The following is a 72089-nucleotide window of genomic DNA, read 5'->3' on the forward strand; positions in this document are numbered from 1 at the left end:
ATCATCATTGTCTACATTCCCATTCAAGTTTGATTTCCCCCAAATTAAATTTTCCCTGAAGTCCACATTGATAGTTTCAAAAATTTTCTTTAGCTCTGGGTCCCAAATTCTGTACCCTTTTGCTTGGGTTGCGTAGCCCACCATTATGCCCTTCTTACTCCTTGAGTCAAATTTCTTTAGATTTTGTTTTGGCATGCCTCTGTAGGCAATACATCCAAACCTCCGAAAATGCCTTACTGAGGGCTTGTTTCCCCAGAACAGCTCAAATGGGGTTTTCCCCCTTTCTTTTAGGACTGTTCTATTCCTGACATAATCGAAGCATAAGGCGGCTTCCGCCCAAAATTCTTCCCTTAGTCCAGAGTCTTTCAGCATTGCCCTAACCCCATTCATTAATGTCAAATTGTATCTTTCTACTACCCCGTTCTGTTCGGGAGTATAAGGGTTGGTTCTTTCTATGCTGATGCCTTCTTTAATTAAATGGGTCTCAAAATTAGAATTTGTAAATTCCCCCCCATTATCAGACCTTATGGCCAAAATTTTCTTGTTGAGGGCTCTCTCTACATGCCTCTGGTATCTAAGGAAATATTCAAAAGCTTCATCTTTTGACTTTAGAAAGTAAATAGTGGACTTCCTTGAGAAATCATCAATTATGGAAAAAATATATCTTTCCCCCCCTAGTGACTCCACCGGAAATGGCCCTGCTAGATCCATGAAAAGAAGCTCAAGTTGTCTTTTAGACCTTATCCCTGGAGTGGGCTTAAATGAACACCTTCTTTTCTTTGCAATAATACAAGGCTCACAATCTGGCCGGTTTCTACTTTTTATATTAAGTCCTTTGACACAGTTCTTCTTTTCAGTTTCCAAGATACTGTCATAATTAATATGGCAAAACCGTTCATGCCACAACTCCAGGTCTAATCCTTTGACCTCGGTTACATTTACATTTGGTGGTGAGTCACTACTTTGATTACTTAAAAATGAAGTGGGTTTTACAAAATACAATTTATCAATTAAAAATGCAGAAAAAAGTTTGATACCATCATTATTAAAAATACATATTTTACCAGGATACCACCTTAATGAAAAACCAAGACTGTCTATCCTGGATCCGGAAAGCAAATTTCGTCTAAGTGTTGGAGCATAATAGACCTCATTCAATGTGATGGTTACTAGTTTACCATCTGTTTTAATTTCGAAAACAATTTTCCCTACCCCCTCGACTTGACTATTTACATTGCCCACAGCTACTTCCATTTTTGTATTTTTAACAGGCCTCAATTCACAAAATAGGTCCCTATCTTTACAGAAATGTGCCGTGGCACCTGTATCCAGTAAAAATACTGGTATTTCCTCCTTCAAATTTGTGTTGTTGGCCTGTACTCCTGATATTTTACTGATGGTGCAAAACATTCCAGCCTTAGGGGGATTACTTTGTTTGGAAAAATTACGATTACCTTTATTTTGATTATTTGGTTTTCTGCTCCAACACCGAGCCGAAATATGCCCCTTTTTCCCACATGTGAAGCAAACTCTCGTTTCAAATTTATTTACATTTTCAACTTTCCGCCCAGTCTGGTGTTTATTTTGAACAGAAAAAGCATTAACACTTGAACTACTATTTCCAAAATTTTCATTTCCTAAAAATTTTAATCTCCCCTCTTCTGCTAAAAGTTCATCCAAAACATTTGAAAAGTTAAATTTACTTTCATCCCATCTATAAATATTTTGTACTATTCCCCTAAAATTTTGATCTAAACTACGTATTAGTTGAAATCCCTTTAATTTCTCATCCATTTTATAGCCATTCTCCTCCAACTGTCGGAGCAAACACTTCAATCGAGCCGCGAACATTCCAATAGTTTCTTTTTCATTAATTCTGCTAGAAAAAAAACTCCTCCCACAATCCGGCAACACGGGCTAAAGACGGAGGTTCAAAATTCAATTTCAATGACGTCCATACAGCATATGGATCGTCTAAATCATCTATTAGTTGTTTTAACTCATCCTCTATGTTGAGGTAAATAATCGCCACTGCTTGGCCCCTCCGTTTCTTTATTTCTGCCGAAATACCTTCTTCTAATTTTGTTTGGGTTAATTCCCATAAATCTCTTTCTATCAGTACCATTTTCATATTTTTCGACCATGTTGCCCAATTGCAGGAGTTAAGTTTCTTAATGTTTCGATAGTCCCTTTCCATTATTCTGAAAACTTTTGCAAATTTGTCTCCAACCAAAATGACATTCGACCACGCTCTGCTACCACTTTGTTGGCATAAATTTAGGTTAAGTTTAAAATCCAAAAGTTAAGATATTTAAACTAAGCCAACATTAACTGGCCGTGTAATGTCAAGTTGGAGACAAGCAAAAAACATGTTTCAGAAAAATACATTTATTAAATATGACTAGAATAACATCCCCATAAAATACACCCCCAAAATATCATAACAAAAGTGGTTCCAGAAAATAAAGAAAAATGTCACCAAAACGTCGATGCAATCGCTTGCCACTCCGAAGGATCAGCTTGAAGACTCACAAAAGGGTCCGCCGAATCACACTTCAGGAATGTCCATACTGAACAGGCAACATTACACAATTCGTAGATCGGTGAGCATCACAGGTAGACACGTGGAACTCACATCCCCGACATTTTAATTGGCCGGACACAACACAACAGGTTCTTCACCTGGACTCACTAATTCCAGGACTTGGAAGATTAAACATCACATACCACAAAAACCCCCGCTAGCATCGCGGGGAAATCCCCCCCCCCACACGTGAGCCGGACTAGGCTTCACGATCAGAACCAACCACTGGGGATCGTTGAAAGAAGAAAAACGAGAGCGATCGCTTGCTGCCACTCGCCACAATATATATGTTTTATCAACCAATGAGATTCCATGCCTCGATGACGTCACCACACTAACTTCTACTTCGACCATCACTCATTTGCATATTCCACTGCCGCGAATATTCGTACTCCTCTCCATAGCACGTGCGGTCAACGAGTGGAATTAATTCGAGTCGATCAGGTGACAACTCAACTTTTCTGAATCGACACCTCGAGACATGCAATCTCAGATGGTTTCAGTAAACAGTCGCCATTAATTATGGCGTGGGGGAATCGTCGATTGAAGTGTTAGCACCAACTAGTTGACAGGTTCTACTTTTACCAGACTGGGCTTAAAGTAGGTACACTTAACTTTAAATTATTTTCTTTAAATTATCGGCTGTGGACCGAGAATAAAAAATAAAATAAAATAATATTTTATGCTAACAGGGCCAACGGAGACATTTTTTGCGATTGGTTCCAGAGCTCTTTCCAGAAGTAAAGTTATCAAAATCACACAATTCAGAGCTCACTGGAAGAAGAGCTTCTAGAACTGACAAAAGAGAATGAAACCAACCAGGATATCTATATCGCTAACACACCACTTTCACTCTGAAAATTTTGAGATATTCCTTGAGAATGGCAAATGATGTTTCCAATTTGTTAGTGATCATGGATGTCGCAAAGAACTACAGAGAAAAATTCTTAAATGGCTGCCAAAAGACTATCATAGCCAGCTCTTTTGTATAAACACTAAGTTAATTGATATTTACTTTATGCATGTTGTGCATATGTATAGACATAAGTACACATTAAACTGCAGAATGAATTTTTTTATCTGTAAGACTTAACCTTATTTTAAGACTAATATTAAATCTCAATTTACATGGCATTTGCATGGAACGTAACCCTTGTGTAAGACGAGTATCGACTGTATTCGAAATCCAGCATATTGTTTTCAACTGAGCAATAACAGAAAAATAGTTACTGAATGGCTGATGTTAAATTTTCGAACTTACAAAAAGTTACAATGTCACTGGTTCATGCACTTTTCCCGCTTTAAAGAAGTTGGGACATTGGACAAAATTTTAAGGAAAATTGTTCAGGAAATTTTAGTGATGCAGTTTTGCTTAAAATTATTACACGGGAGAGGATGTTTTTGCAATTGTGGCATAATTCTGAAAACAGTATTATTTTAAAATTGGTACTTTAGGCAAAAGTTTGAACAAGAAATTTTTATAGTAGCATAAATAGCATGAAGCACAATTTTGTGAAGAACTGAACACCAAAGATTTGGCCAACTAAAGACTGAAGCTTTGGCTGCAGTATACATATTGATCCTTTTAGCATTAACACAGTATACAATATCATACTACACCCCCTGTCCATATCAGTGTTTCTTTCAAGTTTTTCTCTCGGGGGGGGGGGAGGCACTTCAAGAGTTCTGAGGGGTCAAGGGCATATTTAAGGAGTGGGACATGCCCCCCCCCCCCCAAGAAATAAATTCAAAATTACCAATTCTGAATAATTATATAACTTCAATTTGCGAAGTTACCTTCACGTTTGGCTTGCATACTCCTTAAATAAATCCTTGTATGCGTCCACGGGTGTATTTCATGTATAACAATATGAGTTTTAAAGAAACACCCCAGGTTCATTATATTGCTCCCATAAAAATGTAACAGATCAAAAGGCTGACAGTACGGTAGAATTACGGTAACTGGGTCGCATTGGCGAATTTTTTCAAAAGCTGCCAAATTTGGCACCTATGACTCAATGTAAACAAAAGAAATCATCAAATGAGAGTTGACCCTAAGACAAGGGGCGGAGCTTCGGATTGCTCAAACTATCACCTAGGTAACTACAACTGTTTATTAACCATTTTCTTTCTCTGATTGCAACCGTAAAGAAAAAAAAAAAGCAGTAAAATTTTTTTCCTTTTTAAAATATTTCAAAATATGGAAAGAAACAAATGATTAAGCCTTTTTTTAATAGAACTATATTATTTTTCTTACTTTGAAATAAAGTTTACAGGAAAGACAAATGGGAGGTAACATTTTTCAAGATGTTAACTTAAACATGGGAAGATAAAGCGCAGTATCTACAGAGATGAATATTTGAGACATAAAAAAAAACGTGTTTTGGATTCAATACTAACAACAGCGAAATGATGGAGTTTGACCCTTTTGTTTTTTCAGCGGAAAGCAAGTAAGCAAGCTTGTACAAGAAAGCTGAAGTACAACCCATGACGAAAATGAGAAAAAAAAATTTTTAAATAAAAATCTGCAGATACTGCTCTTTACATTCCCATTGCAGTAATATTGAACTCATTTTTTTTCTGTAGGAAAAGAAATAAAATATCATGATGTATGTGAACGAAAAGTTTCATGACATATATGGTGGTTCCACTTTCCATCAACATATTTAATTTCCTAAGGAACATTAAGGTATGAATAACTAATTTTTAAATCTATAACTTAAAAAAGTTAAAAGTGACACACATTTCACGATGTAAAATTTCATAAAATGTTTCGAAGATCTAAAAATTGGTAAAACACAATAGGTTGCCAATTTTCAGAAAAAAATCACCTTTGAGAAATTTTAAAATATTATTCCATGGAATTTAAAAAAAAGAAAGATTTATGGACAAATAAATTACAATTTTGTAAAGGTGAAATGGCTGATTGGCCAAACGAATAGCAAATCAGCTTTGGTGTAACAGGGTGGCGACAGGAACTGTGATAAAAAGTTCCCTAACTTTTCCCTAATTAAGTTCACCAAATTTCCCTGATTTAAGTTACCAATAATAATGGTTTTCTTTCTTTGCTCTACTTGAAATCCATTGTATGTTTGTATAAAATGCAGTATTTCAAACGTTTTAAGTTGTATAAAGTTGTTGAACTAAAGATCTATTTTGAAAAGATGCTACTTTTTTCATAAAATGATTAAAAAAACATATGAACTCAATTTGTTTTGGGGAAAAAAAACCCTACAAAACAGTATATTAAATTTTTCTACATGGAAAGATTAGAGAGAAAAAAAAAACCCTTAGGATAAGAATTTTAAGAAGCTATTAAAATTACCCTTTAAAATATATGTATATTTTTGATAGAACTAGAAAGTAATTGAAATTATTTTGAACTAAGTTTTCAAACAGCATAATAATTGTTGCAAGAATGACAAGTAATAGTGAAAGAATAAAAGTAATGTAGTTATTCTTATATAACTAATTGACATATTTATGCAAAACAGATGAAACCATTTGACATCCATTCATAGGGAGCTTTTCTCTAATCAAGAACATAGGTTTTAATGAATGAATACAGCATTTTAACAATAAAAAAATAAAGATATTTATTTAAGTACACAAGTTAACTCTATTTCAAATGATTTCAGTATGTAACGAAAAAAAAATCTTAGATAGCTTTTGTAACAATCAACTTTGAAATGCAAGGGGGAAAAAAAGCAATTAGTTAATTTCAAAATATATAAAAGAAGAATACAATTTGGTTATAAAATTAAAGAATCACTTAAGTCTGAAGAAAAGAAAACCTTTATAATCTGCGGTGACAACAAATAGTATAACGGCAAAAAAACAAAGTTTTTTTTTACTGAAAGTTCAATTTTAGCGATTAAATTAAAAACGCGAAGAAGTAATAACTTTTAAGATTTTATAGTATTAATTCAAAAACCAAAGATTTCTTCTTGAAATCGTGATTATAGTACGCTAATTACTTCAAGACAATGAATAAAAGCAAATGAGCTAAGGCATCAATAACGGCTTCCTCTTTGCCTGTCGGCAGACGTAGATAAAATGAAAAGCTTTCTGCAAACAAATCCTAACTGGAAAATTTTCTGCAAATAATTATTTTGCCTAACTCACCCTTAAATAAAGAATTAAATTTATATTCAAACATGAAAAAGGTATTAAAAAAAGTGCTTTACAAATTATTTAATTTTTTTTTTACAATAACAGTTTGCTTATTTTTCACCAACTGAAGAAAACTGTCAAAACCATTATTTTTATCACACATGTGCTTTAAAAGGCTTTTGGAAAAAGGCTTAACAGAAATAAACCGAGATTTTTTTTAAAAAATTCAATTAAAAAATAAATAAATAACATAAGAAGTTTAAAAAAAAAAAATTCTACAGAGCCAAAAATTTTCTGCAAATGCCATTCATGCATTCTATGAAAAACTACCTGTAGAGTTGTTTTTTTTATGTAGCATGGACCGCAAGAAAGGAAAATTCAAGACGTGAAAAATAAACTTTACAGACACAGAAGCAATCTTAGAAAGTCCATCCTGTGGTGAACAAAAGATTTAATACTTCGAAATTGAGGAAAAACGATGAGCAAATATGTGGCAGTATATAATTGCATCTCATTAATTTTACTTTTTTTTTGGCAGAAAATGTGGAGGGAATTGGGGAACTAAATTTTACAAAGCAAAAAAAATTTTTTTTTCTTCATTTAGACAATTTTCCTTAAATTTGTTATCTTTTCTAAATTTCAAGATTAATAAAGTTCCCGACTTTTCCCTGATCTGTTGCCACCCTGACTACATGTTTTATCATAAGGAACAAATGTATACAAAAAAAAAAAAAAATCAAAGGACAGCTCAAATTCTTTTGTTGCTGCACTTCTATAGCTAAAGTTTCGTTTTTTAAAACTAGGGTTTTGGTAGTTTTAATAGACAATCACATTTTGGTTACAAAACTATTTGTGGCCCTACGCTTCACATTAAAAAACTTTGTTTTAGTGAATCCTTTGTTAGACAGAGTCCAAACTATATAATTTTCCTTGAATTTAAAAAGGAGTCCCTAAAAACGATCCTAGAACACTTATGACTAATACAGTAGAAGACTGTTATAACGCCGACCTATATAATGCAATTCTCTATAAACCGCACAGCTTTTCAGAAATAAAGAATAAGTTTTGAAGTTTAAAAAAATCCCTCTGTTTTGCTTTGCAAACATAAAAAGCGTTAGGCAAATTAAATCTTGAATGTTTTTCATCTTTCCCTCTTATTTCAAAGCTTTTAAATTGAAAAATAGTACTCATAGTAAACAGAAAATACCAGACGGCTCTTGAAAATGCAGCTGCTATGCAAACCATGAAGCTAGCAGAAGAGCAGGATAATGCAGTCTTTTGATTGTGGAACATATTTATTTGTGAATAACTAATTGTAATATTGGTGCTTTAATACTCATTGCAGATAAAACTCATTCTGAAGTGCTAATATATAGATATATTCTGAATATTAGTTACAAAATTTGTGAAATGATCTATATAACACAATAACCTGTAATAACGCAATAGGTCTGGTCCCAAAAGGTGTGCGTTATAAAGGTCTTCTACTCTAATAGTCCCCAGTTACATTATATACAGAGGTAGAAGTGATCAACTTGTCACATATAGGACATTTTCCACAAAAAATATAGGACACATTATATGAATAGTTTCGCTATGAAAAAAGAAATAATACATATATATTATTTATTTATTATTATCAATGATTTTATTTAAAAAAACCCTCAAACAAAATTATAACTTATGCCTGTAATGACTTTCCTGTAGTTGAAAGAATAATTTTTGAAAAAAGTGTACTTTATAGACAAAAAAAAAAGAACTAAGTGAAATCTACTGATAATTAATACAGCAACTCAAAATTTTTGAAGGGATAGAAGTATCACAAACATAGTTTATATTAATAAATAAATAAAAACCCATCTTTGTGTTGAGAACTAACAGGAAATAACCAATGCTATGTAGCACAAATATAAAGATATTTTGTGCTATAAAATTCTACAAAAAGAAAAGATCGCAAAAAGACTATTAGAACATTCCGATCAGAAAATGCACTGAACACAAAAATATACCTGCAAAAACAAAAACCCCCATGCTAGAAAACAAAACAAACAACTGTCCCCCCCCCCCTCCCTAAACACAAAATTCTAAAACCTTCCTCAGTTGGAATTGACTGAGCTCGCGGTGTATTTCATGTACGACTTCAGAATTGTTCTCGAAACTCCACCCACTACAGTGACGTCATATTGCTGTAGCCAATGAGAGAAGATACCTGTTGCAGGATTTAGTCAGTCGCGTTTTTTAATTTGAAATTCGTTTGCACAAGTACTTTTGACGAAAAATCCGAAGTCAGATAGTTTTACTGTCATTTTAAAGAAATAAATTGGATAAAAAACAGAAATATGGGAAATATAGGACAATTTTGATGCTTTTTTTGAAACTATAGGAAATATAGGACATATAGTACCACTTGGCCCCTGTATATACCTTTACCTTCTATGGACTTTGAGGTTAGAATTTTTTTCTTTTAAATTGGAGCACAAAGGATATGTTTTAAAACAACTCATGTTAAAACTTATGAAATACACTCCGAATTTCAAAGTAATTAGATTTTATCTTACTTTTGGAGATGGCATCACACTGAAAGTATTCATGATTCGATCAGGAAACTCTTCTCGGATCTTTGAAATAAGTAAGGTCCCCATTCCAGATCCAGTACCACCACCCAAAGAATGAGCAAGTTGGAAACCTTGCAGACAATCACAGTTTTCAGCTTCCTTACGAACTACGTCCAGGACTGTATCGACCAATTCAGCTCCTTCCGTGTAATGACCTTTGGCCCAATTATTGCCAGCTCCACTCTGACCTGACAGAAATTTAAAGACAGTTAGAAAATGCCTTTTTGACAGATTAAATACTCTAAAAGGTTGTAAAACAACTATCTTAGTTTATAAATGAAAATAAAGAATTGTGTAAAATGTTCTTAAGTTTGAGAATTTCTGCTTTTTCAAATACAGTAGGCGCCACTTAATGTGATCATGGTTAATGTTATCATTCGCTTAATGTTATCAGAATCACGAAGTCCCGGAACACTTGTATGTCAACACACGATAAAAAAGTCGGATATTGTAATCAGCGTCTTCGTTTATTGTTATCACTTTTTCATAAACTTTCAATTTTTTCCCCCATTTTTGTTCCTCAATTAACAGAAATACATAGGCAAACCCTGCCGAGACTTAACTTTCTTTGTAGCATTTTGTGGTTTTCAATAGCAGTCCAAAATTTTTCTAGGAATGAAGCTACAGAAAGTTCGTCCCCCAGTGACCAGACTCCCCCTAAGAAAACTTTTTTTTGCATCTAAAAAAATTCAGTCGCTGGACATGTTGCAAGCATTGATGTAGGACCTCCATTGTTGCCATAACTTTGTAAACTATTAAAGAATTGTGTCGAGATTGAAAACAAAGCGAAACTAAATTAAAATTTAAACAAGCAAAACCATGCTGGAAAAGATAAAAAAGCTGAATGTGCTTTGAAACTAGTTTACGAATGTCAGGGAAAACGGTCATATTTTACTTCACCTATTGCTATGTGATTAAAAATTGCATAATTTAGCTTTAACTTTTTATAATTCAGATATTTCCATTCTGTTAATTTAATAATTTATAATTTCAAACTGCGTTCAGTTGAGTCACTGTGATTTTAATTTGAGGTAGCCAAAATAAATGCACCTTAATTGGAAAAAAAATCATTATTTTCCGTCTCCTGGATTCTTTTCGGTTATTGTTATCAAATTGCATTTGTCCCACAGTGATCACATTAAGCGGCAATGACTGTAGGTTCATTTAGTTATGTATAATAATGAAATCAATTAGTTATCTTCACAATTAAATTTTATTGTTCTTTATGTAAAAAATCTCAAAGGTCTGTTTTATTTACAAAATTAAACTGATTTGCAGGAGAAAAAAAAAGTTGAGACACTCTCTTCTAAAACAAATCAAGTAGGAAGAATTCTACTACAAGTTATGGACAGACCATTAATTAAGTTAACATCAAAAATATTTCATGCTGTAAAATGAAACTTTAATTACCAAATATAAAGTTATCTGGTCTAAATAGTTGACCAAAAGGTCCAGAACGAACAGAGTCCATTGTACCAGGTTCTAAATCCAAGAGAATCGCTCTTGGTACATATTTGTTACCTGAAAAAGTAAAATCATTAGTTAAGTCTTCGAAAACAAGTGTCAAAAACAAATACAGGTGTCAGTTTAAAGCCAGGGAGTCTTAAAAGTTAAAAGCCCCCCCCCCCCTCAACAGGACAATGACTAGTACATACATAGAACCCCACAATGCAAAAATAACATTAAGTTAAAATTAAAGAAAAAATTTCTAATGGGAGGGGGCACACTAACAAGTGACACAGTCTAGTTGAACCTGAAAGTTTATGTACCAATATTTTGATTCTTTTTAACTTGAAAATGACTATCGCATATTACAGGGTGGCGACAGGAACGGCGAAAAAAAGTTCCCTGACTTTTCCCTGATTAAGTTCACAGAATTTCCCAGATTTACGTTACCATGGATAATGGTTTTCTTCCTTTACCCTACCTGAAAACCATTGCATATTAAATAAAATGCAGTGTTTAAAACGTTTTAAGCTGTTAATTAAAAATATATTTTGAAAATAAGCTTCTTTTTTTTTAAATAAAAATAGTATATTAAAATACCTACGGAGAAATATTATAGGAAATCTAAAACAAATACTTTTTACTTCCAGTAACCTGTTAACATGAGAATTCTAAGAAATTATTAAAACCACTCTTAAAGACATATCTACTTATGATAAAACTAAAAAAGTTTATTTGGAAATAATTTTGAACTGAATTTTCAAGCAGCATAATTGTTGCTACGAGAATAACAAGCAATTGTGAAAGTATAGAAGTAATGCAGTTTTACTTACGTAAATAATGAACATATTTATGTAAAACAAATTGGAACCTTTTTAAACAACCAGTCATATTGAGCTATTCTCTAATCAAGAACGTAGGTTTTAATGAAGGAATACAGCATTTTAACTATTAAAAAATAGTAAAAATATTTACTTATGTACACAACTCAATTTCAAATGATTTCATTATTAGTCGAAAAAAAATCTTTTGTAACCAACAACATTGAAATGACAAAAAAAACAATAATTAATTTTAAAATTTATAGTATATAACTTGGTTTTAAAATAAAAGAATTTTAAAGTCTGAACCCCCCCCCCCCCCCCCTTCGTATAATCTAAAGTGACAGCGTATAATAAAATGGCAAAAAACAAAGTTGATTTTCATTTAACATTCAATTTTAGCAATTAAATCGAAAATGCTAAGTAAAATGTCTTTTAAGCTCTTAGCAGTATCAGTTAAAAAAAAAGATTTTTTTCTGAAAATTGGGATTACAGTACGCTAGCTACTTCAAGATAATGAGTAAAGGCAATGGAGCAAAGTCTTTAATGGCGGCTTCCTCTTTGCCTGTAGAGTAGTTTATTTTACGTAGCATGGAACAATTGGCAGAAAAATTCAAACTACGTAAAATAAACAACTTTACAGACACAGAATCTTAGGAAGTTTATCCTGTGGTTAATAACTAAGATTCAATACTTTGTTTGACCTTAAGGGGAAAAAAATGCACAAACATGTGTCAGTGTATAATCGCACATCAATAATTTTACTTTTTTTTAAACAAATAATTGGGGGAAAAATGCATAGGAAATAAAAGTATTTAATTTTACAAAGCAAAAAAAAATTTTTTGTCTTTATTTGATCAATTTTCCCTGAATTTTTTATATTTTTTTGAAATTCCCTGATATTTCCCTGATCAATAAAGTTCCCTGACATTTCCCTGATTTGTCGCCACCCTGTATTACTAGTTTGTGTAAATCAGTGGTCTAACCTTTTTTGCTCAAAGAACCAACTGTCAATTTTGGGAGGCGATGCAGGCTAACAATATTTCAGTTTGGATTGTTTAGCCCTATTGTTGACCCCCCCCCCCCCCCCCCCCCCCCACAAATTTGGCTTTAGTTAAAAGCGCAGTGGTAGTTTGAGATCTTTCAGGCTTAATTTTCTTTAAAAATGCTCAAAAATAATAATATTGTTAAATTCTGTTACAATAAAGATCAAGGAATCATAACTTTTATTTATTGTAATGAAATTCAAGCAAGAGGTAATTAAAACGGGACTGCACATTAAGGTGGTCCAAAATTTCAAAGGTGAAATTTTTTTGAGTCCTACCCTCCCATTTGGTTCCAATACATTAGAAAATAAGTAGGACGATATTTTATAGCATTTGAATAATATTTAGAGGTAGCTCAAAGCCGATTAAGTTTGCATCATTGCTGAATATAAGTAAATTGACAAAGGACCAAACTAATCACAAATATGATTGCTTTTCACTAAAAGAAATTAATTACATTGTAAAATTGCTACTAAATATGTACAGTTTCAACATTTCACTGGCCATGAAATATATTCTGTAAATACACAATTTTTTTTATAAGATGCAGCAGGAAATGTAATTTTGTGCAATTCTTTGTAAGTTGACAAAGTGTTGTGCTTTGACTGAAAAAGCATCAATACTGGCAAAAACAATAGCACCTGTTTTACTAGTACAAAATAATTAAGAAATAATTTTGGAATGTCAACACATTATACAATTGATTATTAGTGCAATTTTTAATAAATACAAATACAAAAGTGACGACCAGCAACAGGCTCTGGGCCCAGCTAGACTGGTCCTAGTCAATTTACAATCCCCAGTGAAGATCAATGACCTTCTTAAAACTGTCTACTCCTTTGCTCATTACCACCTCTTCCGGTAAGCTGTTCCAAGGTTCCACTACCCTGCTAAAATAATAATTTTTCCTAATATCCATGTTAGCCTGAGATTTAAATACCTTAAAACAATGACCCCTTGTCCTGTTTTCAATGCTAAACTTTAGCTCCGTAACATCTTTCGTTTTAATAAATTTAAACAGCTGAATCATGTCCCCTCGGTCTCTTCTTTGCTCAAGACTGTACATTTTTAGCCTTCTAAGCCTGGAATCATAATCTAAGTGGGAAAGTCCACTTATTAGCCTTGTAGCCCGCTTTTGAACCCTTTCCAATACATTAATGTCTTTCTTAAGATAAGGAGACCAAAACTGAACAGCATACTCCAAATGGGGTCTTACCAAACTTCTATATAAGGGCAGAAGAACTTCTTTAGATTTATTTGAAATAGATCTATTGATAAACCCAAGCATCTTATTGGCTTTGTTGCTAGCAATGCTGCACTGTTGGCTAAACTTTAAATCCTGACTTATTAGGACCCGCAGATCAGTAACTTTGTCTGCCTGACTAATGACTGAACCTTGCAAATAATAACTTGTACACTTATTTCCATGCCCTAAATGTAGCACTTGACATTTCCCAACATTAACAGCCATACCCCATTTATCAGCCCACTCCGTAATATGATCTAGATCCTCTTGCAGCTGATTTGCTTGTTCTTCATTTTCTACAGTCCCCCATAACTTTGACATCATCAGCAAAACAGTTCATGTTCCCAGAAATATTTTTGTGAATATCGTTCATAAAGACAATGAACAAAACAGGCCCTAACACTGATCCTTGAGGAACCCCGCTTAAGACCCCACTCCAATTAGAATAATTTCCCCTTACAACTACTCTTTGTTTCCTTCCGGTCAGCCAATTTTTTACCCAAATGAAAGTTTTCCCTCCTATTCCTATATCAGCTAATTTGCTAAGTAGAGCAACATGCGGTACCTTATCAAAAGCTTTTTGAAAATCAATGTAAACAACATCTACAGGCTTCTTATTGTCCAAAGCCATGGTAACTTTGTCATAGAAATGTAATAAATTAGTTGCACAAGATTTACCTTTCCTAAAACCGTACTGAAAACTAGTCAATAGATTATTAGTCTCTAGAAAATTTACTATCTTAATTTTCATCAACGTTTCAAAAATTTTGCAAACCACCGAAGTTAGACTCACAGGTCTATAATTTCCCGCACTCCCTTTAGACCCTTTCTTGAAGAGCGGTGTAATGTTAGCCAGCTTCCAGTCCTCTGGCACTGTCCCCGAATTATAAGAGGTATTGAAAATGTTTGCGATTACATCTGCTAATTCCTCTGCACATTCAACTAAAATTTTCGGATAAATATTATCTGGCCCTGGAGCCTTAGTCTCTTTAATTTTTTTCAAATGAAGTAAAACGTCATCCCTGGAAAATACAAAGTCCTCAAGCTGTACTATAGCTTGTGTCTTGTTGGTGTCAACTGTTGAGATACAGTTATCGTTAAAAACACTCGAAAAAAAAGTTATTAAGAACATTAGCAATATCACTATAGTCCTGAATTAAAATTCTGTGCTCATCAACCAGTGGCCCAATATGACTGTTTCGAACTTTCCCCGAATTAGCGTATGCAAAAAACCTCTTGGGATTCCTGTTTATGTTATCTGCCAGTCTTTGCTCCAACTCTCTTTTCTGAATCCGTACCAAATACTTAAATTTTACGCCTTGCCTTACAATATTGGAGCCTATCTGCACTGTGACCTGTTTCTCTAAAACCTATGAAAAGCAGCTTGCTTGTAATTTAGAGCGTCTTTAGTTTCCCTGGAGAACCACATTGGCCAAATTTTAGTGTTGACACCCTTTCTCCTAAAAGGAACATGATCCCTAACCGTATTCGCTAGATTTTCCTTAAACTCTGCCCACTGAAGATTCACATCGCTATTGTCCAATCCAGAAGAAAAAACTGCTTTCAAACTCTGCCGAAGTGCCACAAAGTCAGTATTTCTGAAATTGGGCACAAACCTAAAATTCTCTACTTTGTGCATATCAAATTTAATCCCAAACCTAATACTGTTGTGGTCACTATCTCCAATGTGTTCCCCTACACATAACCCCTGAACAGAGCCTTCCATGTCGCAGAAAACTAGATCTAAAATCGCGTCCTGTCGAGTACCCTGAGTTACAATTTGATCTAAGAAACAGTCACCAATTACTTTCAAAAAATCCTCTTCTCTGCTATTACTATGGTAAAAATTATTCCAATCAATTCCTGGAAAATTAAAATCTCCCATTATGATGACTGACCCCTTGCTAGAAATGTCACTAATAATACTAAACATCTGTTCGTCTTGACCCTGGCTTAAGTTGGGTGGCCTATAAATATTCCCCAAACGTAGTTTTTTTGCCCTTATTACTAATCAATTCCAGCCAAATCATATCAATCTCATTAGGTTTATCATTAATTACCAATTCATTGCAAATTCAAGTGTCCTCTGACATAAAATAAAACCCCACCACCTCTTTTACCTACTCTATCTTGTCTAAACAAATTATACCCAGCAATAGATAATAAATCATCATCACTTTCGGTAGCCCATGTCTCGGTAACTCCAATAATATCCAACCTCTCGTCTGTAATTATGCTTTTTAATTCTTCCATCTTGTTCCTAATACTACGAGCATTTGTATAAAAAAACCTTAAGTAAGCCCATCTTACTTTTATTTAATGCTGCACGATTGTTAGAATCCCAAGTGTTAAAATCTTTTCTCTTATTAGCCACCCTATTTCCGTTTCTACTAAAATCCCGATAGTTAGTACCCTTTCGAATTCTGCTCCTTAAACCATGCCCCCCATTCCAACTTAGTTTTTTGATTCTGAAGCCTCTAAAACCAAACCACTAACCATTTTGACCCCTGTAGAGCTCAGATGTAGGCCATCCCTAGCAATCCAATCTAGTTTACATCTACTCCACACATCAATAAACCTGATACTACGCTTAACGCAAATTTCCTTGAGTACCAGGTTCATACACCTAGCCCGTTGGTTTAACCAACTCCTATGCACTCCATACCTGGGAAGCAAACCAACCACTTGGACATTTGCCGAACAGTTGGTTGCTTTGTCCAACAGGGAATCCCATTCCTTTGTAAACTCAAATCATTGTTACTATGGCCTACATCATTAGTTTCCACCCACAAAGTAACTACATCCTCTTTATTAAATACCCCCTTCTTTTCAGCAACCCTATTTACATCTCTCACCCGAGCCCCTGGCAAACAACATCTAGCCACCTTACGTCTAACTCTGCCTATTGAGTTTCCCACCTCACGCACTATTGAATCTCCCAAAATTATACCCTTTGTTTCCCAGTTAGTCACCTCAGCAATAACTTTCCCCTTTACCTCTGGAATTTTCCCACTATCTAACACACAGCTAATTCCCACATCCTTTTACTAACTTCCTCCTTTAATTCTGGAATATTCCCACTATCTAACACACAGCTAATGCCAACCTCCTTTTTGCTAACTTCCCGCCTTTCCTTCTGGAGTGTTTACCCCATCTACACGCCTACAGCCTAATGCTAACTCACCCTCCAAAGTAAGCATCCTAACTCTGATTTCTGAGAGTTCAACACAATTTGTGCAAATGAAATCCTTCTCAGACTCATCCTTCCCCTTAAACAAGCAGAACATCTGACATAGGTCACAAGAAATCCACTTGTCCCCTTTACCACTTTTAACCTCCTTCATTATGCATATAATTCCCATTCTAGCTCAAAATGGTACACTTAAAAAGTCAATACAAAAATACAAAATTGGAGAAATAATGCTAATTATTAGAATTAGAAAGCATTGGAAGTAAAAGATACAAATATTACTAAATCCTAAGACAAGCAGTAAATTAAAATAAACAAGTTACACCCTAAACAGAGCAGTCAGGCTTAACAAGAAATCAGCACAATTTAGGCTTAGCTACACAGAATAGAAAAACACTTTAAGAAAGCAAGTAAATCAAAAATAAGACTTAAAAGCACAAGAATACTTAATTATATGATAAAATACAATAAAAATACTGAAACTAAAGTAGTAAAATAAACAATTACAGTAAAAAATCACTTATCTCAGGAGCAGCAAAATCACTCCCCAGCAACTTTAAATAAAATGGCTAGTGTAAGAGACTGAACTACTTGAATTTAACTGAATAATTAAAGGAAAACTTAATATTTCTCACCTTGCTCCAATTATTACAAATAGTTTATGCACAATTTTTGCCCAAGCAAGTCTCTTTGCCATAGCAAATTTTATTTCAGCCCTCTTTACAAGGATAACGAGCACCGAGTTCAACTGAGATGAACTTTCTACGAATAGAAGAATCACATACAGTAAAACCTGTAAAGTTGACTACCTTTGTAAGTTGACCACCTGTCTATGTTTACCGGTTTTGTCAGGAACGGAATTAGTCCTATCTTGTATAATGAAGGAAAACCTCTGTAACTTGACCACCTATCTATCTTGACCACCTGTCTATCTTGACCACTATTGTACCCCAAATTTGGTTTGGAGTATTGTAAAAAACCCTTTGTAAGTTGACCACTTGGCTTATTTTTCAAAACTTAATTTAGCAAATTATTTTATTTTATTATTATTTTTTTATAGCTTTCCAAGAATATTTTTGATGCCAGACCAGCATTTTACCAACTAAATAAAACAGCAGCATAACTAAACCTCCTTGTAAGTTTAACCACATTGGAAAACTACTAAGAACCCTTTTATTCTCCAAACTTGTTTTTCTTTTGTTGTTCTATTTGAGATTAACTTTTGTACTCTCTGTTCAATGAAAACATGTGTCAGTAGAAAAGTACAATTTTTTTTTTTTCCAGTTGCAATATTTTGTGGCAACACTGGAATTGTGCTAGAGTAAAAGTTACTTGCATTGCAGTATTTCTGGTGCAAGGGATTAAGAAATAGGATATTTTCATTTTTAACTGCCTTTTAGAACTATGCGAGTCCAGCTTGTTGCTCTTTGTGTTATAGTTTTACATAAAATGGCTTCAAAAAGAAAGTTAGTTGAACTTGAGATTGATAAAAATAATGAAATATTAAAATTAATTGAAAAGGGAGAAATCCAGAGAAAATTAGTACACACGTATGGAATTTCCAAAACTAGTGTCTAATAAGTGCGCCAAACTTTAATAAGGAGTTATTTTGTTGAAAAGTAGATCATCATGGTTATAAATGTACTAAATGTATGTGAGAAAAAAAAATAAACGAAAAATTTGTTATTTTTGATTAGCTATGAATTTTTAGGAACTATTAATATCAAATAACTTTTTATAAACAATGATTTTTTTTTCTTTTTTTTTTTTTTTTTTTTTTTTGATCAATTTACTGAAATTTTAAATTTACATGACATATTATACGTCATTCTGAGAAAATAACTTCCAAAAATGTTTGAAAAAAATTTTGAAATTATTGTTTCAAAGTAATGTTAAACAATGAAAGTGAGTTTAACGGAAAGAGTAAGTGTCAATTAGTCAAAAAATGAATACATGGTGCAAGAAGTGACAAAAAAAAAAAATCATTACCCCCTTTATAAGTTGACTACCTGTCTAAGTTGACCACCAAAGTACTGCACCGCAAGTGGTCAACCTACATAAGTTTCACTGTACTTTGTACTGTATATCTTCATACGCTTATAGAGAGATTTTTAGTTCATGATCAGTTGTTTTTCTGTTAGTTTTGGCAATATAAATTTATTTCCTTTCTGCTTTTACAATAAATTTACTTTTTTACTGCGCTTTCCTACTCTGGAATTGATAGATTTACATTTGAAATTCAAAGATCTTTTTATTCTACACACCTATGGCTGCAAAATTTTTAGTTTTTTAGCGATTTCTTGTTGTGCATAGTGATTTTCTTGGATGAGACACTTTATTGAAGCTAGTTTTTTTAGCAAAAATATCACTTGCTTTACTCATGATCACGCAATAGTTCTTTAACAAAAGAAGAAAAAAAAAAGCTGCCGATTATAAACTAATTAAAGTTGCGGAAAGAACTGGATTAAGAATAAAATGATGCTGATCCCAACCCAAGGAAAGAATGTAAAATACTAGCACAGCAAGCTGGCAGTTTTTAAATTATATTTTAAATTCAATTGTTAATCAAACACATTTTTTATGCAATGCGAACAATTTCATTACCTATCTAAGATCCATTGTTTCTCTATTTCATAAATGCCAACATTTAACAAAGTAATGTCCCCAAAGGCGTCCATATAGGGGGCAAGGGGGCTCGAGCCCCCCCCCCCCCCCCCTTTTTTTAAATTAGAACTTCCTTGCTTTTAGTACTTTTTTCTTTGCAAAAAATATAAAAATATTTCTTCTCCTGCCATTAATGAATAAATAATTAAAAATGTCAAATTTTAATGACTCCAATCTGTCCTGAAATCTGCCTCCATGGGGAAAATATCCTGCTAAACCATGGTTAAAATTTCTGAGCTCCCCCCCCCCTTTCAATTTTGCATATGGGCGCCATGAATGTCCCCAAAACTACTCTAAAGAAGTAAAAAAAATGATTGGAAAAACAAAAAAGTTATCCTTCATGAATTAATGCAAGTACATACAAAATTATTCAAGAAAAACTGAGAAAATCACAATTATTCTAATAATTTTCACACCTCTGTAGTTTTTATGCTTTGAGAGTACACTAAAAAACATTGAATAGTACAATTAAAAAATTTTTTAAAGATTAGTTAAATCTTTGAGATCTTGAATTCAAATTATGTTTTTCGCAATCGCAAATTGCAATAGAAACCTCCTCGTTGGGTTTCTTGTTTCAACTAATGGCTTTTATCGCAACCATGATTTGAATTCAATGCAAGACGTCAAAGACGTAGACCAGGAGCTGAATCCTGGATGTTGTGTGCTGGATACAGTTTTCGCGTAAAAAGGAGTGTTTGAAGTCGAGAAGGATCGTTTATGAATGATTCGATTCGTGGCACATGGGCACCTGCATAAAAAAATGGGAAAATAAAAACCAAAGGGCGCAGACGTTATTCAACTGTAAAGTGAAAACAATAAGCAATTCGTGATTGCTCAGAAAAAGAAAAGAACTTTCAGTAAGAGGATTGGAGAAAAAGAACTAACTACCAATCATACAGTTGGAAATCGCGCTAAAAGTAAACATAAAATAAAATAAAATAAATTCAGTTTCCAAACAAATTTCCTTACATCAGGGTAGCTCACGAGAGAAGGGCAGGGCTGTGGAGTCGGAGTCGAACAGATTTTTGGGGAAAAAGAGTCGGAGCCGGGAGACGAAGGTTTAAAAATTGTGTTCCTCTTTTTTTTTCACTACAGAGGAATGAAAATTGCATCATTTTGTACTGGCAAATAGATGTGAACCAAAAAAAAAAGTTTTTTTTACGTGTGATTTTTTTAAATTCCTATTTTAAGTGCAATTTAAAAAAAAATTTCCCTATCTGAAGACAAAAAATGTGCACGCTTTGATTTTTCTACAAACCGAAAGGTTTCTTTTTTTTTTTTACGTTGGATGAACTTTTTTCAGACTTTCCAAGTTGGTTAGAACGTAAGTAAATAATGGCTTTTGCATTTTTGAAAGGATCTCCTCTCCCCCCTCCAATTTCTGGTTTGTTTTTTGCAATTTAACTTAATTTTCACCCTCCCTTTTTTTTCATGTATTTTTGATCACTGGTTCCAATATCTTATGGCGGGAAAGGTGGAAGTCAAGGAGAGCAAGATCAAAACTACACGATGGTGCGTCAGACAGTTCCTTTCCATATATCTTCACAGACGAAAACGTTACTAACAACTGTAACAACCTGCTTCTATTTTCCCAAGTGAACGTGCGTGTGTATTATATATTAACACACGTTTGGCAAAGAAATTATAATGATAAAATAATTCGCAGACTGCAACCCCAGAAATTTGCAAAAAAAAAAACTACTTTTATTGTCTTTTAAAGTCATAAACGTAATTAAAGTTTTTCAAAGGAAATGAAAACTTTGTTTAATATTTTACTTTTGTTCTCTAGTACAAAATTATTGCACGTCCTAAACGTAAAAGTGTAATATTTTAACAACCCGATAAACCGTGATGACTAATTACATCATTAAAATTCAACATGATTCTACATTTTTTTTTTTTTTTTTTTTTTTTGTAATATGTAACCATACATCTTTCCACCGCCCTAAAACGGCATTTCACTCTCAGATGCTCCAAATTTTTCATATTCGTGCGTCATAACGCCTACAAGTAAACATGGAAAACCGGTAAGTATGTTGTATTTACTTTTCTGTTGCTTTTACAGCTCTTTTACCCAGAGACGATCGTTTGACGCCTCGAGCTTGAAGGGTGTGGTGTCTCGCCCATCTCTCGGGAGTTTCGCAAAAGAAGGTCACTTTCTAAACGTTCCAGCTTTCCACATCTCGTGAGAAAAGAAAATTCAAGGATGAGGTTCTGACTTGAAGACAGTCCGACCTTTTTGTTCCTCCTGTACTACGTCGCTAGCACAAAGAATGCAACGACAGCCTTCATCCACATCGTGAGATGGTCTTCCATTTTTCTTCTTTCTTGACTTTTTCTTTTGCTTTAGCGATTGTTTGGAGGACCTGATTATTACAAGGCTCTAAATTCTCAGAGGAAGAGTTCTTGTATAGAGAGTAAACCCCCTTTGAAATCGCAAGAAAAAGATCCTAACACTTTCTTCTTACGTGATACATATGGTTCCGAACCCTGAAGGAAAGTATTCTAAGTGAATCCTTTCTAGAATCGTGAGAAAAGCTCTTAGAAGATTTGTCACTAGCGTCATCGTCACGTGACATCATTTTGCTGTAAATACTCTCGAAGGAATTTCTTAGTAGACACAATTCCTTTCTGGAAAAGTGAGAAAGTCTCCGCGAAGACTTGCGCTTTTCTTCCTTGTCACGTGACATTATATGGTCTTAAACTATCGGATGAAGTGTCCCAGTTAAGGGTTAAATCCCATTTGGAAACGCCAACAAAGCTTCGTGAAGACTTGTCACTTTCTTCATTGTGAGGTGACATCATGTAGTCCTAAACCCTCAGAAGAAGTATTCTAGAAGAGAGAGTAAATCCTTTTTGGAAGTTAAAAAAAAGCGCTCCGTGAAGATCTGTAATTTTAATCATTGTCACGTGACGTCACATAGTTCTGAATAGTTCAGCGGAAGTATTCTAGTAGAGGAAATAAATCCCCTTTGGAAGTTTAAAAAAAAAAAAAAAACGTTCCTTAAGACCTAAGACATGTAGTTTTCCTCATTACCACATGCCAGGTATTTACAAACTCCTTGGCGTGATATTTCATTGCCAATCTTTGGTTGAATTTAAGTCCAACCAGAGTTACACGTTACACATTACTTTTATTTTTGTTTTCCAAAAGGGGGATTAATAGACCTAATAATCCCTATAGAGTTTGAGCATGTTTGTCAACTGCAGTTGTTTAAAAAACTATCTAAATTTTTTCTCAGAAGTATGCTTTTCGTTTTATGCACAGGGTAAAATTTTTCACTACTAACCGATTTTGTGTTACGCAAGATAAATCTCGTACATACGCACTCTGATAGATACAAAAAATTCGTCGAAATGGTATCGGATGCAGACAAAATGCATGCTTTGGTTGCTTAAAACTGTGCACATAAATACGCACTGATATCGTGAAAAACTAAAATCAATAACTTGTTTAGACGCAATTAAATCGTAAATTTATGTTGAAATTTGAGTAATAAATTTTGCGTGAAGAAAATACTTCTTTTTCTTTGCACAAGGAAGTATAACGTGTCCCTCCTATATCGTCTGAATAGTGTCAATATTCAATCTGGAAGAATTTTCCAGATAATCCGAGTTTTCAGTAAACCGAGGTGACACGAGCCCCAATTAACTCGGATTTTTGAGACTGTACTGTACAATAATTAGCATCGTGTGTTTTCACTCTAAAAGATTGCGCTTTGAATAGCATATTTAGACACAAGAGGCATTATTTTTTCCTTTTGGTAGGCAGCGTGTGGATTGCTTGTTTTAATGAGCAGTGTAATTTCACCGCCCCAATTGGGCATGGTAAACGCACGGTCCGGCAGGTCCATGGACCTGAGCACCACAATTTTAGGGATACCAAAATAGGGTAAATTTCTTCTTCCTTTTTTTTTGGAAACTTCCACTTGAAAAATGTGGAGATTTTCTTGTAAGAGGGGCTTCAAATTTTGCCAGGGCCTCAGCATCACTTTGGCTTGATCAGGCTCTGGATTTAATAAAAAGTTCATTTTTATTTTTTCGGTGAGAGAGATTCTCCCCATTTTTGGAGCATTTTTGATTGATAGAGTTCGGCGCCTTTTTGACTCTGGCGCCGTCGTGCACCGCACGACATCGCACATAGGGGCGGCAGCGGCGCGGCCCAGCCCCTGACTTCTAGACATTTTCCTCTTTTGTCTCGATTTCCTTTTCGACAACCCTATTGGATAGTACCAAGCTTCTTTTCTCAATTTTCTAGTTCTAATGGAGCATAGTATAACATGTTTTTGAACGCATAAAGTATTTGTCCTCATGTCCCAGTTATCGAAATATGAGATCTTAAAGTTCGCCGATTCTTTAAAGAAAAGTCCCCAAATTAAGCGAGCTTTGGAGAAAAATCGAAGATATCTTTCTCACGGTTTGTAAATGGATGTCCTGCCACATGCACACGGTGAAATTGCACGGTTTTTTCAACGTCGTGTCAAACCTTTAAACTTTGCACTTTTCTTAAAATTTCGGCAAACTTAAAGCTCTTACATATCTACCACGGCAACAAAATGTTTCAATTTTCTCATTCGATTGCTACCTGCGTAACTTTTTTCATTAGTACACTATTGGCGTGGTTCCCTAGTTAGTCGTATGCCGCAAAAGTGGTGGCCATTTGCAAAGTCGCACCTAGAAGGCGACCGTTTTTGCTCCCAACACGGAACGACCGTAGATGGCTTAATCCTCGAGAGATGGCGTCACTAGTCCTCTCCACCTCCACAATTTGAACACGAGGCCAATCGGAGGGAAATTTTCTCCTGTCTTATGGACATTTCTGTACCTCAGAGCCAGAAAGACGTAAGTCACATTATGATACTTTTACAGGAGAAAGGATTTTTTTTTTTTTTCCGACGCATGCAAAAGATGGGACGCGCGCTCTTTGAACCCTGGTAAAAAAAAATTTATAAACGATTTTTTTTATTCATTTATTTTTATTTTTTTTTTATTTAAGAATTACGTTCACATGGCTCAATGCGGAATAGGCTTCTACATACAATGCACTAATAAACGGAAAATCTCAAGTTTTGGACTTATGTCAGTCTAGCTATGAGGTACAGATTTAAAAACAGCTCGATGGCATGCCATAGTATTTTTGGCAAATTGAACGAAAAGCGTTTTAGATTTCAAAGAATATTTCTTTTAGCCTGCAAATTTATGCATTCATTTTCGTGACTTCTTTGAAACGAGAACTTTGTGTTTTACAAAAAGCACTCTGTAAATCGTCCATTTATTGCACATTTTAAAAGACTACCTTTCATTCCTAAAGCAGACAATTTATGCGAAATTTAAGCTTAAAAAATTAATAACAAAAAAACTAATTCGAGTAAAAAAAAAAACTTCAAGTGTAAACTTCCGGGGCTCGAAGATATTTTGTACAAAATTTCAAGGCAGGAAGGTGCAATGGGGTCTCCTGGACGCAGGCCCGCCACAGACAGAATTTCACAATTTCTTTGACCTTACTTTTTTTTAATATATAGAGAAACCTACAACTGTACCATGTATGCAATTTTCAACCACTTAAAGCATTTTAACAGCCCTTATTAGCTGAAAAAAAATAATTAATTAACATTGTGCAGTTGCGTAATTGCTCAAATTAAAGTCATTGCGAGTTGTCATATTGTTCATTAAGAGAAATGCTTGAATACATGTATTGTATTTAGCCAAAGAGAAAGTTTTACAGAAGTTTAATCTGGCAGTTGAAATGATGCCCTAGTTTTTTTTTCTGAGAACGAAAACAAGTGAACAATCTGTATTTAATTACAGTCATAAATAATTCATGCCTTGAACCGATCCACAAACGTTCGTTATATTTTAAAATTGAATCAGCAAAAAAGAAAAAAAAATCATATTATTTATACATAAATGTATATTTCAAGATTTGTATTACTTATTTTCACTGATTGATGATTTAAGTTTTAATAAATAAGATACTCAGTTCTGTGTCTATTACGAAACGAATGCTCCTATTAAAGTTAGGTTATGATTTTGAAATGGACAATATGTACTTATATACTACGCAGATATGCGAAACTGCTGTATTTAAAAATAATAAAATATTTCAAAATAATAATGATAATAATAAAAACAATGGAAATAGCGATACAAACAATTAGCGAATTAATGTAAGCTTCTGGACATAAATTATTTTTGATCAATGAAACTTGACACTTTCTTCTAATTGTTATTCGAAACTGAAGAAGTTTATGAAATATGTTTTCAAACCTTCACGACTGCCAGAGAGGTAAAATATTAAATAAAAATTGTAGGACTATTCTCACGAAAATAGTACTAGGTATTTTTAAATCTTTTATCAATTTTTAATGATTAATTATCATCATCAAGTAATCATATCCCTTTTTTAACTTGATTTTCCATTTATTTGCGCAAACTCAAGTGTCAATGGTTAGTACGTACTAACTGATTTATGAAAGGCTTATAAATATTTTGTGTGGAAACAACAATCACTACGCGCTAAAATGTGATTTAAAATCATGATGAAATGTAACAGCAGTAAAACAGTATTAGCTAAATTATATCTTTTGTACAAAAGTAATTATAAAATAAAACTAAATACAGCTCTGTGGCAGTCACGACAACCCTCATTTTGAAATTGGGGATTACAAATTTGAAACTGTTGATAACTTGAAATATTTAGGATCAGAAGTTAATACTCTCAATGATATAATGCCTGAGATCCGTAGTAGAGTCACAACTGCTAACCTATATTTTTTTGGTCTAAAAAGTACCTGAAGTCTAACTTCATCAGCAGAAAACGTAGATTCTAATTTACAAAAGCTTAATCAGACAAATTTTTACCTTCTCGGTGGAGAGTTAGGCAATGACAGGGGGGAAAAATGTAAGATATCATTTCTATCTTTGAAAGAAACATTTTGAGAAGTATATTTGGTGCAGGGGCGGATTTATAGTCTATTCAAGGGGTTGGCAGTTGAAAACCATAAAAGCCCCCCCCCCCACTCAGACCCTTCACGCAGGGGGGGAGCTCAGGGAGCAATTGCTCCCCCCCCATCTAGTAGGGCTTTGAAAACTAATGTTTTACATATTAGTGAGCATAGTTTTTGCTATGCAAAATACGATGCTTTATTTTTTTTTTAGAACGTGAACATTTTTTCGGACATAGGGCTTATAGGAGTGAGTCCTATACTCTGAATCTGGAGACATGGATCCTATCAGACAGCCGCAGTTTAATCCAATACTTGAAAAATTGGAGAATAATTGCAGATCGAAAGGGAATAAGAATTGTTAAAAAAACTCAAGAACCTGTCCGGTTCTTGTGACCTCCATTTACAATGGATTCCATCTCATGTGAATTTGAGATATAACGATATTGTGGATGGATTGGCGAAAGAGGCTTCTATGCTTCTGGCTACTATGATTCAGAATAGTGGGGATCCTCTGGACGGTATCTTGAACTATACTCCAGATGTAAGGCTACTATAAACAGCTCTTGGAGATGTTCTGAGCATCAATGGTATTTTTGCGAGGTTCCTGGTGCTTCCCTTGGATTTGAGGGTGACAGGAGAGATCAAACTGCTTTGGCTCGCCTGAGCACAGGTCATCTAAAAACTCTCAGATTTTCCCATGGTAATAGGAATCTCCCAATTTGCACCAAATGTCATACTGAAGAGGCCACTGCACAACATCTGATTTTTTGTGTTGGTTTGGTACGTGAGGATCTACTGAAGAAGCCTGCTTCTGTCTTGAAGTTGATTAAGGCGAACAACCTCATGGATCTGATCTGATTCAGAGCAGAGAGATAAGCAAGAAGAAGGAAAAGAAGAATTTATGCCGAAAATAAGTGAAACCTTTGTAAAACAAGCCCTAGAAAACAAAGATTAATTTCGTTGATTTTTTTAATATTCATGGAATACCTCTCATGAGTCTCCCAACTTGCTCCAAATCAGTGTTGCCAGATGGTGAAATCAAGATTTCCCCAATTCCCTTCCAACTTTTCCCCAAAAAGCGATGTTTTCTATCAAAATTCCCCAAATTCAAAAATTATTTTTCCACTAATATTTTCATAAAATGAATCGACTTCCTCTGATATTTTTGTCTCGTGAATTTTTTTTTTCTCCCCAAATAGCCAAATTTTCTTATGAAATTCCCCACTTATTTTTAATTCCCATTTTCGCTTTTTTTTTCTTTATCTTTACTAATAATAAAGCTGAAAGTATCTCTGTCTGGATATCTCACGGTCCGAATCTCTCTCTGTCTGTCAGGATCTCTGTGACGCGCATAGCGCCTAGACCGTTCGGCCGATTTTCATGAAATTTGGCAAAGAATTAGTTTGTAGCATGGGAGTGTGCACCTTTAAGCAATTTTTCGAAAATTCGATTTTGTTCTTTTCTTATTCCAATTTTAAGAACATTTTCCCAAACAAAATTATCATAAGATGGACGACTAAATTACCAAGTTATCATAACATGGAACCGTAACGTGGGCAAGCCAATTGGCGAGAAATTCATCATGCATTATTTGTAAATATACAGGGGAACCAAAAGACCTTTTAATTTTCTACTACGGGCAACGCCGTGTGGGTGTCACTAGTCATAAATACAAGCGCCTGATCGAGAGATAAGAAATAGCCAAATATATTTTTCTACTCGCATTTACTTCTCTACTTCTGTAGGTACATTTAAACTACGATTTTTGTATATATTTATCCAAGAACATTCTTCATAACAATTATTTTTACCTGTTTCACGTATAACTAGTTACTCACGCGAATTCCGTAGCAGAATATTTCATATAATTCGATTTGCGAATTCCATAAAGTTGAGCAAAGCTAAACCAGCGCTGTTTGATACAAACAATGTAACTATCAGATGTCAAGACGCGAATTTAAATACGAAAAAAAAAATTCTTTTTCCCCGAAGTTTTTTTCCCCCTGGTTTTCCCCAAGAAAAAAAAAATTTTCCCCAAAGAATTCCCCTCAAAACCCATTTCCCCAAAATTTCTCCAGAGAGCACCAGATTTCCCCAAAATGGGGAAATTTCCCCCAATCTGGCAACACTGCTCCAAATGTTCATGCTTTTGAACTTTGCACCTCCCTAGTCCCCCAGAAGAGTGTTAATGGCTAATAAAATACTCCCTTTCAATCCAAATAAAAATAATCCAAATAAAAAAAAATGGTGGGTGCCATTTCCAAAAAGTGTTTTTTTAGCAAATTTATTGAATTCATTTGATAAAAATAGTAGCAATTGCTAGTATATTCTTTAATTTCATATTATTGTTTTCGGAAAATGAGGGTTATAGAGGGGGAGGTCGTCCCCACCGCACCCCTAGTAAATCCGCCACTGATTTGTGGCCTAAACAATAGTTCCCTTCAACAAAAATATAACAATATCTGGAGTAAAAGAAACAACTCTGAATTTTACAAATTATTTGATACATACTGAACTTTACAAATTCATTACGATTCAGAGAATAAAATGGACAGGACTGTGCAGAATGAATGAAAGTTGGCCAACAAAAAAATTCTCAGCCAGACCATTTTACACCCAAAAAGAGGAAGACTTAAACTTAGGTGGCTCGACTGTCTGAAAAAAGACTTTAAAAATTTTTTAAAATAACAAAGTGGATGTCTCTGGCCAGGGATGGGAGAGTTTGGAATTCGGTTCTGTGGAAGGCAAAAGCCTATAGTGGGCTGTCAAGACTTTGGAGAAGAAGAAGATGAAGACAAAAGTAACTATAACAATACAACAAGAGAAAAAAAATATCCTAAAAAGTAATGTTTTATTTATGTTTCAACATTTTCTAAGGTTGATATTGTCCACTGCTACAGCCATTCAGGGCCGAATTGAGCTCCATGCCGCCCCTAGGCAGATTTGAAATCTGCCGCCCCCTTCCCCCTGAGAGAAGCAAAAAACTCAAAAACACGCAAAGAAAAGTGTTCCCAAAATTTAAACTGTCAAGTTTATGAAGAAATGATGACGTTTCACATTCAAGGGCGCCCCGATAGGAGGTCACAGCGATCTCCCAAAAAATTCCTTCTGACGAGTCGAAAAATGTGGAGGTAATATTGTAACATATTCTTTTGTCTTCTTTTAAAGTTTCAAAATTGTTTTTTAATTATACCTAACGTTTTTTCTCGTTTTCGCTTTTGAAAACTGCCCATTTGAAAAATAATACATCACGTTTAAAAATAATTTGAAGACTCTTTTTCGTTCCTCGAGTATGTTTCCTTTACTTAAAATCATTCAGCCTTTTTCGCTCGTCACTCATTTTCATTAACCTTTGAGACTTAATATTAACAGAAAACAAATTTTAAATAGAAAAAATGTAAAAAAGAACTTAACGTCAATTACTCATGAAACCAGTTCTGAATAAACTTTAGTATATCGCTAAAAATCTTAATCTAACTCCAATCTTGTTGCGACTTCTGGTGAAACGCAACGACATTTTCTGAAATTGACACCAGCTTTTTGTCTTCACTTTTCTTTTTTTTCTTTTTCGTCAAAATTTTTGAGCCCCCCCCCTTAAAATTTTGCATATGGCCGCCCTTGGTTTGGTTGAAGCAAAATTTGCCCCCCCCCCCTGAAAATTTTGCCACCCTATGCAACTGCCTACTCTGACTATTGGGAAATTGAGGCCTGCAGCCATTTCGAATGTAAAATAAACAATTACATTGAATCTGCTAATATTTTTAAATAAGTGTAAGTAATAGTAAAATTTCTTTGGTTAGCCACTTCGAATTCTATAATCTACAATCAAGGTAAGTTTTATTCCTTGTTTCTGATAGTTACATTGTGTTAATGAATATATCCACTGTGTAACAAATATGATAATGATTTTTTTAAAAATGTTGAAATTACAAACAGAATAACAATTTTAGAGCTATTATTTCATTTTATACTTATCCTTTTTCCATATCTATGATTCGGAAGAATTTTTAAAGGCATCTTTTTGTTCAGTATGTTGCATTCTATGTGTAACAAAGTAGTCAAATTATTTTTTAATCATTCATAAATTACTTATGTACAAATCATTGATACTTGATTATAAAAAAATCGACGGATAATCAATTCGGAAAAAAATACTAAAAGTTTATTCAAGTTCATAAAAGAAATTCAAAGTCTCGACATATTTATTTATTCGCGAGAATGACTCAAAATCGGTTTAAACGATCGGGGATGTTTATTCATTGATTTAATTATGATCAAAAATGTTGTTGTGTGTCATTGTCAAGTGAAGTAACTAAACCTACAACCCACTGCGGGTATCACGCAGACTTTTTTTTTCTGGGAGAAGTTATTTATGACAAGTCGAAACTTTCTACAAGGGGAAGAGAGGCTACGATTGGCAATATTGCTTAAAATTGAGGGTTCTGGGGAGTTAACCTCGTCCCCCCACCTCCCTGCGCACCTGTATCAGCCACATATTTCGAATTTTCTTCAAACCTTCACTTTTCTCAATTTTTCCCAAGGAGTAAACTGTTCTCCCTCCATTCGAGACTTCGTGTGGAAACACAGTGAGAAGCGTAATCCTGTAAAATTTGCCAAATCTTCACAGACTAGTCACAAAACAGCTTCTTCTCAAATGGCTGACGCATTAAAAAAAAATCAAGATCTGTTTTGACCACGAAACATGCAAAATAAAAGTATAATGGCAATGTCGAGACAAACGAGCTGAGTAAAAAATATCGTAACTCTTCGCTTAAGTGACCAAGAGTGAAGTGCAGAATAAGATCTAACAAGAATAAGAGGCATGAGTTATGAACGAGTAATATAACAGGTGCGAGGAATCATCGACTCTCTGGGCTGGTATTCACGTGCAGCTGATACTCAAGTTGAAAGTACATAACACGATTTTTTTTTATAAGGAACGAAAACGTGCAACTGGATAGCATTATATTGTGCAGGAATTGTGAACTTTCCGGAATTGTGTACAACAGGGGTTCTCAAACTGCGTGCCGCGGCACCCTGGGGTGCTGCAGGGAGAGGCGAGAGGTGCCGCAAAATGTTCACAATATCAATACATATAAAATAACAAAGATAAGCAAGGCTGCCGTGAGAAAATGCTAATTCTACAAAGGGTGCCGCGAATAGAAAAAATTGAAAAACTCTGCCCTAGCCTATTTTTGTTACATTGTATACATTGATACCATGGCCATTTCGCGGCACCCCTCACGTCTACCTGCGGCACACTTTGGGAACCCCCGGGTTAAGAAATAAAGTGGATATCCTGGATTACATAATTGCCTTAAGGGTTTAGAACGCTTTGCTTGTATTTTTTGCAGAACTAGAGTGCCGTGAGAAAATTCTAATTCATCAAAGGGCGCCGTGAGTAAAAAAAGTTTGAAAACCCCTGGAGTACAAGCATTTTAAGGTTTTTGAGACCTTCTTTTCTCATTTCTACGTTTTAACAGTAGATTTAAGAATTTTTTTAGACTTTTTGTTCATGTTTATGTTGAACCAGTAGCGTAGCAAGAAATTCCTCAAGGAGGGGGAGGGGGAACCAGGCTAAGAAAAGCAAAGTTCAATGCTTGGTATTGAAAGTACAAACAATCTAAATTTTATTTCAATTTCATATGAGGCAGTGAGAAGCAAAGGGATGTAAGTGGCAAAAGTTTTAAAAAAAATGGTGGTAACCAGTACACATGGTAGGTGAACTTCTCCTCTGTCTTTGGGCAAGAGATGGTACTAATAGCCCTGGTAGTTGCTGTTATACAGCATGATTTAGAAAAAGGTTTCAATGAAAACCTACCTAGGATGTTATCTTTAAACGTGTTTTACACAAAACTTGAAAATGTCCACTTAAATCCATTTGCTTCTCACTGCCTCATATGGACACTAGAAAGTTATAGGTAGTAGTAAAGGAAATGCATAATATTGCTCAAATAATGAAAAACATATTTTAAACACAGAAACACAAATTTTGTGTTCATTGCAAAAAGACATTTCTATATCTTGTTTTGCATTAAAATCCTAGATTTAACTGCACTTTTCAATTTTACAAGTTTATTTATTTTTATTAATAATAATATTATTACAAAAATACTTATTTTTCTTTTAAGCGGCAGCATTGCATCTGCTAGGTGATATGAAACAAATCAGTTAAAAACTTTAAGACTCCAATTTTCACATATTTCATTCGCAACTCCAATAAATTATAGAGGGCGCTGGAGCTACTGTCTAATGGCGAATGAAAAAGGTAAAACAAACAAATGCCGTAATTTATAGCTTGCTTTGACGCTAAGTGAATGGCAGTAATTTTTCATCGTGTTTGTGGGAAGCTTTCTTTTCGATTCTTCTGAAATTACCATACATCACAAACTGTATGAAGCCTGTAATTTACCCCAAAGAAAACACGTGGAATGGAATGTTTTTCCTTTTTATTTAGTACTGTTAATCACCTCAAGGTAGCGTATTCAAGCTCGGAGTTGCGAATAGAAAGTATCACGCTAAGTAGCGGTTAATTCATTATGTAATATAATTTTACTGTTTGCTTTTGCTTTGTCAACAGAAGAAATGTAGGGGAGAGGAGGGAGGATTGGGACACTTTTCACATAAATGATTCTTATTCATAATCCTCTACTTATTCATTAATGCAAAAGCTCACACAATAAACTTGCATAGTATAACTACATTTTAAAAATATACACAATGTTTAAACATTTTATTATTTTAACACTTGACTAATTACAAATTTCAAGAATTTTGTCCCATTCCTCCCTCCTGGGTGGGAGGAGTGGGACACATTTGAAAATTACAGAAAAATTAGCGAATGTCATAATTAGAAAAGTCCACATTAAAAGAAAAACAAGACTGTGCTCTACTAGTCCCACCAACCAATTGTGGTGGCGGTAATTTCATGATAATATCTGTTTTATCTATAATGCTACAGTCATCCTGTTGAGGAAAATTAAAATTTCATGTCCTTTGTCATAAATTTTGCATTGTAGCTTTCAGTATCATAAATGCTTTCCACCCTTGCAACATAATTAGGGGAGGGGGGGGTCAGTAATTTGCTCATTTTTGGTGAAAACGGAAGGGGGAATGTTTGAGTGATGCTTACGTAAGACATTTTCAAAAATCTTAAATTGTAAAAAAAAAAAAAAAAACTAGAAAAAAATTTTTAAATGGCTAAGTTCTTTTAAAATTGTGATCTAAGAAGTTTTCTTAAATAAGAAAATTAAACAAGCATTTTTTTTTTAAATTAAGTCTCAATTTTTTTAAATTGAATTTTTAATGTTAAGAAAAGTGGAAGGGGGGTGCTATTAGCTTATGTTATTATTAAGGGGGGTTTGCGATTTGCATATTTCTGCTGAGAAGGAGGAGGGGGCATGTCCCATTCGTCCCTCTTCGGAGTGTCCCATTCTTCCCTCTACACATTGCTTCTAAAAAATAACTTGTCACATAAACCATGCTGGTTTTAGGCTTAATTAAATTGCAGATAAGCATACATTATATACTTAAGATTACAATGATAATGTATTATGTTAGTTTTACAAATTACATAAATAAAGAAATAAAACTAAAAATAGATTAGAAACTTACTTTGAAGATGAGAAATTTAACTTTTTCCAACTATTAACTGAAACTTCCTGCTGGATAAAATGCAAGTATGAAACAAAAAGAAGCTATAAACAGGCCTTCTAGTGGTCAAACTGACAATAAAATAAAGTGATTTATTTTGCCATAATTTTAGCTGTCCCACTCCTCCCACTGTCCCATTCCTCCCTCCTCTCCCCTACATTGAAAAATAATCTGTAGAGTTTTAGTTTCGGTTAAATTGTAATGATGATGAGGCCTCGTTTTCTGGAATCATAAAAGAACTTTCGTAAATAAAATGTTTATAAAGAACTCAAAATAGTATATTTCGAGTTTTATCTCACAGAGAAAGCAACAGGTGTTAAAATATCATTGTCACTAGCAGTTGAATGGATATTTATTTGTTTATCCAAAAATCAGAAGAATGTGGCACGTTTTAACAATCAGCAAATTACACAGCACAGGTGCTATTAAATTTTCAAGCTCAATATCAATGCTGTAAATATGAAGTCACTCTCAAAACTCTAAACGAAATGAAAAACATAAAAATATAGTTTTAAATTACTTCCATTCTTTTTTAAGTGTATTATTTTGACAGTTATTCCGAGTGCTTAAAGTAAAATTACGTTTTTCATGCAAATTTGTATGAAAAATCTAGATTTTGAGATTCTTATCTTTAAGTACATTTTTTTCTTTCCTTTTAGAAAATGAGATTCAGCATTTTCAATTAGTTTTAAATAGGCTTGTCAGCTATCTAAAAGGGGCAACCGGGACACAAGAATACCCCCCCCCCCTCCCTGCGAGTGTTCAAAAGGGAACATACCGCTGGTTTAGACTGTTTTAGAAGGCAGTTCATTCCCAATGCTATGAATAAATGGTTACTAATTATGAGCCTAAACCAGGAATAATAAATAATAAATGATGCAAGCAGTTACATTTAAACATTTATCTTTATATTTTTAACTTATTTTAGTGATAAGAAAAACTTTAAATGAGGAATAAAAATTTTAACAACATTTACATGTTCCTTTCATGGGTTTTGACTTTTCTAGAAAGTCTTTTTTGTTTTTAATCTTGTTATAAAAATTCTCACAAGCTAATCCAATATTAATTTTACAGCTTAATTTTACAAATCTGTACCTCAGAGTCGGACTTAACGTATGTCACATAATCGCTACTTTACAGGAGATAAGGGAAACATTTGTCTGGCTCATGCAAAGAATAGGACGCTCGCTTTTTTAACACACTGACAAATAATTACAGAGGTTTTTTTTTTTTCGAATTACGCTTGCATGGCTGTGAGGTACAGAAATGAGTTATTATTTTTCATAATCCTTCACAGTTAATTATTTTTAGACTTTTTTGGTCATCTGTAATCGAATTTATCTTTTCACGAGACATAAAGTAAATAGTTCAGGGCACACGGATTTTGTCTGAAAACCGGGACGTCTTACAAGCTTAGTTTAAAAGAGTCTTCTGCTATCTCCAGTTTACGTATCTGCAATATTTATTACAAACGTTGCTCCAAGCAAAATGTTGAATTCGATCAAAAAGCAATTACTGTCTGACCACGGATTGTGTGGAAAGATAAACATAATTTTACAGCCGGAAATGGACGAATCTATTATTTTTTAGTGATGTCAGCTTTTGCATAAGCAGAGTCTCATTCAAATAAGCAGAATACCGGTATCAAATTTTTACTTTTCCCCCTCATTCAGATAGATTCGTCTTATCTGAACGTTTGAAAATTCCATACAATCCGTGGTCAGACAGTAATCTTTTATTCACAATGAGGTTGTTTCCTTCAGTCAAAAGTAGTACCTTTTGTCACTGAAATTGATAGAATAAGCAAAAAAAAAAAAAAAACATGGACTCCGAAAATACTTTATTTTCCCAACAGTTATTTTTTAATTAATTTTTTAAAATGTCCGATTCTTGAAACAAGGCGTCGTCTTTATGACGTCACAAATGATGCACTATGTGGCGCATCTTTCTACCGCATTTCCACGTTATGATAATCAAGAAGCGAATTAAAATTGCGCTCCACTCTTGTTATCAACCATATCGTTGCCAATACACGTGAATAAAGATGCGAATTAAATATTTTGGACCGTGAATGGCATTTCATCATTTGTGATGTCATCGGCAGCAGCGTTAAACTACGAAAGAGCACCGATTTAAGTATTTTTTTAAAAATATTAAACTTATAGAAATTATTTAAAAAATGGTCAAATTCTATGTTTTTAAGCATGCTCTTTCAGAAAAAAAAATACTTTTAAAATTTTGGAAACGACCCCATTCTAGAGCTTGAATACGCTACCCTGTGATGGTTTAAGATACTATAAAAAGAGGTAAAATATTCCTTTCTACGTTTTAAATTTGTTAAAATATAGCCTTCATACAGTTTATGGTGCAGTGTAATTTCAAAAGAATAGAAAAGAAAAAACCCATAAACACAACGAAAAATTTCTGTCATTCACAAAGTTTAAAAACAGGTAATAAGTTACCGTATTTGATTGGTTTACCTCTTTCAGCCGCCATTAGCCAGAGACTGCAGCGCCTCCTATAGTTTATTGGAATTGCGAATGTTACGTAAGTATTAAGGAAACCATTATTCTGAACTTATTGAAAGTTGGACTTTGAACCTTTTTGAATAATAAATTTAAAAGTCAGCGTTCATAAGCAGCACACATAAAATTACTGAAAAGAGAAACATATGATTTGTTTATTTTGCTGCAACCAGATGTATAAGTAGGCTATTTTACAAGGTGTGAAAACACTCCCTTACATTTTTTAGTGGAGTGAAATTCATGTTGGAGAAGTGAACTATACGAAATTAGTGAAGACCATAATAGTGATCATTTAAGTAAAATAATCAGCTTTCTGAGGATGAAATGGAAGATGACATGGAAAGGAGATATCTGTTTTGTTTTGACTTTTAAAGTATAAAATGTTTGACATTTTGTATTTAAAAATATAATAAAATATTCAAATGTAATATTTCAAAAATTCCATTTGCTTTTTTCCCCAACATGTTAATTTTTTTTTCAATACACAAAGCTTGAAAATACGCTTAATTAAATTTCTGAGGCGTACTTCAGATTTTTGAAACCGCGGAACTTGTTAGTATAAATAAGGCGTTAAAAATATCTCTTACTGTAACATTTTTCTAGCAAAACGCAATTTTATCAATTGTGCTTTTGAAGAATAAACCCTAATGATAAACCCACTCGTCCTATCATCATTTTAGTGAGACTATTATCTTGCTAATATGCAGCCTCGTGTTATTAGTTCGGTTTCGGTAATGCTTCAAATGCATAACCTAGCAATGTCGGAATTATCATCACAAAAGTCGTTTAATTTATTATTCGCGTGGATAATTTTCGTTTGTGGTAATACGACGTGTGGTATTTCTTTTCAACAAGTCTTATGCCTCCACCATAATCAATGTCCGACCTTTTTAGAAGTACGAATTACATACACTCACACAATACTTTGCAAATAACCAAAAGGGAAAAAAAATCTCAATACAAACGTCATTCAATTTCTGTCTCAAAAGCGTCCCACCCGGTTTAATTGTTTCTTTATTCTTGTCACGAGTTAATGTTATGTTCGGCTTAGTCGTTCCCTTAGAAAAAGGCGAGATAAGAAATTATTGACCGAATAACTGGATTACATATGTGAAATAACCGATACACGTTATTAAATAATTACATCTCAGATGAAATGTGTGCTTAAAACTTCCTCTAAGAACACCGCTTCTGATTTCTTTCCCTAACATTGAAGGTTCTACATAAGGCCACTATATTAGGGAAGCCTGTTCATCCGACATTTTGGTTCCTAAAGTGTGATACTACCAGGGGCGTCCCGAACTTAAATTTTTGCAAGGCGGCAATTCGCAATTTGCCGATTGGAGCTCCAAATTTTGCCGAATGTCAAAATACGGGTTTGTACACGTAAGTGCATCAAGTGAAAAAGACTTTCAGGTTTTTAAAAATTGCAATAGAGCAGTTATGTCTTCATATTTGCTGAATTTAACTCCAAATTGCGCCGAGTGGTGACATTTTTGCAGAATGGAACTCCAAATTTCCCCAAATGATGGGTGTCCTCCACTTTTCGCCGACACTAAATTTTCTTCCCCCTTTTTTTTTCAGTTTAAACTTTGCATTTTCGATATACAGGAAGGAAATTTTATCTATCGGCGAAAAGTAGGGTCAACCGAATGATAATTTTGCCGAATCGTCAGAGAAAATTTCCCGAATAAGGGAATTTTTGGAAGGTCACAGTGACCTCTGGTAACCTTTCATCGGAACGCCCCTGGATACCATTAGTATCTGCTCCAAAACCGAGTTGAAAAGTACTGGTAGCGAAATTTTATGTACTGCTAATGTATTGCCCGTTCCAAGTTTGACTATTTTAGTCTGTAAAAGGAGAATATTTCATTAATTCAAATTTTCATCAAATGAGACATTGAACTGTAATTCCTTCCTTCATGGAAAACATTTCCCGATGAGTTATTTTATTTAATTTAATATTTAAGACAGCGGTGCGCAGTCGTTTTTTACCCGGAGCCGCACTCATACTATGCAAAATCTTGCGAGCCAGAACACATACGACATTAAAATATGCTTCAATATTTTTAGATAATTAGGGAAAACGCGGCAAAGAAAAGAAACTAAACTAACGAAGAATAGATATCATTACCATATTATTTGCTTATTTATTTATTGAGATAAAGTTTCTCAGCCAGGAATTGTTAACATAACTACATGCTTATTTTGTAAGGACGAAGTTTCCACTTGTTTCTTTGAAACCAATTTCCGACTACTTGGCTTCTAATTTGAAACAATCACTCGAGTAAAACCGGATGAAGATAATCAATTGTTTTCTGAGGTACTGGAATAGATTTTCAATTCGTAGTATTGAACATAACAACCGGCCACATATGTCCCGCGGGCCGTAGATTGGGCACCATTGGTTTAAGGAATTTATTATCTTCTAAGATTCTAAGTGGCGTTTTACTCGACTTTTCATCGGTTATTTTTAAGACATAGCAACCAAAACGTGTTTTCAAATGTACATTACACCCATGCACGTCATTTTGAAATTTTTTCCGAAGGGGGGGGGGAGGAATAAGGATGTATACTCAATGAAAATTTTATCAGAAAATAATAAAAATAACGTTAAATTATATGTAAAATCATACTTTTTTTGAAGCCCCTCCAATTGCCTTTCTCACTTGACCCTCCTAGATGACGAACCATCATCATTCAGCACACTTTGGAATTGGGATTCCATTTTACCAAATTTAGAGTTCTATTCGGTAAAATTATCATAATTTTGGCTTTTTTTTTTGGGTTTTATTCGGCGAACTGAGAACTTCCGCCCTCCCAAAAATTTAAATTTGGGCCCTGCTCTTAATATGAAACAAGACTACATCCAAAGCTCACGTTTAACCAAAATGTCGGACAGGTCAGGTTCTGCATGGCGAACTGTGACGTTTCATTTCAGATGCCATCAAGGTTGCCACTCGGCTTTTTTGGGCCGAATTAAACGGAGTAAATAATGTATGGAATGGGATAATTGCAAGGGCGTATCCCCGCTGTAGCACTTCGAAGCGACAGTAACGGAGTTGGCCATTGCTGAAGATAAAAGAAAACACTTTCGTTTGTTGGATAACAAATTTCTTTCCTTTTTCAAGGTTTGGTTGGTAAACAAAGATACATTAGCAGGAAAATTTGAATATTGAAGACGTAATGTCGAAATGGCTAAGTTAAAAATAGTGCTTGCATCGCAAGGTGTAGGCTAGCCTTTCCTCTTACCTACGTGGAATCAACTTAAAAATTTAGAGAAAAAGAATTCATGCATACCAATGATGAATTTGCAACTTTTCCAGTACCGGAAAGCCAAAAAAAAAAAGAAGAAGAACAGTCCTAACGAGGTCCTATTAAAAAGTGTATTTTAAGCCTAATTGCCAATTCTAGTACGTTTTTTATATATGAATTGCATACGCGAGGACCGTTCCCTATACCGTAGAAAATTCTTGTTGCACTGCCTAGTCCTGTGGGTTTCTGAACTTTCTTCTCTGTGGGTTGGTTAAAACTAGGCTGGGTTGATAAATATAGCTAGCTGACTGGATATATATAGGAAAATAAGAGAAATGCGGTTGTAGCATAGGTCCATTTGGGGGCGATTGATCTAAACCCCAACTACCAAATGACTTGACAATCTTTTCATGCCAAGACTTTAAGACTGGTGAATGGTCATCGCCCTGATCACATTTTCATGGGTCGAAGAACGATTTCAGCTTCAAGTTCAGGGAACTAATACATACAACGCCTTCAGCTTTTGCAGGCTACAGAATACTAGGCTCTATAAGAAAACAGTGGTCTAAATATAGAATATGTGCAACGAAAAATCAGCCGTAGAGGTTGAAGACTGCTTCTGTTATACAGCAATGATTTTAGTCTTCGGTATTTCTATTAGACAATTGGATTGTTTCCATCAGTCAAAAGTACTACTTTTAGTCACTGAAGTTGATAGAATGAGCAAAAAAAAAACATGCAGCAAGAAAAATCATTTATTTTCAAAACGTTTAATTTTTATTTTTTTTTAAATATCCGATTTTTTAAATAAGGCTCGTCTTTATGACATCACAAGGATGAACTTTGGCGCGCTAATTCACTGGCGCACTGAATGCTTACGCTTTATGTCTACCTCGTTTCCACGATATGATAATTAAGAAGCGAATTAAATTTTCTGCCGTGTGCAGGTAAAGAGCTGCAAATTTTTCATTTTTCCTTTTTTTGCATTTTTGTCATCCATTGTACGTTATCTGTATTGTACAAGTTCGCTTATTTGGTTTCCGCTGAAAAAAGACGTCTAATTCCTACATTTCCCTATTGTTAGTATTGAATCCAAAACGCGTTTCTTCAAATATCTCGAAAACTCGTTTCTGAAGATACTGCCGTTTACCTGCATACGGCAGTATTGCGCTCTACGCTCGTTATCAACCATATCGTTGCCAGTTTATGCGAGAAAAGAACTGAATTAAATATTGAGCTCTGCGCCAATGGCATTAGTGAATGGCATTTCATCACTAGTGACGTCACGCGCAGAAGTGTAAAAAATAAAATTGAATATGCGCACCGTTTAAAATATTTTTTTAAAAATATTATACTTTGTCAAATTATTTAAAAATGGTCAACTCCTTTGTTTTTGAGCACGCTCTTTCAGAGAAAAATACTTTTAAAATTTCGGAAACGACCTCATTCCGTGAACAAAAGCTTAATTTAGGAAGTTTACACACACCTGCAGCAGCAAACTAGCATCTCAGCAAATTAATGGATGCATCTTTTTCCGTTTGTAAACCGGAAGTTCGCCTTTCTGTCTCATCGGTGGTCAAACAGCACATGCGGATTCGATATAATTTCGACGCATTTGTTTGTTCCTTGTTATGCATATATATCACCACCTAAAGACTGAAAAGAAGCTGTTGGCATTCATCGAGATGCACTATTTGCTGCCAAGAAACCCTTGGATGATACCTGATGCCCTCCAAAGTGAAAGGGAAACAAAAGAGGTCAAGAACAAGGTATTTTTCGGAAATCAGGTTAAGGGAGAATTCAAAATGAAGGAAGAAATGGACAGAATATTAATCATCTCGCACCCAAGCGTAAACATTTCAAATCTGATGGATGAACATGACAAAGGATTACCTCTAGAGCATGAATTTCTTGACAAAACAAATGCACGTGGTGGTCCTAAATTATTTGGAAGCTACCACTGAACCAGCTCTATATGTTCAAATGAGGAGTGATTTTGTCGCACTCTTGTCCAATTTTTAGTGGACAGCAGGTTTTTAGTTTCTCTGGGCACAAGTAATTTTCAGAATCAGTATTTCATTCTGAGCTATGGAGACTTACTTCTTTGCACAGATGTTTACATGAGGCTTGTACCTCATACTTCACTGCCTACCGCATGGACGAACATTCGTAAAATATGAACAGGTTGGAGGAATGGTGACACAAGTCAAAAAATTTATCGACCTGTAACACCAAATTATAACAAAAATTTACCGAAGAGTACCAATCACGCAAAAAAAAATACTAAAATTTATTGTCCACTAAATTGTATTGCCCACGTGAAAATTGTACACTAACTGAAACTGCTCTTCAGGAGAGAACAATAGTGACATAAGTCAGCTTCCATATCGCTGATTGGACCACAGCCTGAATTAATTAGGTGCTCATGACTAGTCATTTACCCCACTTAACTTAACATAATTAATATTAGTTAACTTAAAATACTTAGAAATATAAAACACGTTTACCGTGGAAAGTAAATTAAAAAAAATAATTGAAAATTTCCCTCTGTCATAATTGTTTTAAAGGAGAAATAGGCAGTTTCTAAGCAATGGAATACTTTCTTTTCGATTTACAACCCTCGGAAACTCCGAGGCGCGATAGCGGAACAGCTTGTAGCCAGAAAATAATAGAACGTTATGCAAAAACGTGATAAAAAAGACTATTTTCAGGAAACATTATGTACCTAATATTATCGAAAAAGAAATAACTTAGCTAAATTACAGCGTCTTCCGCTAAGGGCGGTGCCCGATGACAGTTCTTCCCGGAGATAATAAGGCGGAAAAGGAATAACTATATTCCAATCGAATACATTCCATGAATTGATCGCATTGAGCGGAACACACTATTTCGAAGCGATTGTTATTCCAATGATTGTTTAGGTGGGAGTGAAAATGTCTCCAAATTATCGGAAACAATTTGGTTTCCTTTCGTTCGAAATTTAACACTTGTAAGTGATTCTTATTTGGTCACCAATACAGTCGACTCCCGCTACAACGCGATCCGACTTACGCGAAATGGCTATAACGCGATTTTTTTCACCAGTAAAGAATTTTAGACCTAACACGAATTCCTCGCCCGCAACACGAAATTTTCGGAAGGGAATCGCGGTGTGTAATTATCGCCTTTCTTATTGGCTGCTGAAATGTTTTTCCCGTGAATGGACCTTTATCCCTTTAGCATCTCTGAGAGCGGAAGTTCGCACACCGTACTAGTCTGAACATTGCTTATACAAATAACTACTCCTCATTTTCAATTCATTTCTTTTATTCTAAATGTGAAAGTTGACGAAATATAATGACACCTAAGAGCGCTGTTTCATCTAAAGTTTGTGAAGATAGAAAGAAAAAGACAAAGTTTCTGACAATTAAAGAAAAGCTAAAGACTATGCTATTGAACAACTATAAAATGCTTCGAAGGTAGCACGACAATTAGGTATGAGTAACTCTTCCATATGTACATGTACAATTAAAAGTCAAGAAAAAGAAATCCGTAAAGGTTCGCCGAGTATCTAAGCAAAATGCAAAAATTATGAAAATGGAAGCTGTTCTTGTATTGAGAATTTAAGAAACCAGGAGGACGGGTATGCCATAGATGGGAAGATTATAAAAGAACTCAAGGGCGTATATAAGGGAGGGGCTGAGGGGGCCCGGGCCCCCTCCAAAATCTGGAAAAAAATAATAGAGGAAGTTATTTTTGGTTTTAGTTGCTCACAAACAATTTTCAAACTAATCCTCTTCCTCTATAATATTAAAATTTGTTCGCGTCTGTCTGTCTGTCTGTCTGAAGATCTATCTTCTCTAGAACCACTGCGACGAGTCAAACGAGATACCGATCAATTCGAAATTTTCCAAAGAAAACAATAGGACCAATCTCGTAATTGTGCGACTTTAATTAGCAGAGATATTAATTAAAACGTTAATTAACATAACGTTATTCAGGAATTTTTATTTCTTTCCTGTTGCCATTTTGCATATGCGCGAGCAAGTAAAATTCTAATAATTGTTTTAAAAGAGATTTTTTGGCTGCTGTCCAAATCTTAAAACAACGTTTCCATCTAGAATTTCATTTTAAATTAGCTTAAAATTGGTTGCCCTATTCGGACGTAGCCTTTATTTTATCGTCTGTCCTTTTTTTATTTTTTACATTCAACGTTCTTAACTCTTTTCAGCATATGAAAGTTGTTTCTTTAGCTATGTTTATTGATTGTAGTGTAAGTTTATTATTCACCGACCTCATATTTTGGTACATTTAGGATGTGCGACTAATTATGTTTATTTTGTTGGACTTTTCCCCGTCACATGGGTGACTTTTCGAATTGTAATAACTCTATTTTTCCTTCCTGTTTCTATTTTTGAAATACAGTTTGTATCGTTAAAAGAACATGTCAAATTAAGATTGTTTGAATTTCTTTAAGTGAAACAGAGTTGAACAAAAATATTGTTTTTAAGGATTTTAACTAAAGCTTAGTTCGAATCTGATGACTTGGTATTAAATTAATGCTAATTGGTATTTATTAAGTCTTGGTGCTTTAGTTTCACGTAAGCAACCAAAAAGTATGTGTCATTTTATGTAAAAAGCTGATCGTAATTGTTCATACAAATGTTTCAGATATAGTCTATCAGATTTAATTCAGTTTAAAGTGAGCACAGATTATAATTGATAATGGATGTATTTTTATCTTTTGTGTTAATTGAAAATACGCACAACTTGCATTATTGATAACTATGATTAACTTTAAAGAGATTTTTGCCAAAAATATGCTCTACTGGTGTTTTGCAAACCTTGCATTACGCGTATTTATTTACTCCTTAGCGCTTTAGAAACTGAAGTCAGAGTAATGCAAAAACATCAATTGGACATCTCTTTCGTTTTTTACGTAGCCCGTGCAACGCCGGGCACGCAGCTAGTTAACTAATAAAATACTTTAGATCACAGATTTCCGAACTGAGTGCCGCAGAAAAAGGGGGGAGGGCGAAGTGTCCACAGGGCTCGACTAACTAAAAGTAAGGCCTTAGGCCCACATTAATTTGGAGGTCCCCCGTAGACTATGCAGTGTTTGATTTACATTTTTAGCACAAATGCACTTTTGGAGGCCTCTTTGTCTAATCACACAACTATGTATAAATCACATGTGTGCATTTAGGAATCCCCTTTGGGCCCCATCATAATCGTGACCAAGTCAATTCGTTACTGGCAGAATGATTAAAAATTCCCATTTAAAGAAGTTTTTTTCCAATTAAAAAGTCATAATTTTTTATTTTTTTAAAAATACATGTATTTTTCATATCGTTGCAACGCTATGCAGAAATCGTTAAAAACATTGGGGCCCCTTACGAACAAGGGGCCCCAGACCTAGGCCTAGTCAGCCTGTGTGGTAATCAGGCTCTGAGTGTCCATAGTAATAATAATATGTATATAATTTAGGATGCCGTGAGAAAATTCAATTCTTCAAAGGGTGCCGTGAATAGTTTAAGTTTGAGAACCCTGTGTTAAATGGCACCAGGCAATGGTGATTACAAGGTGTCAGGAGATCCGTACCCCTTACTCAAGAAAAGAACATGTTTTGGGAAAGCGAAGTTACTTCAACAAACAGAAAAGCAAATGTTTTTGGAGAAATCTCAATTCTTTCAAAAAGAAATCTTTAAATTTAAGTGTTTTTAACAGATGCAGTTTATTGCTTAGCAAAGTAAGTTCCCCTCTCTTCCCCCTCCCCCCCATTTTTCTTCTTAGTCAGTCTAAAAAGAAGACTCTTCAAAATGTTTCTCTCAACTCTCGTGCCCTGCAAGAAATTTAAAATAAGTTTTAGTTGTTCGGTTGGAGACCCCTTTTATTTCTTCTTCTTTTTCCTAGTCGGTCTAAAAATAAAAAAATCTTCAAAATGCTACATTTCGCAAACCTTCTCCACCCACTAAAACCACTAAAGCCCTGAAAACCCCGTTTTCACGGTTTCAATGTCGAAAAATTTCCAGGGGATAGTTACCAAACGCCTTGCCGTCTGAAAGCATTGAAAATCGTTTAAGATTGCTTTTATGGAGCTTCAATTTTGAAAAATGGCCCAGGTCTTTAATTTCAAATAGTTTTTGGAGCGAGCCCCAGAACCGCATTGCTCGTAAAATCATCGAAGTTAGTCTGAAAATGCGTTTTTAGAACTTCAATTTCGAAAAATTAGGCGGAGGGGTGATGGATTTCGCTCTATTTTTAACCGATTTCAAAAAGGAGGCGGTTATCAGTTCATACCGTATGTATGTTTTTTTTTTTTTGTTTGTCCACTCACAGCGTCTCACCTAGTGAACCGATTTTGATGATTCTTTCTTTAATGGATAGGGGATAGCTCAACTTAGGTCCCATTACTTTGTTTGACCATATTTGTCCTTTAGAAAAAAAAAGTTATGGGCAAAAAACCATAAATTTCATGCAATTTCCCTATTAAATGATTAAAATATTGTAACGAAGTTCGCGCATACCATTCGTGAATAACGGTGGCTCAGTGGTAGAATTCTCGCCTTCCACGCGAGCAACCCGGGTTCAAATCCCGACTAGGACAAAGTGAATCTTACTGAGATTTCGTTTCTGCTTTTCGTATTTTCTCGAATGTTCTATTGATTTCTGTATCTTTCCGATTCTGGAAAATTCCGGCATTTTCTCAAGTGGTAAAGATACATTTTTAATGTCAATCGCTTAAAGTTTAAGATGTGCTTATAGTTTTTTTTTTTAGTATGTAGCATTTTTAGGAAAAAAAAGGGTAAAGTTTCATGATGGTAACTTCTTACTTTTACAGAAATATATACATTTACACTAAAAAGGATGAAAAAAAAATTTTTGGAAAAAAATAGAACCGACTTCAAAATTGCTCTAAAAAGGGAAAAATAATTTTATTCTTTAAACACCATCGATAATACTTTTAAAAATAATTTTTGAAGTTGGCGCAAAAACGATAGAACAGATCATTCACCGCCATAATTCAACTACAACAATAAATTTTACCAGGCCTAGTTCCTTTACTACCACATACATTATGCATTGATAACAGCATCTTTGAGTAACGATATAAATGTTTCGTTTCTAACTTTGGATGATTTTCTGAAAAAAATATCAACGAAGCATGGTTACACTGGATTTTACTTTTTGTTTTTGCGCCAACTTCAAAAATTATGTTTAAAAGTATTATCGATGGTGTTTAAAGAATAAAATTATTTTTCCCTTTTTAGAGCAATTTTGAAGTCGGTTCTATTTTTTTCCAAAAATTTTTTTTTCAAAAAAAATCAATCGGGACAACTTCTAAACGTGCACTTTCGTCAACAAATACAGCCTATAATGGTGTTTTTAAGAATTCAATTTCCAAAAATTTCCGCAAAAGGCCCCCGAATTTTTCCTCCCCGTGCAATCATCAGAGACCACCTAAAACTGCGTTCTTAGGACTACAGTTTCAAAAAAAATCCGAGGGGGGAACCCTTCGCCTATTCCCCCACCAGAAGCGAGAATTTTTTAAGAGTGCCCTCCTAAAACTATTTTTTGGTTCCGCCACTGTATGACAGTATAAAGAGGGCTGACAGTATGGAGTCCTTTCCCAGTATCGAAAAAATGAGAAGATCAGGGCACTGTAAAAAAAAAAAAAGTGTGGAGGAAGGGGGAAGCTAATCTTGGTTGTTTGGGCCCCCTCCAAAATAAAAACATATATACGCCACTGAAAGAACTAGTGGAGCAACTGTAGTGTGTATTTAACAATATATAAGAATAACGGTTTGATCACACATCATAAATCATCATCATCTTAACTTTTTAAAGTTCATCAACAAAAAAGTTCAATAAAGTTCATAAAACAAATATCATTACTAGAAATACTGTACAGAACAAATATAGTGCATTTGTTTTCTTACTATATACTGTACGTACCGTTTATTTTACGTCTTTCTTTCCCATTGATCATTGATTTTGTGCATCGTAGCGGTATTTTATGTTGAATAAAAGTTTTTTTTTTTTTTTTTTTTTTTTTTTTTTTGACACAAATAAAAAATTTAGTTTTTCATTTAAGAAACAGTAATGAATAAGTAAGAAATGGGTTTTAGCTGTTTGAAGTGGTGTTTACAAGTATCTAAAATAATTGGGCATGTTTATAAAAGTTTTTACACATACGCTTTTCCACAACGCGAAATTTCGACTTCCGCGAGGGGTCTTGGAACGCATCCCTCGCGTAAGTCGGGACTCGACTGTATTATGTAAGTAGCTAAAACACTGGAGAACAGCAATTTTGTTGTTGTTATCTGTAAGCTGCAACTTGACTTTCACTAATCGGCACGCCACCAAATCTAAAAGTGATCCAAGTTCTAATCTATCGCTTTGTTTTTAAGCTACATAGGGATCACAGAGATCAATTCAGAAAACAAAAGACATTTTTGGAAAAATATACATGTTAAAAAAATACAACAAAAAATTTAAGGAAAGCAACAATTATTAAATGATGTGACATTGCGTAAAAAAATAGTACCTTTTTGTGTTGCTGGTGAACATGGAACTAATTTTGCATCCCCTTTTTTGTTTACTTATTCATTCATTTTTTAATTCATTTTATTTTTTTTTATTTTTTATTTTTTTTTATTTTTTTTTATTTATTTATTTTTTTTTTTTTTTTGATTGTGGTGACAATAGACTTTATTAAAATTTGTCACAAATAATAGTAAAAATAATTTGAAAATGACTCTTGATTTCAATTTAAAAAGGTTTATTCCAAGCAATAAGAAAGTAGAGAGCAGTTCGATCTCCCGTGATACGCGCTCCCCAGCGGAAAATGGACACAGAGACATATAAGGAGTACAGAAAAAACCAACTTGGCACATGAAAGCTAACTACAGTTTTGAAATCAGCACTCTACAACTGCTCGAAAATCGAAGTCAACAGAAATTGTGTCACAAATTGTTTCCCAGTGTAATCGGAGGATTCCGGGTTTGAAGCCCGACATCGCCAAGTGCATACAAGTTCTGCGGTCGGTCACTAGAATTTACCAAGAGTTCAGAGTTGCTGAAGACTTTCCCTCTTTTTCAGAACTATGCCCAAGTTGAGGAGGAGTTGCTAACATCGATCGAACCAAAGTCAGTCTCCTTCCCATTTGGGTGTAACACATGTTGTTATCTATATTCGACAAGCAGGTAAGTCTTACTCATGTTAATCCCATTGTTAGCGAACAAAGAATATTCATCTTAATTATTGCCAGTCATGCATTAACTCTTAACTTGGCCAAAAAATAAGTGATTTAACTGGGTACATAGGGTTGTTAATTCAACAATGTTTAATTCACTATAAGACTGCATACGAAATATTGAAAACTAATCAAGTTCCCTTCGTTTAAAATTAAACATTAATAAGTTTTTACTATTAACTCACCATTGTAACATCGTCACGGGCTCCCATCCTCATCAAATGCTACGGGCACCCTCTACAAACAAGAACTACTTCCTCCTAAAAAAGAGAAAAGGGTCCTCTCAGCCCCCCCCCCCTCCCCCAACATTGAAAAAATCAATTGGAACCCCTGACATAGTTTTTAGTGTATCATTTGAGATAAATTAACTCTTACTAATCCAATGACTAAAACCACATAGACAAGCGTTTCTCAACCCATGGTCCCTAAGTGTGCCGCTGGCAGCCTGCCGCTAGGCCGTAGACAATGGTCAAGAAGCTAAGCCTAGAGAAATCGTAGGATCTAATATCAATTTTTCGGGTCGATTTACTACTGAGTTTACAATCACTTTAAAGCTCTCAGTGGCTCGTAATCAATAAAAAAATCTTTTCATAATTATAACTTTTCATGTATTTCAATTTCTTCCCTAAAATTGAAAACGAAATGTAATGGATCAGAAACCCCTTGGAACAAAAAACTGAAAGTAGTTTCAAATCAAGAATACTCATTACTTGAGCTATCATGCGACCTGGCTCTGAAATCAGTTTTTAAACATCACCATTGGTCGCGTTCTAGATAAATGTTCAGCAAGACTCTCCAGTTATTGCCAAAATTTCAGAAACACATTTGAAGGGCTTTTCAACTACCTACCTACGTGAACGTGCCTTGTCAACTTTAGCTTGTTTTTTGAGAAATTAATGTAGGATTAAATTGAAAACTCAAGAATCCAATTAAGGTTGTTTTAAACTTTTATCACTTTTTTTTTTTTGCTTAGTTGTAACAGATACGAGTAATTGTGTATAATAAAATTACTTTTTGTAAAAACACACATACACACATTCATTAAATTCTCCTTGTCTCTCACTAATTACTCACACATGAGGCGGTGAGAAGCAAAGGGATGAAAATACCAAAAACAATATTTTATAGACAACCAGTACAAACAATAGAGGGGAGCCTCTTCCCTCTGTTTTGGGGCAAAAGATAGTGCTAGTAGCCCTGGTAGATGCTGAATTACAGCATTATTTAGAAAAATATTTCAAAGTAAGCCTACTTAGGATCTAAACGTCAAACGAGTTTTACGCAAAACTTTTAAAAGTTTACTTACATCCTTTCGCTTCTCATTGCCTCACATGCGACGCACGTTTATTTGTTACTAGTGGTACCTGCACGGCTGTGCCCGTAGTTGAAAATTAAAAGGTCATTCGGTTCGCCTGTATATTTACAAATAATGGATGACGAATTTCTCGCCAATTGGCAATGTTCGTTCGCTCTCCCATTCTATGTCATGATAATTTCGTAAATTACTCGTCCACCTTATGATAATTTTGCTCCGTAAAATGTTCTTAAAATTGAAACAGAAAAAGGAATAAAATCGAATTTTCGCAAAATAGCTTCGAGGTGCACACCCCCATACTACAGACTAACTTTGTGCAAAATTTCATGAAAATCGGTCTAACGGTCTAGACGCTATATGCGCGTCACAGACATCCTGCAGACATCCAGAAATCCAGACAGAGAGACTTTCCGCTTTATAATTAGTAAACATAAAGAAGATAAAGATTATAATTTTTATTTAGAATATTTAGTAGTTAGTAGGTCTCAAACTTTTTTTTACGAAACTGATGGTTGGCAGAGCTAGAAAGGTTGGGAACCGGTGACATAAACTATAGATTCTTCTAGAAATTTCAATAATAAATAATGTTTATTAATATCACAACGGAGCATTGTTTCTAAAAATACTTTTATGCTTTTGAGTCAAGCGTTGAAGACCATAATGGTAAGTCAACAAAAAATTGTTTTTCACGTTGCAAAGCAGCTGAGAACCTGGCATTCTGCAAGAGCTCTTTATGAGTTTCATCACTTTTGCGGACATAAAAAGTTACAAATATAAAAAATATAAAAAAATGTACCTCGCTAATGATTTTGCTATTCTTTTCATTCTTCGAAGCGTCGTCTTCTTTGTTCGAACACATGCCCCGTTCGGCCTTGAAAATAATTTTTCCGACACGCCCTTTCACTCTCCCTTTTACGGTTGAAATTTAGGCGGATTGCAAGATCTGTTCCGTCCTTGGCAATGATAATGAATACCTGAGACAAGAAGGGAGAGCATTCGGCCTTCGTTTGGCGAGACTCTTTGGGGGCGGGGGGGGGGGGGAAGTACGGCGGCACCCAACTTTATAACTCTAATCTTTGATCTCGTATGATTTGGAATTTTAAAGAACTTAAGAGGAACAAAACAAGTCCCGGTTCGAATATTCATATGGGAGGTGGGACGGACTTGCTGAAGGTGGTAACATTGAAATTGCAACATCTTCCATTCGACGATTGATAGGCTGTCTTTTAGTGTCATCACTTAATTTGCCCTGTGATCATAATTATAGTTCGACATTTTATAGTTATTATTAAGGTCACGCACCGGAATAAATTATCGAACACGGAAATAACAATTTGTAAGCAATTGCAGGATCATTCCATAGAAAAAGAGAATTCCATCCCACACGTGGTGACTACAAAAAAAAAAAAAAAAAAAACACACAAACTATTTTTAGATGATAAACAATTAGCTGCAGTCTTGTGCATGGGAAGGAAGATCCAGCTTTTGGATTTGGTGGCCTCACTACTAAAATATGAGCCCACAAACAAGAGGGAAAGGTTTGTCCCACCCCCCTCCAGGACAATAGCAATAAATGATTAACACATAAAACGAATAACACACAAGAATGTGTGTGAATGTTTATATGTGTTATTCGAGGTGGGATTAAGAAAAAAAAATACGGTGAATAATTTTTACGTTAAAAAAGGGGGGCAACGCTTACACAGAATTTCATTTTATCTTCTTCAAAGTGCTCTCCTTCTAATCCTTTAAATGCTACCTAAACAGAATAAAATTCCATTTCGTGGGGTAGAAAATCACCGGGGGTCAGCCCCAAATCCCTTGTGCATAGGGTTTTTCGGGGTAAGTGGGTTACCCCCATAAAACTGAAACACGGATAAGATTTTCAAACTTTTTTACCCTGATCATGTTAAATTTCATCACTGTGATTGGTTTTGCACATATTTGGGACTCGTGGAATTTTTTTCTAGGTCACAGCACTTAGTCAAAAAAAAATTCTGAAAATTATTTCTTAGCGAGTTCAAGCAACATTTTTCAAAGAGATGTTTCCAGATATAGTTTTATTATTTTTTTTTTTTTTTTTTTTTTATGATCACTAATTTTTCCCATATAGTTTAACTTAAAGCTCGTACTACAACAAGAATTTTTGCATGAAATATTATTAATAAGTGTTTAAGAGGAGGAGTCCCACTTACCCCGTAAGTTTTTGCTATGACGGGTAAGTGGGTCCCACTATATTAATGAGGATTTTAAAATCAAACGCAACTCTAATTAAATAAGTGAAATACAAGATAACTATTATGACCTAGTAGGAATTGATACTTCAGCTACCAAAACTGCTAAAGCTTTTTGGTGATCATGTATTTGAAACTTACATCAAAGTAAACCATAAAGTACTGTGTAGGATTAATGTTGGAAGTTGATGATACAGTAGGATTAAAATGTTGGAAGTTGATGATACAAACTTTAAAAAAAAATGCTGTTGCAAGAACGAATAGAAATGGTGAGCTTTTATTCGTCTTGGGCAGATGTGATAGGGAATTGTTGTTGAGGATGAAGTCCAGTATGATGATAGTTCTTTCTTAGCACACTTTGAACAGACGCAACCATTTAGTTTCCAATTTCTTTTTTAGCTTATAGTTTTGGCTAATTTACTGAAATTGACCTTCATCAAATGTATTACGTTTATTCAACACACCTTAATATGTTATAAGTAAAATATGTACCTCTATAGGCTTTCGATAAATTTCACAAATGTATAATTGTTTCGTTTTTTGTTTAAAAATTTTACAAGACAGTAAATATCTCGTAAATAGATGCGTTTAGAAAAAATAATTCATATTAAAAATTTACATACCGTATCAAGTAAAACCTCTTTACCCCCCCCCCTTTTATATATGCTTTATTTAAACTTAAATAAAAGGAGGGTGGCCCACTTACCACTTATTATGGGGTGAGACACCCATCTGATTTCTTTTTTAATATAATCGTTAAAAAATTTAAACCTTTTTCTTAGAAATTAATGATGACCTTTAGTTCATTGTTAATGTCCAAGATAAAATAAGACAATAAGTTTATTTTTATTTTTTATTTATTTATTTATTTATTTATATTTTTTTTTTTTTTTCAAAACTTTTGTACAAGGTTTCAAAAATGGACTGTTCTCGAAAGGGGTCCCACTTGCCACAACTAACCCTGCACTAAAAACAAATAAGATATCCCCTCTCCCTCCTCGTTCCGATCACAAAGTATCGCCTTGAGCGACACCCGTACTAAGAACGCCACTGGCTTATGTCAACTCATGAAATTGAGAACAGTTTAATCTGACGAATAGTGCAAACCATTTCTGTTAATTGTACTTCTGTTGCTGTGAATTAATTATTCCTCTTATTAATCTACAAAGGTTGAACATCATTCTTGTGGTATGTTGCATCGCTATTTGTGTTTTATACTGCCTAATATTGCGATTACGATTTGTATGTCGATGTGAATTGTATATAGTATATATAAATATCTTGAAAAAAAAACTGATTAATTCGAAATACACTCGCCACGTCAGAAAAAAAAAAAAAAAAAAAAAAATTCGCCAGTGGTGAGTAAATCATGCAACTCCGTACCCTTAATCGTTCGTGTTCTTTTTCTTATGATATGTAAAATGAATAAAAATATGAAAAGGTAAACAAAATTTTGTGCAACATTTTAACTTTTAAAACACGGAGTATACCTAGCTGCAAGTCTTGATTGCAAAAATTTGAATTTGTCAGAAACGACATTTTTCTTTTTCATTTATTTATTTATTACGCTTCATTTGAGTAATCTATTTTTTAAATTTCTAAGATGAAAATTCAATTCATTACGCTTTATCTTTCTATATGCTTCAATGCTTTATGTGTCATTTGGCATCAAACAAAATCTTTTAAACAAATAACTTTTTTCTCCTTATATATCTTTTTTTTTTTTTTAAGTTAAACAATATTTGTTTTGTAAGTTATTACTGAGGTGACTTGAATATAATTTTCTACTTCGGAAACTCAAGGTCACAGAAGGTCACAAACTACTGAGGCTTGAAGTTTCACGATAATGGCCTCGATATTTAGCCAAGGAAATCGTCAATTTCTTCATTTTTTTGCGATCTTGTACAAAATACACGTTTCAAGGATTTGAAAAGACATTTTAACACTAAATATTGCTCGAGTTAATAGCTTTTTTTTTTTTAAATAACGTGCCCAATTTTAATACAAAAAGTACTATGAGTTATTATAATGGAACTCAATTGAAGACTAATCCTCTTACAGGGTGTCCAGCAAAGGACTCCCTGGTTTCAAAATTAGATGTCTCAAAAACAAAGGACGGTATTGGAGTAAAATTAACGGCATGTTTACTGTGAAACTCATAAAAATCATATACAGGAACTTGGAAATTAGTTTTAAAAGCTGCCAACAGGTGGCACTGCACAATGTAATTGCAATAGAAGTCTCTATAAATAGTGCTGCGAAGAGGTTAGTTGTTTCAGCAGTAGTTTAGTCCCTCAGATATGCTTACATATACGCTAGAAATTATCGTTCAACCTCTTCGTAGCACTATGTATGGAGACTTATATTACAATTACAGCGTGCAGCGCCACCTGTTGGAACTTTTTAAAACTAATTTACCAGTTCCTGTGTATGATTTTTATGAGTTTCAGAACAAACATACCGTTTATTTTATTCCAATATCATCCTTTGATTTCAAGATATCAAATTTTGAAACCAGGGAGTCCTTTGCTGGACACCCTGTAGCAAAGAAAACATCAATTTTATAAGTTCTTGCGATTTGCTCGTCCACACAACCCTTTCTACACCACAACGCACAACGTTTCTGATACAAGTATTTAGTGTAACTTTAATTCACAACTTCTTAATTTTTAACTACTTCGAATTCACTTCATTTTGATTCACCCACACATATACCGCTGACTTGCGTCAATGTTAAAAAGACGAGAGATGGAATTTTGATTTTTATCAATATATTTTTTTTTTGTTTGTTTGTTTTTTGAAACCAAAAATTAAAAATATTTAGTACAGTTGGTTTCTTAGGTATAAGTAGGATTAAAACTCCTTCGTGGGTGATAATATTAAAAATTATTCAAAAAATACTTTTGAAGCCTCAAAAAAAAAAAGTTTCCAAAAGTTTGTTTGAGCAAACTTAAAAGCAAATCCGCCTTTGAGTTTGGGATCTATATTTGCCTTAAATTTACCCATAGGCACTGAAGTAAAGATTTTTCGAACTATTCAAAAAAAATTTTGAAAAAAAAATAGAACCGACTTCAAAATTGCTCTAAAAAGTGAAAAATAATTTTATTCTTTAAACACCATCGATAATACTTTTAAACATAATTTTTGAAGTTGGCGCAAAAACGATCGATAAAATCATTCACAACCATAACTCAACTACAAATATAAATTTAACCAGGTCCAGTTTCGTCACTACCACATGCATTACGCATTGATGACAGCATATTTGAGTAACGATATAAATGTTTCGTTCCTAAGTTTGGATGATTTTTTGATAAAAATATGAAGGAAGCGTGGTTACAATGGATTTTACTTTTTGTTTTTGCGCCAACTTCAAAAATTATGTTTAAAAGTATTATCGATGGTGTTTAAAGAATAAAATTATTTTTCACTTTTTAGAGCAATTTTGAAGTCGGTTCTATTTTTTTTTCAAAATTTTTTTATTTCATTCTTTTTAGTGTAAATGTAGATATTTCAGTAAAAGTAAGAAGTTACCTAGTAAGAAGTGCGGCTCTATATCACTGTATTGCTTTAGAAAAGCCTTCATTCAAAATTATCATTACAATTACTATTAATGTTACAGTTATATGGCACCAAACTTTTATAACAATGAGTTTCATATTGTCGCGTAGATGAAGATAGCGAAGACAATGTGAAAGCCAAATGAAGCGAATACTCGTTAGTCTCAACTCGAGATCTTTAGTCAGAAACCACGAATGAACGTTGTACTCCTTATATACAACTTGAAAAAGTGCTGGAACTTTCCAAACTTGAAAAGATACAGAAATTAATAGAACATTCGAGAAAATACGGGAAACAGTAGAAACGAAATTTTAGTAAAATTCACTTTGTCCTAGTCGGGATTTGAACCCGGGTTGCTCGTGTGGGAGACGAGAATTCTACCACTGAGCCACTGTTATCCACGGATGAAAGGAGCGAACTTTGCTACAATATGATTTTAATCATTTAATAGGGAAATTTACTGTTTTTTCCCATAACTTTTTATCTAAAGAACAAATATGGTCAAATAAAGTAATGGGGACCTAAGTTGAGCCATCCTCTATCCATTAAAAAAAGAATCATCAAAATCGGTTCACTAGGTGAGACGCTATGAGTGGACAAACAAAAAAAAAAAAAAACATACATACGGTATGAACTGATAACCGCCTCCTTTTTGAAGTCGGTTAAAAATTGGATGAAAAAGTGTTCCAATCAAAAAATGGAAATGAGCTGTCCTTTCGAAACAGAAAAGTTTTTTGAAACCGGACTAGTCTCTCAAAAATCACTGAAGAAGGAGGGGGGGGGGGGGGCAAGTATTTTCTCCATTTCAAAACCTCGCTTTCCCATCTTTAATGTTTCGATTAGTGATGTGCGGATATTCCGTGGAAAAATAAAGATCCGTATCCGTTTTTTTTTTTTCTGACGGATCTTAAACGGATAAATATTTGAATAAAACACTTAAATTCTGTTTAAATTAGGTTATATTCCCTATTTAAATTATAAGGTATTATTTACAAAGCCAATTTGTACACCCCGTCTCAAAAAGGAAGCGGTAATAAGTTTTAAAAAGTGTATCTGTGCGTCTATTTCCGGCATCGTAGCTCCTAAACAGATGAACTGATTTTGATAGTTCTATTTTCTTTCAAAAGGTGATTTGATCGAAAGTGTTCTTAGCTTGTCCTCGTCTTTGCTGAACTTTAATTACCAAAGATATTAATTAAAAACCGACTTAAAGTTTTTCACACTTATGGTAGTGAAAACTTACCCGTACATTAAAAATATTGGCACTAATTTAAAGACCGAAGTTCTCTGCGTTTAATATTCACTTGAAACTTACAAGTCATGTACAGTAGGATCTTGTTATGTAAATTTTAAATGCAATTCTAACCCATTATATGCGTGATTGTTAGCGATTTAATTGTTGGAAGATAAGAAGAAAAAGCTCAATAATTTAAAATTTCTATCTGCTGTCAGTTCATATTTTAACAATGTGTGTTCTGACCCGCAAAATTCATCTTAATCTGAGGTCGGCTCTCTGAGACATGTTTTTTTTTTATTTCAATTTTTAATTTAATATTAGTTATATTGTTATTGATTTGGGGTTTCTGTTGTTCTTCATTTTGGTTTTTCTCAGCATTCTTCAAAAAAAACCGAGGCTAAACTCTCTATTTACTGTTTGTAAAGGTGTTCTCGGCTCTGTTATTTCGTCGGTAAGGATAAGTTGGGTGGAATGGGTCAGCGCTGCATTTATGCTGAAATAAAATGCGAAAAATTATTTCTAGTCTCTCCAGCATCAACTTTAGACTCTTTCTCCTGTATTCCCTATATCTACCGAGCAAGCACACATTTTATTTAAGCATTAATGCACCGCTGTTTTATTCCACCCAACTGTCCCTCAATTTTAACGGAAATTTCTTTAAAGAGTAAATCATAGTCTTGATTTTATTTCCGCCGTAGATGACATTCTTTGAAGAAACAGTGCCGTTACCCTGACGGGAATACCTTAAATTACGAATTTTACACTTGGATAGTTGAATTGGGTAAACACATTTTGAGCTTCGTATCCGTATCCGTATCCGCGGACCCAGACACTAATGATCCGTATCCGTATCCGCGGATCTACTTTTTTAACGATCCGGCACATCACTAGTTTCGATTGTGTTTAATTTTGAATTTTTGTCGTTGTTAGCGATATTTTTTTAATGCATCAAGTCTTCTTTCATGCTTGTTTCTTCCTCTTAAAAACTTTCTCGGGAGAGTACCTATACAATTTTTTTGATGGAACTGAATTTTATGTTTCTTCTGAAATTTTCCTACTGTACCTTTTCAGGAGCTGTCTTCGTATATTTAACTTTTCTTCATACTGCTCGCAGAATTTCTCCCGAGGCTACTTCTGTAGCCTACTAAAAGCCTACTAGCGTAGGCTTGTCAGATTTCTGAAATGTTCAACCGGGACACCCCCAAAGAGAAACTCCCCCCCCCCCCCACCCCAGTGTCACGGGTATTCAAAAGGGTTCACACCCTTGGCTGTTTTTTAGGTTATTTTAGACGGTAGTTCATTCTTAATGCTATGAAAAAATGGTTACTAAATTATGAACCAAAACCAGGAGTAACGATATATATGACCTAAGCACACAGATAAATTACGACATTTTATTTCCTACATGTTAATATTTTTAAGTTGCTTAAGAAAGGAGAAATACTTTGAATGAGGATAAAAAATGAACAATATTTATATGTACTTTTCATTAGCTACAACTCTTTTGGTTTTAATATTGTTGTAAATCCTTCACAAGCTAATGCAATATTGATTTTACATATTAATGTTGCAAATGACAAAGTAATTATCCTAAATAACCCTTCACAGTTAATTATTTTTCTACCTTTTTGGTCATCTAAAGTCAACTAAAATGACCACCGATTTAAGCTCTGGCAGACAGGATTTTATTTTATTTCTCTGGTTAAAAACCGTATAGCATGATCGAAACCAATACTGAAAAAACGTAAAAATAGAATATTCACATCCAACTAACTAAAAAGCTGTGCGTGATAGCAAACTTTTGGGAGCATTTCAACATAGATTTCTCATGCGAAAGTACGGCAGGATAAAAGGAAAAGACAAATGCTTGAGCTGGGGACAAGCCATGTGTTTACCAGTGTGTAATTTGTTTTAATAATAAATTTCTTGCGAGGAGGTGGAAAATTCTTAAGAATTGGTGCTGCCATCTCGTGGTTGAAATAGATACCAACATTATTATAACAGAAATCAAGGCTCGTCATTTAAAATTTTTCCGGGGGAGGGAGTGGGAGGACAAAGGGAAAATATTCAATGCATTTTATAGGGGAAAAAACATAAAAATGCACAATTTAGATTTCCCCCCCCCCCCACCCCTTATAGCCCAAAGGACGGGCCTATCTACATAAATCGCCAAAAACTAGGAAAATATTGTTTGCATTGATTTTTTATTCCACATTAAGATATTAGAAAGTCAAATTTCATAAAAATAAATTTAAACCTTTAAATAATGTCCTACTTTTTATTCAATTGCTTAATAAACAGCTTTCACCAATAAATGTTTCTCTCCTTTTGCAAATTAAAACAATTCTATTTACTAATTTATTCAACAATAAATAAATAACTGTAATAATGTAATAATGAAAACTGAAATTTCTCTCATATATTTTTTTTAAAAAAATCCCCTTTCAAATCTGGGTTAAAGGGGGATATTCCACCCAACATTCAAACCCTGCTAGGTTAATCAGAGTCACGACAAACAATTTGTAATCAAAACATTACAAGGTGCGCATTTTTAATGCAATGTTAAATGTGAAGTAAGAACAATGTGATTTGATTTATAAGCACAAAAATTATCACAGAAATTTTTGCAAGAATGTAGTAAGCATTTTTAAATCTTCAACTCTATTCTCCAAAATGTCAACCATTTTCTTGCAGTGTTCAAGCATGGCAACTATATTCAATCCTCCGCTCTCACGTAAGTCATCTGCAGATCTATTTCACATCCTTAAACAGTCTCGGACGCATTTTTCAAATCAACATTGTATTACAGTTCTCTATTCTAGACAATATTTAAGTTTCTAACGCTTTATTTACAATAGTCTTTTCAGAAAAAAAATTCCTTAAATTCTGATGTATCCTCTTTGAAATCAGAAGAATTGCTTTCATAACTTGTGTTTTCAACTATTTCACTCTTAATTTTAGGTTGATGGAAGAGTTCATTAGAATTAAAAAGACATGGGGCATTTACATCCGGTTTTTGTTCAGGCAAGTCAATCAAACTGCCTACACTAAAACGTTTGAAAATTTTAGAATTTTTTGAATCCTATTTGGAACTACTGTTGTTTACCTTCTTGTACAGTCTCTTACTTGGAAGCTCATTTCTAAATTTTATTTTTGGGTTAGAAGCTATTGTAAAGGCATGTCTATCCCATACAGACAGGTGTCGTAAATCCTTTTGTCTTCGGAGGCAATCCAACAAGTGAAGAAAGACTGGCATCATATGGTAAATTCACAAGGTCTACTCGTATGAATGGTACTAAGCTGCATCCAATGTCTTGTATATTATTTAGGATTCTATGTTTTGGTTTAGTATGCGAGAACAACATTAGAGCACCTTTTTTATTTCATAAGTGTTGTTATATCCTGCAAAATAAATTAAAATATTTATAAACTTATATCACGTAATGAACCTATTAAAAGGAAATGAACAAAACATATTTAAGATAAGTTCAGAAAATGTCTAGAAACTAAGTAGGGGAATGTGGGGCAGAGTGAAATGGTGAAATATTTACTATGCTTTTAGCTGTCTAGTAATAGTTTAACAAAGTAGTAAAACATAAAGTCTATTCCAGTCAAAAAAAAAATGCCTCTGAAAATCAAAAAATATGATAACACAAGTAGTTTTCAAAAATTGGTACAGTAAAACCTGTAAAGTTGACCGCTATTTTCAGGCACAGAATTAGATCTTATCATATAATTCAACCTCTATAAGTTGACTACCTGCTTGAGTTGCCCACTCAAGTAGTGCACCGCAAGTGGCCAACTTACACAGGTTTCCCTGTACTCATGTTCTAATATTTTGATGTAAGTCGAAAATAATTTTTGTTACTAATAAATGATAAAGTACTTGTTATCAACACTTTGAATATTGAATGAGACCTACTAATATTCAGTGTAATATTTGTTTAATATTAAGCTTATTTTTACTTTAAATGCTTTGTACTGTTAGTCAAGTGCATGCGGGGCAAAGTGGATGGCAAAGTGAAATAGTTCATTTCATTTACTAATTCAATCTTTTATCAAATCGCTTACATACTCAGTTACTAATCATTTCACTTGCATACCTTCACACATAAATTCCCTTATTTATTCATTTTTTCACTTATTTTCTTATTCATGCCCTATTTTATTCACTCATTTATCTTTTCTCATATGTGAACTAATTCATTTATTCATTTTATTTTATTTATTTTTTTTTAAATTTATTCATTTATTTATTTTAATTTCCTTTTTATTTATTCATTAATTCTTCTGTTTACACATTTATCTGATCAAAAATATCTTTAATAATTGAATTGAAAATATTTCATTACAAAATATTTTATTTTTGACTTTGCCCCCATGAAAAAAATAAGTGAAAAAATTCCACCTTTTTCTTTAGGTACAAAATTAACGCCAGGGTCATTCCATGTCAAATCAACACAATTTTGGCAGATTTTCAGAATTGATGTCTCCGATTTTCATGATTTTTGGTATGCAGCTATACACCATAGGCTTATGAAAAAATACCAAATTTCAGTTATATAACACAATTATTTTTGAAGTTATTAATTTTGAAAAATTGATTTTTTTTTTTTTTTTTCTTTTTGAAAAAAGTTTATATTTTTTGGCACCTTTTGACTTGGAGCGTTTCTCAATTCGCAACTCCAACGAACTATAGGGGGCACTGAAGTCACTGTCTAATGGCGGAATTGAAAACTAAAACAAACGCACATGGTAACGAAGAAAATGCTAAAAGCGTTGTGATTTTTGTTCGTACGTATGATTTTTTCGCTTTATTCTTTTTAAATTAATTTTCAAAGTCTTGATATTCTGACCCACGTAGAAAGAAATGAGAATTCAAGAAGCATTACTAAACGTCAAACATTAAAGCAAAGTACATAGTTCATAGTTCTAAGCAACCATTTTGACGATGTTGAATTCGATATTTATCAATTCTTGATAAAACTAAATAATAATTGTGGCCTGACAAGAATAACAATTAATGCTAGAAAATTTAATATGACATTACAAATTATTACCAAAAGAAGATGATACTTCTTTGCTTTGCTTTGGCTAGCGCTTGTTTTCCATTTGTAGCTGAGTTATTTCTCTTGAATTCCCGAATCGGTTAATTTAAAAATTTTCTGTTTCGATTTTTCTAATTTCTGAGTTACGATTTAATTGTGTCATGTTATGCAAATCATCAACAAAATTCTCACGGATATATGGTGGTAGTTTTATTTTCAGTTGATTGACAATTATTTCTTTTTACTTATCGAATTCTGTAATCTTATTACCATTTTATTCCACTCATGATAAAAATTGAAAATGGTTTAACTAAAAACGCGAAATCTCGCCAAGGCTACTTTGCTCGCACAATACCAAAACTATAACCCTAAACAAATTTGGCGATACCTTTCAGCTGAGACTAAAAGGAATAAAGTAAATTCTTTCACGGTTAAACATTTTTCATTTTGTTCTATGATAATATATTCAAGAAAATATTTTGCATACTGTCCATTCCAACTAAATGCTGCTGTAAAATATGGTAAGTTTAATTAATTTAAGATTTAAAAAAACCCCATATTCTTGCAAATTCATACAAAACAATAAAATTTTTTACCTTGTATAACGTTATCCAAGTTTGTTAATCCAGTATTTTCGCTTTTACCAATTATTAAGGAAATAATGAAAACTAACATTATTTTGAGAAGCTCGAGAATACTACTAAGGGACGAATTAATTTCTGTAGCTGAAAAGCAAACTAAGACACATCGATTGCGTTAATAAATACTCAGAACAAACTGCCTGTGTTTACGTCAACAGACAAACGTGGAACGCAACGTGGCAATGTTTTAGTTTCATTTGCAGTTTTGTAAATCACCGCAAGGTAGCGCATTCGAGCGCTGGAGTTCCGAATGACCCATTCGTGTTGTGAGCATTTTTCCCGATTGTTGTGTTCGATTTTGGAGTTGGGTTACAGGTTTAGTTGGGGTTCAAACGAGATCTGTCATTTGGGTAATCAGGGGAGGGGGAGAGGGGTCAATTGGATTTTGAAATGCATTTTTGTTTACATTTTATGCTTTTTTTCGCAATAAAATGGATTGATTTCATATCCTTCGCCCCCCTCCCCGGGGGAAACTTTGAAATGAGGGGTTACAACGATATACATAACAGTTTTAATGTACAATATTTTAAAATTCCAAACATTTTTTAACTAAATGGAAATAATCATCTTCAAAAATAAAATTTAAAAAAATTCCCTAAATTTCCGGGGGGGGGGGGGGTTCTCGACCTTTCCTATTTTCATGCTTTTTGTGTGGTACACTTATTCCTCCATTTATCGTATGCTCTTGCGGCAACAAATATTGACAACTCAACTTTTTGCTATTGAAATGAAGTGAAGCGCTACATGTTGTCATTGCGCCAAGTTACACGTTCGGATAAATCTGCAACGGTCTACCTCTGAGGTCACAAGAATGGGTGGAGCTACGTAACCTACTGACGTCATATTGTTTCTTTTGCTAGTTGATTTTCGCGTTTGATAATTTTTTCTTTTCGCTTTTCGATCTTATTTTTTTTATTTATTTATTTCTCTTTTTTATCTTTATTTAATTTTTGTTATTGTTATAAAACAGAAACGGAATTAATTTTTTAAAGCAATGACGGTGTTACTTCATATTTAATTAAAATATTATTTTTTTAAGATATAAATTTGGCGTTCTAAAAGATATGATTATTTTATTCGAAAAATGGGAGGGAGGAGGAAATATCAAGATTAGTTTTTCAAGTTCTTTACCAAAATATGTTTATTTTAGCTGTTTAAGGGAAACATTTTGTGGGGGAAAATAGGTTTTAAGTTTCTCTGTAAAATAAAACGGTATACGAAAAAAGAATGGAAAAAAGAACGAATTTTTTTGTTAAGAAATAATTTAATTCCTTTGAGCCGAGAAACAACAGGAAATATCTAACGTTTATTAGCATAAATAAATAGATTGTTGAATACACGTGTTTCGGGGTTTCCAGGAACCCCTTTTTCAATTCAAAGTTGTGAACTTTTGGATGTAAAGAAATCCGGTAAAAATCTGTTTATTTGTATTAAAAAACATTGGTTATTTCTTGTTAATATTATTATTAAAGTTTAAAATAAGGGGTGACGATTGTCGAAATAAGTTTATCAAGTTACTCAACCATTATATTTTTATTTTAGCTATTAAATAAAATTTAATAGTTAAATGGGATAATTTAATAGCTAAGTTTATGGGGAACAATAGGTTTTAAGAGTCCGTGAAATAAAACGGCTGACAAAAAAAAAACAATGAAAATGGAAGAGCAGGGGTGGGGAGGGGGCAATATTGTTATACAAAATCCAAATTATTTCTAATGATGAATAAGAGGAAACAGAGGTATGGATTAAAACGAAAAATATACATTACTAAAGTTTAGTGCATTTGTGCTCAGGCATCCTAACTTCTTTAAATGACTGCTTTTGACAAAGTTTCTTTTTTTTTTTTTTTTGTATTATTTTATGGAATTAACTAGGATGACTTGAATAAGAGTCTCCTGCTTGTTTCGCTAAGCCGCAGACCCGGTTCTATGCTAAGGTTGGGCACGGTCAACTCGGCCTTTCATTTCTTCAGTGGGTCGATAAAACGAGTACCAAGCGTGCTTGGAATCTAAACACTGGGACTCCGCGTTCGGCTGACCGGAACGTCAGATTTTAGTACCCCAGTGCCAAATGTTAATCCATAAGCTTTGTTGATTTTTATTTCAAGGATATAAAGCTAGCAATACGTTTCTTAAATGAATAAACTTGTAAATATAGGATAGAATTGAATAAATTTAAAATTCTGGGGGAGGGGGAATGAAATGAAATGGAAGTGTAACTTTTTTCTCTAGCAAATACTTGGTAATAGGTTAATAGCAGATTAAAGTAGCAGAAATAGCAATACCTCCGTAGTCAACATGTTAAATAACACTAGCCTACACTCCAGGGTCCCCCGTCAAGGGCGCCCATATAGGAGGCAAGTGGGGGATCAAGCCCCCCCTCCAGATATTAGAATTTCCTTGCTTTTAGTACTTTTTTCTTTGCAAAAGTGTAAAAATATTTCTTCTCTAGCCATCAATGAATAATTTATCAAAAATGTCACACTTCAATAAGTCTAATCTGCACTGAAATCGGTTTCTATGGGGAAAATATCCTGCTAAACCATGAAGAAAATATCTGAGCCCCCCCTTAAAATTATGCATATGAGCGCCCATGTTCCCGTACCTACCGCTTATACATGATTTCATTGGTCAGATGGGACCCTGAAAACAGTTAAGTTTCTTGATCCAGACCAGGAGCTGGGCAATCCCTGATCCAGCACCCTCGGAGACATCGATTTGGAATGGAAACTTTGGAATGGAAAATGGAGGTCCTCGTGATCATGACTGATTAAACGTGACGTGAACCTGTCACCATTAGCATACACGGAAGATCTCCGACCAGCTGCATCGAACCCGCGACGCTGCAGTTGCGAATCCAACGCCCTACCGATCCAGGCGAATACGGCCACATGTTAAGAACATGCAAAGGTCGCTGTATCATTTACCTGGGGACCCTACTCAATGGGCTTCTTTTTTCCTTCTAATGGATTTTGCCGCAACGCTGTAATTTGAATTCTTGACGTCAAAATTCAAATGAATTCCAGGGGCAGGATACTGGATGTTATGTGTTGGATGTTGCGTGCTGGATACTGTTTTCGCTTAAAAAGGATACGTGAAGTCGAAAAGGTCGTTAATAAATAATTCGATTTCGAGGAGCATGGACGCTACCATCCAAGGGAAGGAACATGCTAGCGGAGGCCCGTGGACCAGAGGACACGGACGTGCCACCACCTAAGGAGGAGGGACATGCTCGTGGAGGCCCGAGGACCAGAGGTCATGGGCGCCACCAATGAAGAAGGTGGACACGCTCATGGAGGCCCGTGCACCAGAGACGTTTGCATCATAAGCATAGAAAAATGAAATCAAAGGAAATCAACTATTGTCAAGTAAAAACAATAAACCACACCAACACAACAACACACAAACATCCACACAAACTCGTGATTGCGAAAGACATAGTCAAAATTAAAATTAATTTTTTTTTATTTATTTATTTATTGATTTTCCAATTTTTAAAAAACTATTCGAATAATTATTTAGTCATTTAATTCTATTCAATTATTCAGTTCAAATGTTACATTTTTCTGATCACAGTATTTCTAAGCTGTTTTGTATTTGCCCTTTGCTTAAAATGCAGTTATTTTTACTTTTCTAATTTAGTATTAATAATCATTAAAAACATACTTAAAAATATTTTTAAAGTATTAAAAAGTTTTTGTTTTTAAATTATTGCAATTTTATTTTTTTAAAGTCGACGGGGAGGGGGGGGGGACACCTTCTTGCCAATTCAGGTAAACATAAGCGATGTAATAATACTAATCGTGATGTATTTTGCAGTTTCTTTAAGATATTTTGTAATTTTTCAATATGTTTAACTAATCCAATTTAGTTTTTATAGATCATGGATGAAGAATGTTCCTAAAAATTATATAAACACCTAAATATAAAAGAAAACCTAGTGATTTATGTTTAAATTACTTATAAATAACTAGTAAAAAAGTTAATATAAAAAAAATGTCTTTTGAAAATTGATTTTTGATTTTTTTTTTTTTCAAAAGCCGTGAGGTATAAGAAATCCTCCTTGCACCCCCCTCCCCCTTGCCGGCACCCATGTGCACATCTCTTATTTCCTGTGGAAATAATAGGTGTCATATCATTGTCGTATCATTAAAATTACAAAAGTACAAGAAAAAAGGAGGAAAAGAATGAGTAAAAAAATAGCGAGAGTAAAACAACTTAAATCCGCTTATTTCAGACCGGCTGAAGAAAATGTAGCTCCACCCATTCCGATGACATCAACTCAACGTAGCTGTGACGTCAGTGGTAGACCGTTGCAGATTTATCCGAACGTCAAGTTACTCGCGCCTCGCATTCGTACGAATCACGTGTAGATAATCCTTGGAATATTTTTACCATTTTCTTTTCCTTTCTTGTATTGTCCAAAAATGTTTGAATAAATGTGTCACTTTTGTGTAACTTCGCCGTTAAAACTCGCCAATTATAGCGATAAATACCCAAGCGCATGCTCAGGTATCTTCACACAAGGGGGAATTGGGAACGGAATAAAGTTATACTGAGAACTACTTCACTTCATCCAACCGCAGTCGACCGGACTCCGACTCGTGAGCTTTTTTTCTGTACGCATCGACGTAAGAGCGCAAAATGAGGAGAAAGTAGGGTTACTAGTTCACTAGTCGCCAAATCCGACCAATCAGTTGCCAGTATTTGTTTGGTTCCGTGGTTCCGTTTATTGCTGCTTTTTGTTTACATTCTTCCGGTCTCATTCTTGATGGGACGAACTTCAGCGTAGCTTAGATAACATTCCCAAAATGGAAACTTTTCACATTTGTTGGCTTGCAATTTTGAAAGAAGCAAACAAACATAGAGCTTCATTTGTAAAGAAATCGGTTAAGGAATTCGGGACTTCTTCAAATTTTGATTTGACTCCCAATCGTCTGGAATATCTATATAAACATGGAGCTTTGATGATTAATCTTGTTGCTCAAGGTATATTAAAATCGAGCCTACAGCTTCCCAAAATTCTCGATGCATATAATCAATTGATTTCAAAAGAAAATTGTAAAATATTTTCTCTCAGCAATGGACCAGGTGTTGAAATTGTGGGATTTGTTTATGGATTTAAGAAACATATTAATGCTATCAAAAATGTTTCCATTTGTCTGGCCACTAAATGTGAAGAATGGAAGGCTGTTTCTGAGTCTTTACTAAGTGGAACTTTACATTCTTCGTTCACTGAAGTGCTTGGGGATATAACTTTCTGTACTCCTTGTAATTTTCATTTTCTACCACATGAAATGACTGCTTTGAGTTCAGAAGTGCGTCAAAATGTACAATATTGTGATGTGGTGCTGATGTTTAAGTCTTATGAATTTGCTCCTGATATAAATTTATTCAAAACAATTTTAGAAGTAAGTAAAAAGTCTTTCACTCTGTTAATCGTAATATTTTCCCTCTATACTTGGGTTTATTATTATATTGGGTGCCCAAATGGGGGGAGGGGGGGCATGGCGCAGACAGTGGCATTGAAATTTTTAGGGGAGGGGGGGGGCATTTTGTTTTTTCATTTTTGGAGGGTCTTCACGATATTTAGGGGAGTGCACCCCTCTGGTTTATTGTTTGGTAATTTCTTCATATTTTTTGCAGATTTAGGTGTTAGTTTCTTAGTTTGGTATAACTTTGATATACCCGCCCCCCCCCCCCAAAAAAAAAAAATTACGCGCCAAATCTGGCACTCCCTACAGACTTTTTAGGGTTGCCGTTTCTTAATTTGGTGTTGCCAATTTAGGTTTTTTTCAGCTTTTAGTTTTTTTTCAGTTTTTAGATTTTCGCTGTTGGGGCATTCCACGGTATTTTTGACATTATGTAGAGTCCGTAACGTGACCTTTTTTTGCCATAACTTTTTAATTTACCGTTTGATTTGCCAATTATTTTGATTTGAGCTGGTGTGTTGGTAGGAAAAGATCAAAATAAAATAATATGCTAATCAAGCAGTAAATTAAAAAGTTATGGCAAAAAAGGTCACGTTACGGACTCTACATAAATGTCAAAAATACCGTGGAATGCCCCTGTTGCCAAATCTAGTATTTTCTTGTATTCTGTACCATTTTTTGAGATTTTTTTTTTAAAGTTTTGTGGCAACAATTTTTGGATTTCATATATGTTTTAGCGCTATTTCATTCATTCACCATTTCTATGAAATGCTCAAGCAGATTTCTGACTTTCTGTATTTTCCAATTATATATTTTTTTCTATTAATTATTTTTATCTTTTAGCTTTTAATATGCCTACTGTACTGTATATAGTGTTGTTGAAAAGTTTCAGGGAATTTTGAGTCGGAAAATTGATAGTTGTTCTTCATTTTCGTCGGGTAGGCCGACAGTTGGAAGGCCAGGTATTATTAATTGTTTATTTGTGCATCATTTGGCTCAGGATATGCAGATGTTAGATTTTTTGATGGAGGTTGGATTGAAGGCGAGACTCCATCAGCAAGAGAAAAAAAGGCGCAAAAAAACAGGTATTTTTCTTGGCGAGAAAAAAAGTCGCCAAATTTCCGATTTAGGGGGGGGGGGGTATCAAAGTAGTTTCCTTAGTTTTTATGTTTTGCTTTGATAAATGTTTTTGTATTTAACGAGGTAAAAAAATCATTATCAGGTATTTGACCAAGTAGGAGACCTTGGACCGGTTTCAATTATTACTATTTTTTTTTTTTTTTAATTTATGACACAAACAGCACACTATGTCACAGATATATACTATAACACAGATTTTCCAACCCTTTGAATCATACCTAGAAATGTGGGTAAGTGTCATCTTTTTGTGAAAAAAGAAATGCAAAGGCATATTTATGAATGTTGAACCAGCAGAAACTCAAAAATCTCTATTGACTTATCATTGCAAAAGCATTAAGCATTAATGTTTTTAAACATACAAGGGAACAGTTGCCGCTAGTTTCTGAAATGCAACTGAAACAGCACTGGTGATTCACAACACTGTTGAAGAGCATTTTAAACCTTTTTTTAAATATTTCAATATAAACAGTAAAATCTCTGAATCCTTTAAAATAAACTAATTATTAAAAGTAAGTTTATTTTTAACTAATTTTTACATACATATAACATTGTATAGGAACCATGCAAATTTCTTTTCCGAGGGTCAAATTGAATTTGTATTGTATTTCTTGGTTTTCAAAGACTGCCGTAGTTCTAGTGTTAAAAGAAACTGTTGCTTTCCAAAAAAATTTAATTTGCTAATATTTTTGTTGGTTTTGTTAATGTATTGTTAATCCTTTAAAAATGTGCTTAGATTCCATTCTATGTTTTACTTTTAGATGAAATAAAATTCAATATTTGGCATTAGAATATGCAAATATTTGGCCTTGATTACAAAATTTGTTATTTTGCAAAATGACCGTTCATTGCACCACACTTTCAAACCATTTAGAAGAAAGAGTTATGGGCAGCTTGATTTTTAAGACCATGACCAATTAAAATGACACATAAATCCCATAACTTCAGGGATTGGTTTACACACCTGGGTGCCCCGGGCACAAACTATCGATTTCATACGAAAAAAGTTAATAATTAAGATGTTTTGCAAGGAAATTATTTAATATAAATCTAAAATAATTTTATGGTTTTCATGTTAGAAATTTTTTTACAGTCGCAGATGGAAAAACTATGATACAAATGGTAAAGGTAAATCATCATGTGCTTTCTGCGCATCAATGATCCTTTATATATATTCTCCTTTGTTTTCTTGTAGTAAATTCATCTATAATGTCCTCATAATCAAGTTTTAGGTCAAACTTCTATTGATAACAGAGCTAATAAAGATAATTTACCAACAAAAATGAGAGTACGCAAAGGACACTTAATTCTCTTCAATAGCGAAAATGATCGTTCTCCACAACAGTTGGCTAATATGCTTTCATTTAATAAAAAAAATTGGCAAATGACAAAATTTTTTTGTTTTCTATAGTTAGAGGACCTGAACACTGGTCCCTAAAAAATAAAAAAAAATAAATAAATAAATTGATGACAGAAATTTGGTGCCCCGGGTCCCGTATGCCCTGCCGTAAATCAGTCCCTGCATAACTTAATTTCTTTCAGTTTGTTATAAATTTGTGCCATACATCATCTGTTATGTTTCGAAACTTGTTCTGTTTGTATAATGTAACTCATAAACTTACTTTTCTTCCTACAGGAAATTCTTTCTCTCATGAAAGAAGATGCTCTTTTATTTTTCTTTGATGGAAAAACGAGAATGAAATTATTTGAAAATGTAGCTGGCTGTGGTGAAATTTTATATGGACCTCAAAAAATTAAAGTGAAAGATATTCCTTGTAATGATTCAATTATTAAAATTGTCGGGCAAAAGCCGAACCAAGAAGGTAATGTACGTTTTGCATTATGGAAAAAAACTGTACCTTCTAAGAAATGCAAGGAAATCAAGCCAACACATGAAGCTAGTACTTCTGAATTATCACAAAACTTCAGTTCATGCAAAACTGTTTTTAATGACAGTATACCACAAACTAAATTAACTGCTACAACTATTAAAGAGAGAAATTTGCAGAATTTCCTTTCAAATGAAGAAAGTGGATCTGATAAAAGTAGAACGATGTCTGAAATTTCTCTCTCGAGCAATCATTCGACAAATCAAAAACTTTTAAAAACTGACTCTTCCCCAAACCAAACTATGGTCTTAAGAGT

At 34.0% G+C, this 72089-nt stretch overlaps 2 protein-coding genes across 2 annotated transcripts in view; one reads left to right on the forward strand and one right to left on the reverse strand.

The window, feature by feature from the left end:
* Positions 1 to 9246: 9246 nt before the first annotated feature.
* On the reverse strand, positions 9247 to 36821 carry LOC129223077 (tubulin beta-2A chain-like). Its single transcript, XM_054857642.1, has 3 exons — positions 36806 to 36821; positions 10723 to 10833; positions 9247 to 9500 (listed from the first exon to the last, which is right to left on the reverse strand). The coding sequence occupies exons 1-3, from the start codon at positions 36819 to 36821 to the stop codon at positions 9247 to 9249; spliced, it is 381 nt and encodes a 126-aa protein (XP_054713617.1).
* Positions 36822 to 68137: 31316 nt separating this feature from the next.
* The window catches only part of LOC129222545 (uncharacterized), a 5014-nt gene continuing 1062 nt past the window's right edge, over positions 68138 to 72089 (forward strand). Inside the window, exons 1-2 of the mRNA XM_054857058.1 lie at positions 68138 to 68786; positions 71581 to 72089. The exon at positions 71581 to 72089 is cut by the window's right edge and continues 1062 nt beyond it. Of these exons, the coding sequence (XP_054713033.1) occupies positions 68187 to 68786; positions 71581 to 72089 (1109 nt within the window). The 5' untranslated portion in view covers positions 68138 to 68186. The remainder of the gene's footprint in view (positions 68787 to 71580) is intronic.

Source organism: Uloborus diversus, chromosome 5, assembly GCF_026930045.1.
Source record: "Uloborus diversus isolate 005 chromosome 5, Udiv.v.3.1, whole genome shotgun sequence".
Taxonomy (NCBI): Eukaryota; Metazoa; Arthropoda; class Arachnida; order Araneae; family Uloboridae; genus Uloborus; species Uloborus diversus.

Bases quoted from the DNA above. Each gene is read 5' to 3' on its own strand.
- LOC129223077 (XM_054857642.1), bottom strand. The intron at 9,501-10,722 runs GTAATTAAAGTT...AATTTCTGTCAG, and splicing joins ACCAGATAACTTTATATTTG to GTCAGAGTGGAGCTGGCAAT.